Here is a 72,089-nt window from a genome sequence, read left to right as displayed (position 1 = left end):
AATGCAGTAAAAAGCCAGACTCCAGGTTTGCTGCCCTCAGCAGCTGTCTCTGCCCCTGTGCTAATGAATGGGGCAGCACAATGGTGTCAGCCGGCTCTTCTGTCCCCTGAGAGCTGGTGCTGCCTCTCCCAAATGCAATCCAAGAAAGGTAACTGTTTATTCCAGTGTGAACCCGTGAATCCTCAGTCCATGCTGTATGCTCTCAGGCCTCTACCTTCCTTCTCCATAGGAGCACAACTATGTTTCCTGTTCTCCCCAGCAGCCACTGTGCTGATTTCTACAGCTGCGGTCTTTGAACTCTGCTTGTTGTGAAAACTTGGGATAATCAACCTGTCTAGTTTTACCAGTCAGTGGTTTTGGGGAAATGTTTTTCTCATGCAATCCCCTGTGTAATGCACTCTCTCTGATCAGGTCTCCCTCCCCTCTTCAGTGCCTACAATTCTTTTCTTCCCATAGATGTACATTTTTTTTCTCTCAGTAATCAGACTGATTTCTTGGGTAATGAGAATCATTTGATATTTATCAAGCTGTGTTTGAGGGACAAGGCAAGGATAAGTTTCCCCTACAACTCACCATCTTAGCCTCAAACACATTGACAAAGAGATCTTAAAGGTCATGGCTAAAATGGCTTAAAGTCTTCTGTTTTTGTGGAGAAGATGTTTAAGGTTTTATTTGTCCCTGGAAGTAATCCTAAGAAGGCTGTGGTCTAGAGGTGGGACAGGAGAGCCATTTCAGCATGTATGTATGTAAATTTTATTTAAATCCAAGGTGGTTAACATGTAGTGTAATCATGGTTTCAGGAGTAGAATTCAGTGGTTCATCACTTCCATAAAACACCCAGTGCTCATAACAACGAGTTCCTTCCTTAATGCCCATCACTCAACTAGCCCATCTACCCACCCACCTTCCCTCTAGCAACCCTTAGTTTGTTCTGTGTATTTAAGAGTTTCTTATGGTTTGCCTCGCTCTTTGTTTTTATCTTGTTTTGGCTTCTATTCCCTTATGTTCACCTGTTGTGTTTCTTAAATTCTACGAGTGATATCATACGTTATTTCTCTTTCTCTTTCTGTCTTTTGCTTAGCATAATACACTCTAGTTCCATCCACGTTGCTGCAAATGACAAGATTTCATTCTTTTTGATGGCTAATATTCTATTGTATATGTGTGTGTGTGTGTGTGTATGTGTGCGTATATATATATATACACACACACATATATGTGTGGCTAAAATGGCTTAAAGTCTTCTGTTTTTGTATGTATGTATACACACACCACATCTTCTTTACCATTTGTATCCTTTGGATAAATACCTAGTAGTGCAATTGTTGAGTGGTAGGGTAGCTCTATTTTTAACTTATTGAGGAACTTCCACTGTTCTCCTCCATGGCTGCACCAGTTCACATGCCCACCAACACTGAAATAGGGTTCCCATTTGTCTGCATCCTTGCCAACATCTGTTGTTTCTTCTCTTGTTAATTTTAGCCATTCTGACCAGTGTGATGTGGTATCTCAGTGTGGTTTTGATTTGTATTTCTCTGATGATGAGTGATGTTGAGCATCTTTTCATGTGTCTGTTAGCCATCTGGATGTCTTCTTTGGAAGAGTGTCTATTCATGTCTTCTGCCCATTTCTTCAATGGATTATTTATTATTTGAGTGTTGAGTTTGATAATTTCTTTATAGAATTCGGGTAGTAACCCTTTATCCAATAAGTCATTTGCAAATATCTTCTCCCATTCTGTCAGTTGCCTTTTAGTTTTGTTGATTGTTTCCTTTGCTGTGCAGAAGGTTTTTTTTGTTTTTTGTTTTTTGTTTTCTTATCTTAATTGAGATCCCAGTGTTTCATTTGTGCTGTTTTTTTCCCTGGTCTCTGGAGACATGTCTAATAAGTTGCTGTGGCTAAGGACAAAGAGGTTGCTTCCTGTTTTCTACTTTAGGATTTTGATGCTTTCCTTGTCTTACATTTAGGTCTTTCACCCATTTTGAGTTTATTTTTATGCATTGTGTAAGAAAGTGATCAAGGTTCATTCTTCTGCATGTCACTGTCCAGTTTTTCAAGTGCCATTTACTAAAGAGACTGTCTTTTTTCCATTGGATATTCTCACCTGCTTTGTAGAAGATTAGTTGACCATACCTTTGTGGGTCCATTTCTGGTCTATTGAGCTATGTGTTTTTGTGCCAGTACCATACTGTATTGATCACTACAGCATTGTAATACAGCTTGAAGTCTGGAATTGTGATGTCTCTAAGTTTGGTTTTCTTTTTCAACATGGCTTTGGTTATTTGGGGTCTGTTCTCCCTAAAAAATTTAGAATTGTTTGTTATAGCTCTTAAAGAATTCTGGTGTTATTTTGATAGAGATTGCATTGAATGAGTGGATTGTTTTGGGTAGTGTTGACATTTTACCAATATTTGTTCTTCCAATCCATGAGCATGAAATTTGTTTTCTATGTTTTGGTGTTCTTTCACTTTCATAAACTTTCTGTAGTTTTCATACAAGACATCTTTTACCTCTCTGGTTGTTTATTCCTAGGTATCTTATGGTTTTTGGTGCAATTGTAAATGGGATCAATTCTTTGATATCTTTCTGCTGCTTCATAATTGGTATATAGAAATGCAACTAATTTCTGTACATTGATTTTATATACTACGACTTTGCTGATTTCATGTATCAGTTCTCATAGTTTTTTGGTGGAGTCTTTTGGGTTTTCCACATACAGTATCATGTTGTCTGCAAAGAGTGAAAGTTTGACTGCATACTAGCCAATTTGGATGCTTTTATTTCTTTTTGTTGTCTTATTGCTGAGGCTAGGACACTCAGTGGTATGTTGAACAGCACTGGTGAGAGTGGACATCCCTATCATGTTCCTGACCTTAGGGAGAAAGATTTCATTTTTTTCCCATTGAGGATGATATTAGTTGTGGGTGTTTTCTGTATGGTCTTTATGATATTGGGTTATGTTATACCTCATCCTTCTATCCCTACATTCTTGAGGGTTTTTATCAAGAAAGGATGCTGTATTTTGTCAAATACTTTTTCTGCAGCTATTGAGAGGATCATGTGGTTCTTATCCTTTCTTTTATTAATGTCATGTATCACATCAATTGAGTTGCGAATATTGAACCAGCCCTACAACCCAGGAATAAATTCCACTTGGTCGTGGTGAATAAATCTTTTAATGTATTGTTGGATCCAGTTTCCTAGTATCTTGTTGAGAATGTTTGCATCCATGTTCATTATGAAGATTGGTCTGTAGTTTTCCTTTTTAGTGAGGTCTATGTCTGGTTTTGGAATCAAGGTAATGATGGCCTCGTAGAAAAAGTTTGGAAGTTTCTCTTCCATTTCTATTTTTTTTTGGAACAGCTGTAAAAGAACAGGTGTTTACTCTTCTTTAAATTGCTGGCAGAATTCCCCTGGAAAGCCATCTGGCTCTGGATTCTTGTTTGTTGGGAGATTTTTGATTACTGATTCAATTTCTTTACTGATTATGGGTCTGTTCAAATTTTCTATTTTTTTTTTCCTGTTTCAGTGTTGGTAGTTTATATGTTTCTAGGAATTTGTCCATTTCTTCCAGATGGCCCAATCCGTTGGCATGTAATTGCTCTTAATATTCTTATCATTGTATTTCTGAGGTACTTGTGATTTCTTTCATTCATGATTTTATATATTTGGTTCCTTTCCTTTTTCTTTTTGTAAATCCAAAAGGATTTATCAATTTTGTTAATTTTTTTAAAGAACCAGCTCCTAGTATTGTTGATATGTTCTACTGTGGTGTTGTCGTTGTTGTTGTTGTTGTTGTTATCATTGATTTCTGCTCTAATCTTTGTTATTTCCCTCCTTCTGGCTTTCAGCTTTATTTGCTGTTCTTTTTCCAGCTCTTTGAAGTGTAAGGTTAGGTTGTGTATTTGATATCTTTCTTCCTTCCTTAGGAGGGCCTGGATTGCCATATACTTCCCTCTTATAACTGCCTTTGCTGCATCCCAGACCTTTTGCATTGTCGTGTTTTCATTTTCATTGACTTCCATGTACTTTTTCAATTCTTCATTAATTTCTTGGTTAACCTCTTCATTCATTCTTCTTCTTTAATCTCCAAATATTCATGGTCTTTCAATTTTTTTTGTGTGTGTGTGGCTAAAGTTAGTGTTGTGGTCTAAAAACATGCGTGGTATGCTGTCTTTGTGTACTTGTTGAGGACTGATCTGTGATCTAGTATGTGATCTATTCTGGAGAATGTTCCGTGTACACTTGAGAAAAATGTGTATTCTGATGCTCTGGTATGAAATGTTCTGAATATATCTGTGAAGTCCATCTGGTCCAGTGTGTCATTCAAAGTCATGGTTTCCTTGTTGGTTTTCCTTAGATGACCTATTTATTGATGTAAGTGGGGGGGGGGGGGTGGTAAAAATCACCTACTATTATTGTATTATTATCAATGTATTCTTTTATGTTTGTGATTGATTTATATATTTGGGTACTGTCATATAGGGGGCATAAATATTTATAATTGTTAGATCTTCTTGGTGGATAGACCCCTTAATTATAATGCCCTTCTTCATCTCTTGTGACAGTCTTTTAAAATCTAGTTTGATGTTTGGTTATTCTTTTTATGTCCACTAGCATTATAGATGGTTCTGTATCCCCTTATGTCCAATCTACAGGTGCCTTTAGGTATCAGATGAGTCTCTTGTAGGTAGGCAGCATATAGATGAATCTTGTTTTTTTTTTTTTTTTTCTTAATCCATTCTGATACCCTACATCTTTTGATAGGACCATTTAGTCTGTTGACATTTAGAGTGATTATTGAAAAATGTAAATTTAGCTCCATTTTGATACTCTCTGGTCATTGCCAGTCTTTGTTGCTTTTGGTCTTTTCTGTTTTGTTTCCACTCAGAGTACCCCTGAAAATTTCTTGCATGGCTGGTTTAGTGGTCTCAAACTCCTTTAGTTTTGTCTGGGAAACTCTCTCCTATTTTGAATGACAGCCTTTCTGGGTAAATAATTCTTAGTTGCATATTTTCCAATTCATTATGTTGTATATATACTGCCACTCCTTTTTGGCCTGCGAGGTTTCTGTGGACAGATCTTTTGCGAACCTGCTCTCTCTTTCCTTGTAGGTGAATGATTTTTCCCCTTTGCTTCTTTCATGATTCTTTCCTTGTCTGTGTATTTTGTGAATTTGACTATGATATGCCTTGATGATGGTACGTTTTTGTTGAATCTAATGGGAGTTTTCTGTGCTTCATGGATTTTGATTCTGTGCCCTTCCCTTATTAGGAAAGTTTTCAGCTATAATTTCCTCACATAAACCTCTGCCTTTTTTTCTGTCTCTCCATCTTCTGGGACTTCTTATGATGTGAATTTTATTCCTCTTTAATAAGTTACTGCGTTCTCTAAGTCTTATTATCTTTTGCCTTTGTTTCCCTCTTTTTGTGCCATCATTTTCATAATTTGACCTTCTATATCACTGATTTGCTGCTCAAAATTTACTGCAATTCAAAATTGCATCTCATTTATAACATTTTTAACTTCATCCTGACTAGGTTTTAGTTCATCTCTGCAAAAAGGGAGTCACTGGTTTCATCTATGCTCTTTACTTTTTTTTTCTATTTGACAATTTATAATTTTTAAAATTTAAATCCAAGCTAATTAACATATAGTATAATAATTTCAGTAGAATTTAGTGATTTATCACTTACATATAACACCCAGTGCTCATCCCAAGTGTCCTCCTTAATGCCCCTCAGCCATTTAGCCCTTTCCTTCACCCAACACCCTGCCAGCAACCCTTAGTTTGGTCTCTGTATTTGAGTCTCTTATTGTCTCCCTATTTTTATATTTTTTCTTCCCCTCCCCCCATTTAATTGTACCTTAAATTCCATGAGTGAAATTATAGATTCCATGTAGCACACTCTAGTTCCACCCACGTTGCTGCAAAAAAGAAGATTGCATTCTTTTGATCCCTGAGTAATATTGCATTGTGTGTGTGTGTGTGTGTACACCAGTCGACGGACATTTGGTCTCTTTTCATACTTTGGATATTGTCGATAGCGCTGGTATAAAGCATTGGGGTGCATGTGCCCCTTCAAATCATCTGTATCATTTGGATAAATACCTAGTAGTGCAATTTTTGGGTCATAGGGTAGCTTTAGTTGTAATTTTTTGAGGGACCTCCACTGTTCCCCACAGTGGATGAATTTCCACCAAAAGTGCAAAAGGGTTGTTCTTTTTTGCATCCTCGCCAACATCTGTTGTTGCCTGAGTTGTTAATCTTAGTTATTTTGACAGGTGTGAGGTGAGAGCATGTTGTTTAACCTCCATGTAGTTGTTGTCTTCCTTGTTTTTTGTTTTTGTGGTTGACATCAAGTTTTGTTGTGGTCGGAAAAGATGCATTGTCATAGACTCTGGGTCTAGAGTTCTTTCTTGTCTGGCAAGAAAGAGGGATGCAGGATTAAATGCAAGAGATGGGTAATGTCTGGGAAAAGACAAGAGCCCTGAATAAGCGTTCTTGCCCCATTTTTATTATAATCAGAAGGCTTACACACATGCTGATGGACATGCAACTCGTGGACGTGAGGGAAAGGGGGTCTTGAAGATATCCAGGGTTAGGGGTTTGGGTTAATACAAAGCAAAATCCTGGTGCCAGGTGGCTGCGCAAAAGGTTGTTTAAAGGAGACATGAGGTACCACCTCTGTTTATCTTAGCCGAGGGGATAAGGCAGAGCACATAACCTAAGGTTTAACTAGACACCTTTCTTTTGCTAATAAGCTCCACTGTGGGAGTATCACCCGCAGCACAGCGGTCTATAGCCCTGTTTACCTAGTTTGGTCCTTCCTTCCTGTGAAAGCAGATTTATGCTATAATACTAAATTGGGGGTGGGGGTGCTTTTGCCCTGAATACCTAATCTTGCTCACCTCATATATCTTTGTATTGGGGGCCTTTGCCCCCCTTCTCTATCCTTGTATGCCTAATCTTGTTTACCCAAACTTGGGTGTGAGCATCCTATGGCTTCATGATTCTTCATGCCTTGTTAACCCATCAGCGCAGGCTCGGGGAATTCCTAAGCTTATTCCCCACAATTCCCCCTTTTTTGTTTTTTTGTGGGGTTTTTTTTGGGGGGGGTTCTTCTAGTTTTGTGTTCAAGGGCTGTCATGACGAGCTCCAGGTCCTTCTTTTGCTCTTGGATGGTCTAACGGGTGATTCTACAAAGACATAAAAAGAGACATAGTAAAAGCATTCCACTTCTGAGAGTTATCCAGAATTTGAGATGGGTGCTGTGAGAAAGGATCTAGGTCATGCCACATTGCCCAAGAATCAGCCCATTCATTTTTAACCTGACCCTCTGCATATTGTAGCTGTTGGTGCAAAGTCATATCTGAATTTTCTATGTTGTCAGAGAGGTAGGAAGAAAAGACACTGTGAAGGTGTGTCTGGACAGCATCACAAGCTTGGTAGTGATTATAAGTAATGCCAGTCATGCAGATATGCTGGTAGTTATGGTCACAGGGCAGCTTAGAGTGGAGGAACAAAGCCTCCTGTGTCTTTCCAATAAATTCCACTGCAGACTTAAGAGCTTGAAGGTGGGCCAAAACTAGTTTATCAGTGGAAGTCTGGCTTATAAATTTTTTGGTAGTATTGACCATAAAATTATTAAGGGCATGGGCTGTCTAGATAGTATAACACAGCCTGATTCCAGCTACAGTAGCAGAGGCGATAATGCTTATTGCTGCTAGGATGCCCATGATTAGCAGGACAACAAATCCTTTTCACCTTACAGTAGAGTGCCAGTGATGAACAAGCTTGGAAACTGCCTAGTCCTGATAGATGCATATGGGGCTCAGAGCTATTAACAGGAACCCAGGCTAAGATATGCTAAGTACTAATAAAGAGGAAATATTTAATTGTGTGATGTTATCATTACTTATGCGGACAAAGCAGCCCTGGGAGGTAGAGATATTATAATTATTTTCTTGTTGTTGGATCTGTAAAGTGGAGGTAGCAAAGAGAACATAGGGAGAAGGAATACAAATAGTGATCTATGCAAATTGGTCATTGTGCAGGGAGGCCCAAGTTAGGTTAGTATGCTGATTTACATATTTTTTTGGGGGGGGGGCAGCTAACAGTACGAGTGAAGAAGGTAAGACCTAGCTTCCAAAGATTAACAAGCCACTTTTAATTTCCCTTTATGAGCAGAAATTATAGAGCCAAACCTCCATCTTTCCAAAAAATAGTCTCCCTACCAAACTGGTCAAAGGATATGGTCTTAGAATATTTTGTTTCAAGAAGTCCTCTAGGACCCCTGTCAGTCCAATTACCCCAGTGAAGATGATGCTCAGTCTCTCCATAACAGGTTGTCCAAGAAATATTATTCTGGGGGTGGTCTATTTGAGACTAGAGCAAGCTATAACATTAGGAGTGTGAGATAGGTTCGTTTTTTGAGGTATATCAAAGCTTGTAGCTGAGAAAAAGGTAAAATTGTCTGGTTTTGTAGAGGTTTTGGGCTGTACATACAAAAGCCAGTTGATTTTTAGTTTAAGACAAGCAGATAAGTTGCTAAATTTGGTAACATACATAGGAGGTGCTGAAGTAAGCCACCATCGAGGTCTTGGCATATAAGTCAATGTTCTTGTTCAGTTTGGAAGGGTGGGTTAAGGTTGGCTCCTCCTATTAATTTAGTGTCATTTTTGCTAATAAGAATATCCCAGTCTACAAGTGTTAAGCTGTGGACAACTGAGGGCAAGGAGTATAATTAGGGTTACCCATACCTAATTTTTGTCCATGATGGAGATCAAGGCCTTCAGGTGCGAGTCGGGGGTCTATGCAATATCACTGAGTTGTAAGAGGATGCTGGCCTGGTTAGACAGGCGTTTTAAGGCTTCCCTATGTTATATCAGGGGCAAGGACTTGGATTTGCAGAGTGGCTTCAGGATGAGGAGTCAATGAAGAGGCTTCTTCCATCTGGAAAAGGGGGCTGGTGGCCACTCACTCATAGTCAGTCTCTGGGAGTGTTGGTTCACTGGAAGATATCCTGGGAGTCTCCATGATGCCATGGTAAGGCTTCACCAACCGAAAGGGAATCCACAGAAGTCTGAAATCTGAAAGAACGCAAGCATATCCTCAACCCCAGGTGAGAAGTTTAGTGGGCCCAGTTCACATGGGCCGCTCTTTAGGGGTATTGCATAGCACCATAGGGTGAGAGGGTTTATCTTATTTTGAGGAATGTCACTCATCTGCAGTTAGTCCTTAAGAATTAATATTTAAAAAGTTAAGAGTAGGACAGGAGCCAACATGGAGGAGAAGAAGGGGCATCCATACTTCCCGTGTCTCTCAAACAAAGAAGTGCTAAAGCCAAAGGACTTTGAACCCCAAGAGTCTGGGAGGAAAAGAGGCCGAGTCTAAAAGGGAGACACCAAGACATCCTTGGCAGGCTATAGGACAGTGATTGCAAACTGGGGGAGATAAAACTGGCTGTGTAGGCACAGAAGGGAGGCATCCCCTTCTATGGAGAGACAAAGGGAAGAGAAAGAGTGGCTGGGGAATTGTAGGACTATATCTTGACAAGAGATAAACCTAGGACTGGGACTGAGAGGGATCCTATCTCTAACTGCGGGGCTTTCTTCAGACTGGGGCCAGCTGCCCTGTTTGTGCACCTGGGGAGGTGGGGAGCAGTCCACAGTAGGAGAAAGCGATCCCCTCCCTGGAGTGTTGCACAATAGGATGAAGCCTGCCTATGTCTGCCACCCCGGGGCCCAGTGGTTGGGGCGAGGGCACAGTAGGAGAAAGTGGCTCCCTCCCTGGAATACAGTGGTACAGGACAAAGCCTGCCTGCATCCGCCACCCCCAGGGCTAGGTGACAAGGTCAGCACAGTCCACAGTAGAAGGTGGTCCTCCCTGAAATGCGGCAGCACAGACAAAGCCATCAAGTACCACATATTGGGCCACACTGAGAGGGGCTTCCCCAATGCCAGAGAGCACAGAGCAGGACTTTGAATCCTAGACAAGGGCAGGGTCAGGGGAGTCAGTGGAGCAAGAAGGACCACCTCGTCTGCACCCACGGCACAGTGAGGATGACTCCAAAGGAGTCTGCTGGGTCCATGGAGAAGAGACTGGGGGATTGCCATTTCCCCCCCTTCCACCACCAAGGCAGGGCCTCAGGGATTGGTTTGGTCTGGGGCTCATAGTGGAGGCATCACCAGCCTACACCAACCCATGCCACTCCACACTGGGTATATGCTGGAGCTAATTGGATGCTGTGGAACCAGATGGTTCCATCATCCAGACCAGTGATGCTGCACAGCCTGGATTAATTCCAGAAAAATTCTTATTATTTAAATATATCCTCCCTTCTTATATCTTAACTCCTCTAGGCTGATTACTCTGGTTGATGGTTTTAGCAGACATATTTAATCCCTTCTCTTGCTAGATGTTCTACACCTCCTTCTATACTTTCCTTTGTCTCTCTCTGGAATAATCAAGCCATATAGTTTCTCTGGGTAACTTTGTCTTCATTTATTTTTTTTCCCCTGCCTCCTTCTTTATTTTCCTTTTCTCTCTCTGGATTAATTCTTTTAGTATCTCTGCCTCGTCAATGTTTATTTATTTTCTCTAGGTCCCCACTCCTGTCATTCCTCTCTTTGTACATGCTCTTCAATCAGCACTGCCTCCACCCTGTTCTTTACTTGTAGCTGGTTTTTTGCTTCTGGATAGTTTTTGTTTGTTTTATTTGTGAGTCTTTGTTTCCTATTGGTCTGTTTGTTTCCCTTTCAAGGGCTACTTCAAGGAACAAATCAAAGCTCACCTCGTGGAGGGTCCAAAACATCACTCCAAGTAGAGAAATAAAATAACAAAAGTCATAACAACGAGCAAGTAACACTGTCCACCAAACACCTCCTAAAGGGCCAAACCCTGGACAGTATATGATACCCCTTTAATATAGCAGTGCTTGCAGGTGCAGAGCTAATAACAAGCTTTTAAAACTCATAAGGGACAGAAAGCTAGCCAAAATGATGAAGTGGAAGAACTACCCTCAAAAGAAATCCCAGAAAGAAGTGACAGCTAAAGAATTGAACAAAAGAGATATAAGCAATACAACTGAACAAGAATTTAAAATAATAGTCCTAAGATTAATCGCTTGGCTTGAGAAAAGCATAGAGGACAGGAGAGAATCTATTGCTGCAGAGATCAAGGAACCAAAAATCAGTCATGATGAATTTAAAAATGCTATAAATGAAGTGCAAAATAAAATGGAGATGGAAAAAAAAGAAAAAAATGGAGGTGGCGACAGCGTGGATTGAAGAGGCAGCAGGGGAGAATAGGTGAATTAGAAGATAAAATTATGGAAAAAGGCAAAGCTGAGAAAAAGATTTAAAAAAAGAGTGTCAAGAGCGGAGAATCAGAGAACTAAGTGATGCAATCAAACAGAACAATATCCGTATCATAGGAATTCCAGAAAAAGAAGAAGAGATAGAAAAGGGCTGAAGGTGTACTTGAACAAGTTATAGCGGAGAACTTCCCGGATCTGGGGAAGGAAACTGAAATCCAGGAAGCACAGAGAACTCCCTTCAAATGTAACTTCAGGCAGTCTTCTGCATGACATATAATAGTGAACCTGGAAAAACACAAGGATAGAGAATTCTGAAAGCAGCTAGGGATAAATGAGCCTTAACATATAAAGATAGACACAGAAGGGTAGTAGAAGACCTATCTACTGAAACTTGGCAGGCCAGAAAGGAATGGCAGGAAATCTTCAAAGTGATGAAAAGAAAAAAATGTGCAGCCAAGAGTCCTTTATCCAGAAGGCTGTCATTCAGAATACAAGGAGACATAAAGGTTTTCCCAAACAAAAAATGAAGGAATTCATCACCACTAAACCAGACCTACAAGAGATCCTAAGGGGGACTCTGTAAGTGAAATGTTGCAAGGGTCACACAGTATCAGAGACATCATTACAAGCATGAAACATACAGGCATCACAATGATTCTAAACCTATATCTCACAATAATAACACTAAATATAAATGGACTCAATGCCCCAACCAAAAGACATAGGGTATCAGAATGGATTAAAAAAAAGAAAAGACCCTGAGGACATCTTCAGATTGAAAGTGAGGGGATGGAGAACTATCCATCATGCTACTGGAAGTCAAAAGAAACCTGGGGTGGTCATACTTATATAAGACAAACTAGACTTTAAATCAAAGGCTGTAACAAGAGATGATGAAGGGCATTATATGATAATTACAGGGTCTATCCATCATAAGAGCTAACAATTGTAAATGTCTCTGCACCGAATATGGGAGCCCCCAAATATATAAAACAATCACAAACATAAGCAATCTTATTCAAAGAATGTGGTAATTTCAGGGTACTTTAATACCCCATTTCCAACAATGGACAGATAATCTAGACACAGAATCAGTAAAGAAACAATGGCTATGAATGATACATTGGACCAGATGGACTTGATGAATATATTTAGAACATTGCATCCCAAAGCAGAATACATTTTCTTTTCCAGTGCACATGGAACATTCTCCAAGATACATCACATACTAGGTCACAAAACATCCCTCAATAAATATAAAAGAATTGAGATCATACCATGCACACTTTCAGATCACAATGCTATGAAACTTGAAATCAACCACAGGAAAAATTCTGGAAAACCTCCAAAAGCATGGAGGTTAAAGAACATTCTACTAAAGAACGAATGGGTCAACCAGGCAATTAGAGAAGAAATTAAAATATATATGGAAACAAATGCAAATGAAAGTATAAAATCTAAACCCTTTGGGATGCAGCAAAAGCAGTGCTAAGAGGAAAATATATTTCAATCCAGGGCTATCTCAAGAAACAAGAAAAATCCCAAGCACAAAATCTAAGAGCACACCTGAAGGAACTAGAAGCAGAACAGCAAAGACACCCCAAACCCAGCAGAAGAGAAATAATAAAGATCAGATCATAAACAAACAATATAAAATAAAAAAACCCAATATAACAGATCAATAAATCCAAGAGTTGGTGTTTTGAAAAAATAAACAAAATTGATTAACCTCTAGCTAGGATTCTCAAAAAGAAAAGAGAGAGGATCCAAATAGATGAAATCACAAATGAAAATGGATTTATTACAATCAATCCCTCAGAAATACAAGCAAATATCAGGAAATACTATGAAAAATTATATGCCAACAAACTGGACAACCTGGAAGAAATGGACAAATGTCTAAAGACCCACATAATACCAAGGAAGAAATAGAAAATTTGAAGAGACCAATATTAGTGAAAAATTGAATCAGTCATCAAAAATATCCCAACAAATAAGAGTCCTAGACCAGATGGCTTCCCTGGGGAATTCTACTAGACATTTAAAGCAGAGTTAATACCTATCCTTCTCAAGCTGTTCCAAAAAATAGAAAGGGAAGGAAAACTTCCAGACTCATTCTATGAAGCCAGCATTACTTTGATCCTAAACCAGACATAGACCAAGAAAAAAAGAGAACTACAGGCCAATATCCCTGATGAATATGGATGTAAAAATTCTCAACAAGATACTAGCAAATCGAATTCAACAGCATATAAAAAGAATTATTTACCATGATCAAGTGGGATTTATTCATGGGATGCAGGACTGGTTCAATATTCGCAAATCAATCAATGTGATGCATCATATTGATAAAAGAAAAGAACCATATGATCCTGTCAATCAATGCAGAAAATGCATTTGACAAATTCAGCATTCTTTTTTAATAAAAACCCTTGAGAAAGTCGGGATAGAAGGAACATACTTAAACATCATAAAAGCCATTTATGAAAAGCCCACAGCTAATATCATCCTCAAAGGGGAAAAACTGAGAGCTTTCCCCCTGAGATCAGGAACATGACAGGGATGTCCAGTCTCACTGCTGTTGTTTAACATAGGGTTGGAAGTCCTAGCATCAGCAATCAGACAAAAAATGAAGTAAAAGGCATCAAAGTTGGCAAAGATGAAGTCAATCTTTTATTTTTTGCAGATGACATGATATTCTATATGGAAAACCCGAAAGACTCTACCAAAAGGCTGCTAGAACTGATATACGAATTCATCAAAGTCGCAGGGTACAAAATTAATGTACAGAAATCGGTTGCATTTTTACACACCAATAATGAAGCAACAAGAAGAGAAATAAAGAAACTGATCCTATTCACAATTGCACCAAGGAACATAAAATACCTAGGTATAACCTAACCAAACATGTAAAAGATCTGTATGCTAAAAACTATAGAAAGCTTATGAAGGAAATTGAAGGAAATAGAAAGAAATGGAAAAACATTCCACGCTCATGGACTGAAAGAATAAATATTGTTAAAATGTCAATACTACCCGAAGCTATCTACACATTCAATGCAATCCCAATCAAAATTGCACCAGCATTTCTCAAAGCTAGAAAAAAACAATCCTAAAATTTGTATGGAACCACAAAAGACACCAAATAGCCAAAGTAATATTGAATAAGAAATCGAAAGTGGGAGGCATCACAATCCCAGACCTTAGCCTCTACTACAAAGCTGTAATCATCAAGACAGCATGGTATTGGCACAAAAACAGACACATAGACCAATGGAATAGAATAGAGACTCCAGAATTGGACCCAAAAAAGTATGGCCAACTAATCCTTGACAAAGCAGGAAAGAATATCTAATGGAAAAAAAGACAGTCTTTAACAAATGGTGGTGGGAAAACTGGACAGCAGCATGCAGAAGAACGAAACTGGACCACTTTCTTACACCATACACAAAAACAAACTCAAAATGGATGAAGGACCTGAATGTGAGACAGGAAACCATCAAAACCCTAGAGGAGAAAGCAGGAAAAAGCCTCTTTGACCTCAGCCACACCAATCTCTTACCCAACACTTCTCCAAAGGCCAGGGAATTAAAAGCAAAAATGAACTATTGGGACCTCATCAAGATAAAAAGTTTCTGCGCTTCAAAGGAAACAACCAACAAAACTAAAAGACAACCAATGGAATGGGAAAAGATATTTGCAAATGACATGTCAGACAAAGGCTAGTATCCAAAATCTATAAAGAACTCATCAAACTCCACACCCGAAAAACAAATAATCCAGTGAAGAAATGGGCAGAAAACATGGATACTTCTCTAAAGAAGACTTCCAGATGGCCAGCAGGCACATGAAAAGATGTTCAATATCGCTCCTCATCAGGGAAATACAAATCAAAACCACATTCAGATACCACCTCACGCCAGTCAGAGTGGCTAAAATGAACAAATCAGGAGACTATAGATGCTGGTGAGGATGTGGAGAAACGGGAACCCTCTTGCACTGGTGGTTGGAATGCAAACTGGTGCAGCTGCTCTGGAAAACAGTGTGGAGGTTCCTCAAAAAATTAACAATAGATCTACCCTATGACCCAGCAATAGCACTGCTAGGAATTTACCCAAGGGTTACAGGAGTACTGATGCATAGGGGCATTTGTACCCCAATGTTTATAGCAGCACTTTCAACAATAACCAGATAATGGAAAGAGCCTAAATGTCCATCAACTGATGAATGGATAAAGAAGTTGTGGTTTATATATACAATGGAATACTACATGGCAATGAGAAAGAATGAAATATGGCCTTTTGTAGCAACGTGGATGGAACTGGAGAGTGTTATGCTAAGTGAAATACGTCATACAGAGAAAGACAGATATCATATGTTTTCACTCCTATCTGGATCCTGAGAAACTTAACAGAAACCCTTGGGGGAGGGGAAGGAAAAAAAAAAAAGATTAGAGAGGGAGGGAGCCAAAACATAAGAGACTCTTAAAAACTGAGAATAAACTGAGGGTTTTTGGGGGGTGGGAGAGGGACATTGAGGAGAGTACCTGTTGGGATGAGCACTGGGTGTTGTATGGAAACCAATTTGACAATAAACTTCATAAAAATAAAAAAAATTAAAGAACACAGAAGACTTGAAATGTTAGAGAAATTAAAGACCTAAGTATGTGGAATAATATGTTGTCTTCATGGATTAAAAAAAAAAAAAAAGAAAAAAAAAGAAAAAGAAAAAAAAAAGAAAATCTACAAAGAACTCACCAAACTCCATACCAGAAAAACAATCCAGTGAAGAAATGAGACGACATGAACAGATACTCTTCTAAAGAAGACATCCAGATGGACAACAGGCACATGAAAAGATGCTCAACGTCATTCCTCATCAGAGAAATACAAATCAAAACCACACTCAGATACCACCTCATGCCAGTCAGAATGGCTAAAATGAACAAATCAGGAGACTATAGATGCTGGCGAGGATGTGGAGAAATGGGAACCTTCTTGCATTGCTGGTGGGAATGCAAAGTGGTGCAGCTGCTCTGGAAAACAGTGTGGAGGTTCCTCAAAAAATTAACAATAGATCTACCCTATGACCCAGCAATAGCACTGCTAGGAATTTACCCAAGGGATACAGGAGTGCTGATACATAGGGGCATTTGTATCCCAATGTTTATAGCAGCACTTCCAACCATAGCCAAATTATGGAAAGAGCCTAAATGTCATCATCTGACAAATGTATAAAGATGTGATTTAGATATACAATGGAGTACTACTTGGCAGTGAGAAAGAATGAAATCTGGCCATTTGCAGCAATGTGGATAGAACTGGAGGGTATTATGCTAAGTGAAATAAGCCAGGCAGAGAAAGACAGATACCATATATTTTCACTCATGTGTAGATCCTGAGAAACTTAACAGAAGACCACGGGGGAGGGGAAGGGGAAAAAAAAAGTTATAGAGAGGTAGAGAGGCAACCGTAAGAGACTTTTAAGGACTGAGAACAAACTGAGAGTTGATGGGAGGTGAGTGAGAGGGGAAAGTTGTGATGGGCATGGAGGAGGGCACTTGTTGGGATGAGGACTGGGTGTTGTATGGAAACCAACTTGACAATAAATTATATTGAAAAATAAATAAATCTGAAAAGTCATTGCCAAAAACAATAAAATAAAATAAAAAATAAAAGGGGCACCTAGTTGGCTCAGTCGGTTAAGCATCCAACTTCGTCTCAGGTCATGGATTCGTGGGTTCAAGCTCCGCATTGGGCTCTGTGCTGACAGCTCAGAGCCTGGAGCCTGTTTCAGATTCTGTCTCTCCCTCTCTCTCTGCCCCTCCCCCACTCACGCTCTGTCTCCCTCTGTCTCAAAAATAAATGAACATTAAAAAATTAAAAATAAAATAAAAATAAATAAAAAATTAAGAGTAATCCCAGCATGATCAAGAATGACCTGAGGTTGTGATGCTAACAACCAGAGGTATATTCTGCTTTTTGTTTTTTAACATGTTTTTGAGCATAATATATGCTCATTTTACAATTTTTTGCCTTTGTGGGTTATGAAGGAATGGGTAATTCCAACCAAGGCTTAACTAAAACAACCAAAAAGGGGTGTGTTGTCCTGTTGTTTTACCCTTTTGTTAAAATCATATATACTTACATAGTTATTTATTACTATTAACAAAAATGTATTTTTTCTGTGGTTGTTGTAGGATGCACTAATTTTATTTTGGCTCAGCAGTAGCTCACATATTGATCACTGGCCGTTGAGGGAGGGGGCCAAATTCAAGGTCCATTCCCCTGCCTTTCTCAACACCGTCCACATACATATGTTTCAGCCTAGTGAATATCCATTTTTGGCATATGATGGGCTAAGTTTAGTAAAATGGCTCCCATGTATCTTAGTAAAAGCTCTTTATACATCATTCCTCCCTCAAACGGCAGAGGCATCCATTCCTCTGCTAAACAAGAACAACACGAATGTGGTGGATTTGGAGACCAGTACTAAGGGCATTGCCATCATTTTCCTAGCCTTTGGACCAAAGGAGGAGGAATTCTAATCTTAACCCCATGTACTCTTAAAACCCATTTATTTTAACCTTAGTCCATCCTGAGCACACATAAAATTTCTTTTTAAAGATTTTCCTTCACAAACCCTCTACAACTTTTCTTTGCACTTAGATTTTGTCCCAAGCCATTTCTCTCCAAATAACCAGTCTCATTTAGGACAAAATTACATTTTGTTAAAGGAAAAATAAATATATTTCCATTTATTGTATCTTTCTTTCATATCTCCTACTTTCCAACATAGTTACTTTTCTTATTTTTATCAATTTAAACTACATTTATCAGAATTTTAACTCTTAGAAATGTTAGTCTCAAGTAAAAACTAAGTAGTGACCAATTGTGAATTTTCTGTTACATCAGAATATTTTTTAGGTGGTAGACTTATGAATCCATTAAGCATAAAGCATGTTTTTTAGTGGATTTAAATATTCTTAGTTTTTTTTGCCATAAGAAGTCAGAGCACAAATCTATGTTAAGTAAGCAATGCTTCAGCATTCCATTTGACTTGGAAGAGGCCTAAATGTCCGAAGAACTTAATTCAATTTATCATTTAAGCAAAACGTTAAAGTTTTAGGTTACCAAAGACCCTGAAAACTATCTTAACATTTACCCATGAAAACTATGATGCAAACAAAGTTAACCATTACTTTATGTCACCCTTTTGCTAACAGATTGGAACAGAGAATACATGAGTTTCTTTGACCTTCAGTAAATTTTAGCAGAATAAAGTTTTATAATTTAAAAGACATCCTATCTTAATAGTATTTCATCTGTGTTCCCTTAAAACTTTATCATTGTTAATTTTTTCCTGTGGAATCAGTGAGGAAATCTAAAGTCTAAGGGGATGTCTTTTCCTTTTTGACAACACGGGGAAGAGAAGCTGCTGCTGAGGCATTGAAGAGCCACATTTGCAGGCCGCACCCCAGGTGGTGAAGAAACAGGAGGAGGTTGGAAGAAAGGCAGAAAAAGTGAGGTGGAGCCAAGAGGCTGGAAATCAGACAAAGGCACGGAGGGCAGAGAAAACAGTTCACGTGGTCCGAAAGTCTGTCAGCTCAGGTAGATGAGCAGATACTGATTTTTGTTTTGTTTTGTTTTGGTTTGGTTTTCCACTAGTGGAATTAGGCAGTCTATATCAGGCCAGAGAAGACAGGGAAGTTCCCCGTAACAAAAGGAGTTTCAGCAGCTTCTTGGGAATATTCCTTAAAATTTCCATCCGAGGTAGACTAGCCAGGGAGAAGTGGCTCTAATCATCATAGTTCTTAATCCAGGAAATGAATGAGGGAGAAGCCCCCATATATAGTTAGAGTAACCAGAGTGTATAGGGATAAACAGTGAGAAAGAGAGTTAGAGTCCCCTATAGTAGGGATGGCCTGTGTAAAATGCACCGCACTATTTTAGTGCATTGTTTTAGTGCATTGTTTTACTAACAATGATTGGAAGCTGGGCTTGCTGCCTTGGTTGGGAATACTGCCCTGTGCCAGACAGCTGTTCAAAAGTCACCGGAAGCAGTGGCCGAGATCTGCATACTGTGAGCCACAGAAATATCATGAAACTCTTGGGTACAGACAGCATACTGGGCTGGGGTCAGAATGATGTCCATAGAGAGCCCCAGTCCCAGACACACATGAAATAAGTACCACAACTATTTTCTAAAATGCCAGTTGTAAAAGGGTTGTGATGGACCTACAGCTGAACTGATTTTTGCAATTCTTTTACTATTGGGAAGGGCAGACCTTCATGGACATATTGCCCATTTTGCCTGACAACAGTAAACAGCTGGAATTTACCAGCTTTTTAAGGGCTTCCTTAATGTACTTTTGCACTGGGGTGAGGACTTATCAGAGTTGGTCAGTGAGGTTTTTAGAGGCTCAATATCATCCCATCCTTTTGGGGGAGGGGGAGTATATTTTGGCTGTTAAGGCACCAGAGGCACAGCCTGATTATAGGGGGACCAAGGTTTGTCCTCATTTTTAGATAACTCTATGTCTTCATATACATTGTCCAAGCTCAAGGGGGAGAAGGGCAGTGTGGATGATGGACCAGGTGAGGATTACCTCAGGGGGGACATTAGCCTCTTCAAAATGCCTGGCCTTTAAGGCTTCTCAAAAAGAAAAGGGAGATGACCCAAATAGATAAAATCATGAATGAAAATGGAATTATTACAACCAATCCCTCAGAGATACAAACAATTATCAGGGAATACTATGAAAAATTATATGCCAACAAATTGGACAACCTGGAAGAAATGGACAAATTCCTAAACACCCACACTCTTCCAAAACTCAATCAGGAGGAAGTAGAAAGCTTGAACAGACCCATAACCAGCGAAGAAATTGAATCGGTTATCAAAAATCTCCCAACAAATAAGAGTCCAGGACCAGATGGCTCCCCAGGGGAGTTCTACCAGACGTTTAAAGCAGAGATAATACCTATCCTTCTCAAGCTATTCCAAGAAATAGAAAGGGAAGGAAAACTTCCAGACTCATTCTATGAAGCCAGTATTACTTTGATTCCTAAACCAGACAGAGACCCAGTAAAAAAAGAGAACTACAGGCCAATATCTCTGATGAATATGGATGCAAAAATTCTCAATAAGATACTAGCAAATCGAATTCAACAGCATATAGAAAGAATTATTCACCATGATCAAGTGGGATTCATTCCTGGGATGCAGGGCTGGTTCAACATTCGCAAATCGATCAACGTGATACATCACATTAACAAAAAAAAAGAGAAGAACCATATGATCCTGTCAATCGATGCAGAAAAGGCCTTTGACAAAATCCAGCACCCTTTCTTAATAAAAGCCCTTGAGAAAGTCGGGATAGAAGGAACATACTTAAAGATCATAAAAGCCATTTATGAAAAGCCCACAGCTAACATCATCCTCAACGGGGAAAAACTGAGAGCTTTTTCCCTGAGATCAGGAACACGACAGGGATGCCCACTCTCACCACTGTTGTTTAACATAGTGCTGGAAGTTCTGGCATCAGCAATCAGACAACAAAAGGAAATCAAAGGCATCAAAATTGGCAAAGATGAAGTCAAGCTTTCGCTTTTTGCAGATGACATGATATTATACATGGAAAATCTGATAGACTCCACCAAAAGTCTGCTAGAACTGATACATGAATTCAGCAAAGTTGCAGGATACAAAATCAATGTGCAGAAATCAGTTGCATTCTTATACACTAACAATGAAGCAACAGAAAGACAAAGAAACTGATCCCATTCACAATTGCACCAAGAAGTATAAAATACCTAGGAATAAATCTAACCAAAGATGTAAAAGATCTGTATGCTGAAAACTACAGAAAGCTTATGCAGGTAATTGAAGAAGATATAAACAAATGGAAAGACATTCCCTGCTCATGGATTGGAAGAATAAATATTGTCAAAATGTCAATACTACCCAAAGCTATCTACACATTCAATGCAATCCCAATCAAAATTGCACCAGCATTCTTCTCGAAACTAGAACAAGCAATCCTAAAATTCATATGGAACCACAAAAGGCCCCGAATAGCCAAAGTAATTTTGAAGAAGAAGACCAAAGCAGGAGGCATCACAATCCCAGACTTTAGCCTCTACTACAAAGCTGTCATCATCAAGACAGCATGGTATTGGCATAAAAACAGACACATAGACCAATGGAATAGAATAGAAACCCCAGAACTAGACCCACAAACGTATGGCCAACTCATCTTTGACAAAGCAGGAAAGAACATCCAATGGAAAAAAGACAGTCTATTTAACAAATGGTGCTGGGAGAACTGGACAGCAACATGCAGAAGGTTGAAACTAGACCACTTTCTCACACCATTCACAAAAATAAACTCAAAATGGATAAAGGACCTGAATGTGCGACAGGAAACCATCAAAACCTTAGAGGAGAAAGCAGGAAAAGACCTCTCTGACCTCAGCCGTAGCAATCTCTTACTCGGCACATCCCCAAAGGCAAGGGAATTAAAAGCAAAAGTGAACTACTGGGACCTTATGAAGATAAAAAGCTTCTGCACAGCAAAGGAAACAACCAACAAAACTAAAAGGCAACCCACGGAATGGGAAAAGATATTTGCAAATGACATATCGGACAAAGGGCTAGTGTCCAAAATCTATAAAGAGCTCATCAAACTCCACATCCGAAAAACAAATAACCCAGTGAAGAAATGGGCAGAAAACATGAATAGACACTTCTCTAAAGAAGACATCTGGATGGCCAACAGGCACATGAAAAGATGTTCAACGTCGCTCCTCATCAGGGAAATACAAATCAAAACCACACTCAGATATCACCTCACGCCAGTCAGAGTGGCCAAAATGAAGAAATCAGGAGACTATAGATGCTGGAGAGGATGTGGAGAAACAGGAACCCTCTTGCACTGTTGGTGGGAATGCAATTGGTGCAGCCACTCTGGAAAGCAGTGTGGAGGTTCCTCAGAAAATTAAAAATAGACCTACCCTATGACCCAGCAATAGCACTGCTAGGAATTTATCCAAGGGATACAGGAGTACTGATGCATAGGGGCACTTGTACCCCAATGTTTATAGCAGCACTCTCAACAATAGCCAAATTATGGAAAGAGCCTAAATGTCCATCAACTGATGAATGGATAAAGAAATTGTGGTTTATATACACAATGGAATACTACGTGGCAATGAGAAAAAATGAAATATGGCCTTTTGTAGCAACGTGGATGGAACTGGAGAGTGTGATGCTAAGTGAAATAAGCCATACAGAGAAAGACAGATACCATATGGTTTCACTCTTATGTGGATCCTGAGAAACGTAACAGAAACCCATGGGGGAGGGGAAGGAAAAAAAAAAGAGGTTAGAGTGGGAGAGAGCCAAAGCATAAGAGACTGTTAAAAACTGAGAACAAACTGAGGGTTGATGGGGGGTGGGAGGGAGGGCAGGGTGGGTGATGGGTATTGAGGAGGGCACCTTTTGGGATGAGCACTGGGTGTTGTATGGAAACCAATTTGACAGTAAATTTCATATATTAAAAAACAAAAACAAAAACAAAATGCCTGGCCTTTAATGTTTTCCTTACTCATTCCCACATGTCAAGATCATAAGTACCTTTTTCTGGGAACAAAGGGCAATTTTATTGGATACTCAGCAATAATTTAAGGAGAGCCTTATAATTTAGAGTCATCCCTACTTATCTTGCATACACCAAGCTCCACACTGCTAAACTCTGGTGGGACTGCTCTTCTCAGTCACACTTGACTCAGTTCAAATGCAGTGAGACCCTCGCCCAGAAGACCACAACAAACCCTGCCCACATAATGTCTGCTGACCAAGAGTTCTGCAGGGCCCAGTCCTGGTTGAGTTGGTGACAGGTCTCATTTCACAAGCAGACCATAGTACACTAGCTAAAGCTTACCACGTTCAGGCCATGGATCAGAAACTGGCCCACAGGAGGCAAGGAGAGCCTCTGAAAATAACTGACATTAAAGATGGAGCAGCCAGAACACAAGAGCAGACTGCACACAACACATACTGGAGACACATCCTAAAGCCCCAGGACATTATACAACGTCTTCTTCATAGGGCCATTACTCTCAGGAGCAGGAAATATAACAGGCTTTCCTAACACAGAGAAAAAGACAGAGATCTAGGCAAAATGCCATCATAGAGCATTTCATCACGAATGAAAGAACAAGATAAAGTCATAGAGATCCTAGTGAAAAGATACAAGTAATATTCCTGATGGAAAATTTACATCAATTATCATAAGGATACTCTCTGGGATTGAGAAAGGAATGGAAGACTTCAGGGAGTCCTTTACTGCAGATATAAAAGAGATAAAAAAAATAAGCAGTCAGAAATAAAAACTTCAATAAGTGAGATTTTAAACAGATTTGTTGCAACCAACACAAGGATGTAAGAAGCAATGGAACAAATAAGTGATCTAGAAGACAAAATAATGGAAAATAAAGAAAATGAAGAAAACAAAAAATAATTATGTGACATGAGATGAAAATATTCTCTATATGAGAATAGACTTAATACATCTGTATTACAGGAGTCCCAGAATAAGAAAAGAGAGAAAAGGAGACAGAAAATTTATATGAGGAAATAATAGCTGAAAACCTCCCTAAAATGGGGAATGAAACCCATATCCAAATTCAGGAATCACAGAGAACTCCCATCAAAAACAACATAAAAAGGCCAACAACAACACATATTGTAATTAAATTTGCAAAATATAGCAATAAAGACAAAGCCCTAAAAGCAACAAGACAAACAAAGTTCCTAACTTACAAGGGAAGACCCATAAGGCTGGCTTCAGGTCTGTCCTCAAAAACTTGTTAAGCCAGAAAGAGTTGGCCTGATATACTAAACATGCTGAATAGAAAAAATCTGCTGCCAGTAATACTCTCCAGCAAATCTATCATTCGGAAAGGAAGGAGAGAAAAAGATTTTCCCATAACAAACAAAAACTAAAGGATTTTATGACCACTAAACCAGCCTGAAAGAAATATTAAAGAGCACACTTTCAGTGGAAAGACCAAAAGTGATAAAGACAAGCAAGGACAGAGAAACTCTCCAGAAACAATGAAAAAAAAAAAAAAACAGGTAATAAAATGGCAGTAAATTCATATTTACCAATAATTACTGTGACTATAAATGGGCTAAATACTCCAATCAAAATACATTCAGTGTCAGAATGGATAAAAAAAATGAGACCCATCAATGGTGCCAACAAGAGACTCATTTTAGGCCTAAAGACCCCTGCAGATTGAAAGTGAGGTGATGGAGAAACATTCATCATGCACATGGAAGTCAAAAGAAAGCAAGAATAGCAATAGCTACATCAGACAAACTATATTTTAAACCAAAGAATGTAAAAAGTGAAGAGGAACACTATAGCATAATAAAATGGACTATCCAACAAGATCTAACAATTGTAAATATTTATGCCATCCACATAGAAGCACCCAAATATATAACACAATTAATAATAAGCATGAAGGAACTCATTGATAATAATACAATAGAAGGGGACTTGAACACCCCACTTATATCAATAAACAGATAATCTAAGCCAGAAATCAACAAGGAAATAATTGCTTGGAATGACACTACGGTCCAGATGGAGATAACAGATATGTTCAGAACATTTCATCCTAGGGCACCTGGATGGTTCATTTGGTTGAGTGTCCAACTTGGGCTCAGGTCATGATCTTGCAATTCATGAGTTTGAGCACCACATCAGACTCACTGCTGTCAGCCTGTCAGCACAGAGTCTGCTTTGGATCCTCTGTCCCCCTCTTGCTCCCCTTCCTCCACCTGCACTCTCACAAAAATAAATATTAAAAAAAAATTTTTTAAGAACATTTAATCCTAAAGCAGGAGAACCAAATTCTTTCCAAGTGCACATGAAACATTTTCCAGAGCAGATCACATATTGGGTCATGGATCAGCCCTCAACAAGTACAAAAAGATTGAGATCATACTATGTGTCTGTGGAGAATAAGTTTAGGTATTCCCTGAGCCTGCACTGATGGGTTAATAAGGCATAAAGAATCACAAAGCCATAGGATGCTCACACCCACGTTTGGTTAAACAAGATTAGGTGTATAAGGATAGAGAAGGGGGGCTAAGTCCCCTAGAATAAAGTGGGGGGGAGGGCAAAGGCCCCCAATACAAAGATATATGAGGTAAGCAAGATTAGGTATTCAGGAGAAAAGTGCCCCCCAATTTAGTACTACAGCAGAAAGCAGCTTTCGCAAAAAGGAAGGATCAAATTAGGTAAACAGGTAAATAGGGCTATAGACCGCTGCCCTGTGAGTGATACTGCCACGGTGGAGCTGATTAGCAAAAGAAAAGGTGCCTTGTTAAACCTGAGGTTACTTGCTCAGTCTTATCCCCTAGGCTAGCTAAGATAAACAGAGGTGGAGCCTCATGTCTTCCTGTAAAGAACCCTCTGCCCAGCCGCCAGGCACCAGGATGTTGTTTTGTATTAACCCAAACCCCTAACCCTGAATATCTTCAAGACCCCCTTTCCCTCACATTCATGAGTTAATGTTAACAGTTTCATTGTCTCTTTGTGCACATCCATCACCATGTTTGCAAGCCTTCTGATCCTAATAAAAACGGGGCAAGGACCCTTATTCAGGGCTCTTATCTTTTCCTGGACATTAATCATCTCTCACATTTAATCCGGCATCCTGCTTTCTTACTAGACAAGGAAGAACTCTAGACCCAGAGTTTACAACAGATGGTGACCCCCACATGACAGAAGGAAAGGGGACACAGGCCAACGTGGACAAGGAGCGACGTGGCCAGGAGGCAGTGCAACACAAGGACTGCAGGACATAACAGAACAATTAAGGAGCTCCAAGAAAAAATAAAAGAAAAAAACACACTGGGTACAGCCTCTACCTGATGAGGTAAGGGATAAAGCAAAACTATATAAGGATTCGCTGCTGTGAAACTTTTTGAGAGATTTATCATGGGAAACTCCCTAGCCCTTGAACAAGAGTGCTATATTTTAATTCTTCAGTCACTAGGAGAAACAGCAGAGACAACTCTAAATTATAAGGCTCTCCTTAAATTATTGCTGGCTGTCCAACAAAATTACCCTTGGTTACCAGAACAAGGAACTTATAATCTTGAAGTATGGGAACAAATAGAGAAAACATTGAAGGCCAGGCATTCAGAAGGGGCTAATGTCCCCCCCCCCACCCCGCCCGAGGTAATCCTCACCTGGTCCATTGTCCCCACTGCTACTCTCCCCTTGAGCTCAGACGATGTATACTATGGTATGCTTGTGAAATGAGACCTGTCACCAACTCAACCAGGACTGGGCCCTGCAGAACTCTTGGTCAGCAGACATTATGTGGGCAGGGTTTGTTCTGGTCTTCTGGGCAAGGGTCTCACTGCACTTGGACTGAGGTAAGTGTAACTGAGAAGAGAAGTCCCACCACAGCACAGCAGTGTGGGGCTTGGTGTATGCAAGATAAGCAGCCAGTGTGAATAGACATTTTTTACAGAAAGATGTACAGATGGCCAACAGGCACATGTAAAGATGTTCAAAATCACTGATCATCAAGGAAATGCAAATCAAAAGCACAACGAGACATCACTTTACAACTGTCACAATGGCTAAAATGAAAAGACAAGAAATAAATGTTGGCAAGGATATAGAGGAAAAGGAACCCTCCTGCACTATTGGTGGGAATGTAAATTGCTGCAGCCACTGTGGAAAACAGTACAGAGTTTCCTTGAACTATTAAAAATAGGAATAACATATGATCCAATAATTCCATTCCTGGATATTTACCTAAGAAAATGAAAACATTAATTCCAAAAGACATGTGCACCTTATGTATATTGCAGCATTATATACAATAGCCAAGATATGGAAGCAGCTTAAGTGTCCAGACAAATGTACAAGGAAGATATGGTATGTATATACAATAATTTATTAATCAGTCATGAAAAAGGATGATATCTTGCCTTCTGTGACAACATGGGTGAACACAAAATGTGTTATACCAAGTGAAATAAATGAGACTGAAAAAGACAAATACAATATGATTTCACTTATATGTTCAACCTGAAAAAAAAAGAATAAACAAACATCAGACCCATAAATACAGAGAACAGACTGTTGGTTGTCAGAAGGGAGGGGGCTAGGGGATGGGAAACGTAGATGAAGGGGCATTGGAGGTGCAGGCTTCCACTTCTGAATAAGTCACAAGTATAAAAGGTACAGCACAAGGAATATAGTCAATGATATTGTAATAGCATTTTGTGGTGACACGATGACTACATTTGTTGTAAACATAGATTAATGTACAGAGATGGTGACTCAGTATGATGTACACCTGAAACTAGTGTAACATTGTGTGTCAGTGTTAGTTAAAATACAAAACAATCTTGCAAAACTTAAATTTTTCCACCCATGAGTTTTCAGCACTGTAAATTACGGCATGAGTGTTTCAATTATTCTGAAGCCAAATCCACTGAGACACTGACAATAAGCACAAATATGTTATTCCCCTATTACAATATAAGTTTCATTAAAGCAAATTTTTATCTGTTATTGATCATTGTTATGTTTTGAAGCATCGACAAAAGTGACTAACACAATGGGCACTCAACAAATATTTTTTGACTGAATAAATAAGAGAATATTTTAACTTTTTCTTGCCATAATGATTTATTATTTGACCCAAACGAGGGACTATTTTTTATGTAGTCCATGTTAGGTGAGGTAAAAAGTCTATACTGTGCTAGGCTATTTTGGAAGAAATACATGGAGACAAAAGCCCTTTGGTTTCTTAAAAATCAAATTGGAAGGTGACCACTGCTTTTTTCCCTGTATAGAACTAGAAATATTCCTACTTTTACTAGAGCAAGAATCTGAAGAAACAATAGCCTGAGGAAAGTATAAATAAAAGAAAATTCTATCTTGACAAGGTAGATGAGTTTTCTTGGATTCTTTTAGTCCTGAGTCCATTTTCCACAACAAGGAAAATGCCAAATTTTTTCCTTCCATTTTTATGGCAAGAAGTAAATTAGAAAGTAGTATTCCCACTAGGGAATTTGTACAGTGTTTCTTGCCAAGAGATGTCCACTGAGGTTCGTTATCTGTATGAAGAAAATGTCCCACCACTTTATATAAAGAGAGATAATCATTCCTTAACGAATGTTATTTTACAGGAAAATTGGTTTCCAAATGTAAACATATTTGGGATTTTTCAAATCAAATACACAAATTATATTAGGGAGTTAGGATATGATGTGAAGCCACTGAACACAGACTATTCAATCCTTATCTCCAATTAACATTTAGTCCTGTTGGAAAGAAAAGATCAAGTTGGATTTGCAAGAACAGGGAGCATAAACATCAAATACCTGCAATAACGTAAGGTAGGTGTTGTATGTGGGTGGGAGTGATCTATTCAGCTTCATGATTTTATCTTTTTGTAATTCCATGTGAGTTGTGACCTCTCTCTGCTAAGTTCTGTACTAAACAATGTGTAAATAAATTGAAACCCTTAATAATGCAATATTATAATTTAAATCATTAAAACATGTCTCCTTTAATGACGAATGACATAGGGACACTGTTTGCATTAGTGGGCATTTCTATGAATTAAAATATATGTGTATTTGCATAAAAATCTTAATAAAATGAACCCCTGGATTCAAGCCACATGGTAGGAGTGATTCAGGGAATTGAAGAAAAAGCAATCTTTGTGAGGCATCTATCTGGTGGGGTAAATACACTGCTAGTATTTGTATGCAACCAGAACGAGGGCTAATGAATCAATATGGACTCACTAGGCACTACACTTCCTAAAAGTAACTACCACAACGTTAAGTATTACACTCAGTGTAGTCACAGATACTGGGTTAATTAATCCTCACAACACAGCTGGTAAGCAATGCAGAAAAGGCCAATGTGTTAACTATCCCAGTCGACAGGATCCCGGTTCTCTGATTTCACATCCTCTTTTCTACTACGACAGTGTTTTTCAAACTTCTTACCATGGCCAATAGCAAGATACACGTTTTATATCATAACCCACATCACACATCTACACATACACTCACACATGTAATGGAAACAAATACAGTAAATACACAAAGAAGCACTGAACTGCCAAATTTGTGATAGATTTCAACTCCTGGTGTGACAAGCATGAACCCACATTACATTGTACTTTTAAGCACTGATGCCTTGAATGTCTCATATCACCATGCAGTGGTATCAATTACTATTGGTCTCATTCTTCGAGTACTGAACCTGTGGCAAGGAACCATTTCCTTTAAGCTGCATGTTTCCTGTTGGGACAAAAGGTTTGTGCTGCAATAGTCAGTTTAGGATTTGGGGCATAGGCCCAAGGAACAGCGATGTATCTTGTTTCTATGCATTCAGACTGATTCTGTTGGAGCTCAGAACATCCTGAACTTCCCTAAATCACATCATGAATTCAAGCAGAGTGGTCTAAGGCCAGCAGATAGTGGATGAAAGAAATGAAGCCATGTGGTAAGTCAGCATGGCTGGTTCCTGAGAACCACTCCTCTGTTTTATTCTTTTCTCTGATATAAGAGCAATAGTGACTTTCCCCTTCCCTAATCACTTTTATAATAAAATTTGCTCCATTGCATTTCTTAGGCAAACACAAAGATTTGTTGCCCTTTCTTTTAGACACGCTACAAAATAATAATGTTTGGTATTGAGACTCATATTTTTTCATGATTACAAGTATCAAACGACTTCACTGGAGTTACACCACAGAGAAAATCTCTGCATAATTCACTCTATGCAAATGAATAAACTGACCCTCAGGAAACCCCATACTGAAATACGTGTCCTCACTTTGACTTGAATCCACCAACAAGAGAAATGACAGTCATGAATCCGGGCAATGCAAGCATTCCAAAGTTCTTCATCCTATTGGGTTTCTCTGATCATCCCTGGTTGGAAATGCCACTCTTCATAATGGTGCTTGTGGCTTACATCTGCACACTAGTGGGAAACATCTCCATTATTGTTGTGTCCAAGGTGGACCCTCATCTTGACAGCCCTATGTACTTCTTCCTTTCCAACCTCTCCTTTCTGGACCTGTGTTTTACCACAACCACCATCCCTCAGCTGCTGCTGAACCTCTGGGGCCCAGATAAGTCCATCAGCTATGGAGGCTGTGTGGCCCAGTTCTATTTGTTTCACTTCCTGGGAGCCACAGAATGCATCATCTTGGCAGTCATGTCCTTGGATCGGTACATAGCCATCTGCAAGCCCTTGAGGTACCCAGCTATCATGCATCAGAGACTCTGTGTGTCCCTAGTGGTCATGGCGTGGATAAGTGGCTTGGCTAACTCCTTGCTTCAGGCATCCCTCACTGTCCAACTGCCACTTTGTGGTAACAACAAGGTGGATGACTTCCTGTGTGAGATTCCAGTGATGATCAAGATGTCCTGTGTTGACACCACTTTCAATGTAACTATGCTCTCTGTCGTGGTGACATTATTTACCTTGATTCCTTTGTCTCTTATTCTTGTCTCCTATGGGTTCATTGTAGCTACAGTGCTCAGAATTCTTTCATCAACGGGAAAGAAGAAGGCCTTCAACACCTGTGGCTCTCATGTTATTGTTGTCTGTCTCTTCTATGGGCCAGTAATGTGCATTTATGTGCAACCTTTTGGTACTAACTCCCAGGACAAGAACAAACTCATGGCCCTGTTCTACAGTCTTCTGACTCCTATGCTTAACCCTTTTATCTATACTTTGAGGAACAAGGACATTAAAGGGGCAATAAGGAGACTTCTCCCATTGAGCCATCAGGGAAGAGAATAAGCACCACCATTTTATACTCCACACTCTCCATGTAGGACTCCAAAGAGCCCCTTCTCTAAATTACTTCTCAATTTTTCCTCCTCCAAAATGGTTAGTATCCCTCAGTAACTATCCAATCTACATGTATGTTTATTCACCACAGTGCTGTGATTGTTGGCCCTCATTTTGCAATGTGAACCCTAATTTCCATTTGCCTTCAATTTGCATGAGACCGAGTCCCTGTTTAAATCCTCTTAGTCCATCTAGGGATTCTACCTTAGGAATCTGAAAAGTATGCAATGAATAAATGTTCACTAACTGACTCATTCAACGTCAACCATTTATGTGTAATTTTATAAAAATAATGCAAGTAATATAAACCACAGTTATCCTTCTTACTATTATGGGATATGATATTATAAGTATGATTTGCTAATTAACTATTTTTATTGAAGTATAATTGATATAGAATGTTATATTAGTTTCAGGTATACAACATAGTGATTCAACAATCATATATGTTATCAAATGCTCACCATGGTAAATGCAGTCACCATCTTTCACCCTAGAACATTATTTATTACAATATTATTAACAATATTCCCTATGCTGTACTTTTCATCCTTGTGACTATTTTATAACAAGAAGTTTGTGTCTCTTAATCTCCTTCACCTAATTTGTCCATCTCCCTACCCCAACCCTTCTGGCAACAGTTTGTTCTCTGTATTTATGAGTCTATTTCTGTTTTTTGTTGTTGCTTGCTCACTTTTTATTTTTTTAGATTCCACATATAAGCAAAATCATATGGTATTTGTCTTTTTATTCCTGACTTATTTCACTTAGGATAATACTCTAATTTTCACACATGATGTTGCAAGGTTTTTTTTTTTTTCTTTTTTATGGCTGAGTACCATCCCATTGTGTCTGTGTGTGTATATATATATTCTTTATCCATTCATCTACATTGGATACTTGAGTTACTTCCATGTCTTGGCTATTGTTAATAATTCTGGAATAAACATAGGAAAGCATATATCTTTTGAATTAGTTTTTTTTTGTTTGTTTGTTTGTTTCTTGGGTAAATACCGAGACGTGGAATTACTGGGTTATATGGTATTTATATTTCTTTTTTTTTTTTTACTATTTAGATGCTTATTTTTGAGAGAGAGAGACACACAGAACATGAGAGGGAAGGGTCAGAGAGAGAGGGAGATATAGAATCTGAATCAGGCTGCAGGCTCCAAGTTGTCAGCACAGAGCCCTAAGCAGGGCTCAAACTCCAGGACCATGAGATCATGACCTGAGCTGAAGTCAGATGCTTCACTGAGTCACCCAGTCACCCCTCTATTTTAATTTTTTTAGGAATCTCCATACTGTCATCCATAGTGGTTGTACCGATTTAAATTGCCTCCAACAGAGCCAATCAAATCCCTAATGAATTACTGGCAAGACCAGATAGGATAATATCTCATACCATATAACTCAATCTTCAATCACACATTCACTGTCTGATCCTTTATAAATAACATAATTGAAAAAATAATATTTGACTCCTACTTTACTACATGTCTCCATGGGATTCCTTCCTTTTGAGTCTTTTTTAATGTTTATGTATTTTGAGGGAGAGAGCACAGCAGGGAAGGACAGAGAGAGAGAGAGAGAGAGAGAGAGAGATAGAGGGAGAGAGAGAGAATCCCAAGCAGGTTCCACGCTCAGCACAGAGCCTGATGTAGGGCTCAATCTCACGACTGTGAGATCTTGACCCATCTTGAAATCAAGAGTTAGCTGCTTAACCTACTAAGCCATCCAGGCGCCCACAGATATTTGACTGAAGTAACTATTTCCAGGTGTACAAAGGGAAACTTATGGACTCAAATCTGAGAGACTTCTATGCAGCCTCCTGGTGTTGAGAGTCGTGTAAACTTCGCTGGGGAGATAATTTTCCTAGCATGAGAATATTAGGTGTATTTGGTGCACTGAAAGGATGAACTAGTTCAATTATTTATAAATAAAGTATTAGATGTTAAGAAAGAACATGGGGGTGGTGGAAGATAACATGGGAAGAATGGAAAATAAATTGTCTATCACATCATCAATTCTGAGAAGTGATGAAGCAGAAAGATATATGATGATGTGGGAGGGGAATTCTATTGATTTTATCAGTAATATTAATTCATTATAACCTGTCATTTTTCATACTACTTTACTCCCTACCCTTACAAACTCTCATCTTTTAAATTATATTTGAGGTAAATTTATATTTTTCTAACAACTAAGTAGTTTTATGCAAGGTGTTCATACATCTGCACATCCTGGTGCATTTGTATGTTTCCACTATTCCCTTCCAAATGGCAAGAACAAAACCCACTGACTCATATTGTACAAGCCTCTAATATAGAGATATAAAATGATTACAATCACTAATTAATCAATCATTAATGTTTAATTCCTTTTCTATGCATTGCCACAAACTTTTCTCTGTAGACATGAATGGAAGGACACTATGATTATGCTGTTGTTGGAAACAAGGAAATACACTCTTTTTGGAGGCAGGATGATTCCCTGCCATGACCATGTGTCTGGTAAAAAAATATATATATATCTGATTTCACTATGTGAACCTCTTTCATAGTACTGGCCACTTGAAACTTTGCATTACTTTGGATGACTACTATCTCAAAACAAACAAACAAAAAAAACCATAAGGTCTTTTTATCTCACTTGGCAACCTAAGGAGTCAGTGCAATAGGAGCTAAAGAATAGGCTCTGAATAAATACTTTTTTTAAATGAATGAATGAATGAATGAATGAAAAGTATTATCTACAGCCTCATTACCCATGATTAAAACCTGTATTATAGACCCATGTAAAATGTGTCATGTACTAAACAATGTATAATAGCAGATGTGGTTAGTAGCTGATACTTAAGGAAATACTTCTCAAATTATCTTCTGGAATGGCTCCAGTAGATATGAACTGCACCCAGTTTATAAAAATTAATCCAGTGGTGCCTGGGTGGGTCTGTCAGTTGGGCATCTGACTTTGGCTCAGGTCATGATCTCGCAGTTTGTGAGTTGGAGCCCCCATCAGGCTCTGCGCTGACAGCTCGGAGCCTGGAGTCTGCAGCCTGCTTTGGATTCTGTGTCTCCCTCTCTGCCCCTTCCTTGTTCGTGTTCTGTCTCTCCCTATCTCTCAAAAATAAATAAACATTAAAACTTTTTTTTAATGAAAATTAAAAAAATAATCCATATTTAAACAAATTTGAGGAAAGCCATATATTATTCTTGGAGTTTGGAAAGAAAGTTAACATATTAAATGTGTGATAACTCCAAAGTACACAGTCACCTTGTTTAACACTTCTCAAGTATTTTTGTTCTGATTTTATTGGCTTCTTTTTGAGAGAAAATAACATATAGCACAGTTTGGGAAATAACTCACTAGAAAACTTGAATCTCAGAATAGAAGCAGAGATCATAGAGGAACTGAAGAAAGCAGAAAATCTCACCATTGCGGTATATGAATAAACAGACTCTTACAAAGTGTTTATTGGGTTTTGAAATAAAGTTGCCCATAATAGTCCCTTTATACCTCCCCAAGTGTCTGAAATCTCAATACTATTTATTCCTTTAGGATACCATGTTTGCAGTCAATTACTACATTTGCAACTTCAAATCAGTATGCACTAGACTAATTATTTCCTCTTAATTATGGTATAAATATAATAGCAGCTACACATAGGACATGATAATGTAGTTAACTGCACTATAGTTTAAATATTAAAATAAAGAATATGTTTCCCTTTTTACTGAATATTTTTCAGCTAAGAATGGAATTCTTTAATATGTAGCTATCATAATAAGCAGATGGTGCATACTTTTAGATGAAATGTACAAAAATATTAATATCGATATCTACATAAATTGTTTCTCAGCAAACATATTGAAAGACATTTTTGTCATGGATGTTTATATGTATCTCCATGTGACATGTGTGGGCACATTTGCTATAATTAGTCTAACCTGCCAGAGGGCTGCTGTTCAACCTTGATACACCTCAAAATCTTACCAAGCTTTTAAAAATCTCAAACTTGATTCCACTGCAGACTTCCTATATCAGAATTTGAGCAATCATGTCCAGAGAACTATTTTGAACATTTTTTTCAGTAGATCTTTATGTGCACCCAGAGTTCGTGAAGGCCATTGCAGGGAAAACATTTGAGATCTCCGGTAGGACAGAAGTCAGATAGGATCCGACTAATGGGAGAAATGTAGCCCAACACAAGAACCGTACATAATCTTTGTCATAGGTGTGAAGAATTATACATGCTGCAAGCTTCTACGAAAGAACTATAAACCCATTAGCTGATAAAAATAAAAATCACAACACTTGTCAAATGCTAAGTCAATGCAACAAGACTAAGCTGACACATTTGAAGAGACCTGACCTTTCCCTCTGAAGTAAATGTTATGCGAAAGTAGGGTAAGTACTTCAAACAATAGCGAAACTCACACTTATGTGCAACAAAAATTTTTAAAAACATGGTTTTATAAAACTAAAATATACTACAAAAACTGAGACATGAATAGTTACTGTTGATAACTGAAATATCAGTCTGGGGTAAGCCAATATAAGAAATATTTTAAAGCAAGAACAAAAATAAGAAAACTATAATACACCATGTGATAAAATAAAAGATGTGGAAATTGACAATAAAAGCAAGTGTGAACAATAGAAATGGTAGTTGAATTAAAGCAATATGTGGAGGAGTAATAATCCAGTAGAACATAGGAAAAATATCCCTGAGTTACAAATAATTATTTGGATGCACAGGATTAAAACAAAAATCTATGTTAACGCATAGTTAACCAAGGAAAAGACTGGACATGTCTTTGTGAACTCCTGAATTCTAAACATGAAGGAGATATCTTAAATGTATCCAAAAAGACTGGATGATATATTTACTTAGGTCAGACCATCCCTTTCTCTAAGAGTATCTAGAAAATCTGGATAAAATACCAAAAAAAAAAAAAAAACCACTAGAAAATATGCATGCTGTTTTGTAACATACTGAAAGAAATTGTAGACACTATGGTGTTCAGCACTTGAGGGGTTGACTGCCAGGGAAGGGAGGAACACTGAAGAGACAACACCTTTTTGAATCATATACCCTTCATAAAATTTGCCAATTCTTTACATGTGCATAGCAAAAGTTCGAGGAACTAGGCAAAAGCAGGCACTTAGGAGACATAGAAAGGGGAACAGGATTTTTTGGCAACCACAAAAACCTAAGGAGACAAAAACTGGGATTCAGGGCTCCCAGGGAAGCCAGGGTAAGGAGCTAAAACTCCAGGTAGACAAGCAAAATACTTGTCATGTTTCTGTATCATCCCTACATCAGAACTGGAAGTGGCTAAGAGGTTAAGAAACAGGATTTGCTATAAGACACCATATAACTAAAAGATAGGGAGAAAAGGAATAAACAATGTGCTCAAACTTAAATGGTCATCAACTTAATATAGACTGCTATTTGCACAAGAGTTATATAAAAACTAATGGTAACCATATATAAAAAACACTCATAAATATGCAAAGAATAAAGAGAAAGAAAACTAAATATATCACTAAAGAAAAGGAGCAAACCACAAAAGAGAGGACAAGGATCAAAGAAAAACTTTACAAACAACCATAAAACAAATAATAAAATGACAATAAATGCATATCTACCAATAATGTAGATACTGTGAATGTAAATGGACTAAATTCTCCACTCAAAAGACATAGGGTGACAGAATGGATTAAAAAAAAAGAAAAAACAAGATCCATCTGTATTTCCTAAGGGACCCACTTTAGACCTAAAGTCACCTGCAGATTGAGAGTAAAATGATGGAGATACATATATCATGTAGAGGGATGTCAAAGAAAGCTGAAGTTGCAATACTTATATCACACAAAAAAGATTTTAGGGGCGCCTGGGTGGCTCAGTCGGTTAAGCGGCCGACTTCACCTCAGGTCATGATCTCGCGGTCCATGAGTTCGAGCCCTGCGTCGGGCTCTGTGCTGACAGCTCAGAGCCTGGAGCCTGTTGCAGATTCTGTGTCTCCCTCTCTCTGATCCTCCCCCGTTCATGCTCTCTCTCTGTCTCAAAAATAAATAAATGTTTAAAAAATAATAAAAAAAGATTTTAAATACTGTAACAAGAGACAAAGAAGAACAATATATAAAAATAAAGGGAACAATACAACAGAAAGATATAACAATTATAAATATTTATGCATTTGACATGGCAGCACCCAAACATGACAGTTAATAACAAACATAAAGGAATTAATCAATAATAATACAGTAATAGTAGGAAAATTTAACACCCCACTTACATCAATGGACAAATAATTCAAACAGAAAATCAATAAAGTAATAGTGGCTTTGAATGACACACTGTACCAGACAAACTTAATATATTCAGAACATTTTATCCTAAAGCAGCAGAACACACATTCTTTCAAGGCAACATGGAAAATTCTCCAAAAGATGTTATATATTATGCCATAAAACTAGCTGCAACAAATTCAAGAATATCAAAGGCATCCCATGCATATTTTCTGGCCACATGCTATGAAACTTAAAGTCAACCACGGAAAAAAATCTGGAAAGAACACAAATACATGGAGGTTAATATACATGCTACTAAATAAAACATTGGACAACCAGGATATAAAAGAAGAAATAATTCACATAGAAGTGAATGAAAATGAAAATACAATGGTCCAAAAATTTGGGATGCAGAATAGGTGGTCATAAAAGGTAAATAAAAAGTAATACAGGCCTACCTCAAGAGGCAAGAAAAATCTCAAACAACCTAACCTCACACCTAAAAGAGCTAGAAAAAGAAAAACAAACAAAACCTAAAACCAGCAGAAGGAAGCAAATAATAAAAATTAGAGCAGAAACAATATAAAAACCAAAAGATAATAGAATGTAACAATGAAATCAGGAGCCTGAAAAAAAATCAATAAAATTAATAACCCCCTGGGGCGCCTGGGTGGCTCAGTCGGTTGGGCGTCCGGCTTCGGCTCAGGTCATGATCTCACAGTCCGTGGGTTCGAGCCCCACGTCGGGCTCTGTGCTGACAGCACAGAGCCTGGAGCCTGCTTCTGATTCTGTGTCTCCCTCTCTCTCTGCCCCTCCCCTGTTCATGCTCTGCCTCTCTCTGTCTCAAAAATAAATAAAAACATTGAAAATTTTTTAAATTAATAACCCCCTACCCATACTTAAAAAGAAAAACAAGAGAAAGACTCAAATAATTAAAATAATAAATGAGAGTGGAGAAATAACCAACACCACAAAAACACAAACTATAAGAGAATATTATTTTAAAAAAAGCTATATGTCAACAGATCAGACAGTCTGGAAGAAATAGATAATTTCCTAGAAATATATAAACTACCAAAACTGAAACAGGAAAAAATGGAAAACTTGAACAGACTGATAGCAGCAAAATAGTTGAATCAGTAATCAAAAATCTCCCAACAAAAATTGACGACCAGATGGCTTCACAGGGGAATTCTACCAAACATTTAAAGAAGAGCTAATACTATTCTTATCAAACTATTCCGAAGGAGAAGGAGAAGGAGAAGGAGAAGAAGAAGAAGGAGAAGAAGGAGAAGAAGGAGAAGGAGAAGGAGAAGGAGAAGAAGAAGAAGAAGAAGAAGAAGAAGAAAAGAAAAGAGAAAAGAAAAAAGAAAAGGAATTCAATCTATGAGGCCAACATTGCCCTGACAAACAAAACAAAACAAAACAGATAACTATTTCACTAAAAAAGAGAACTACAGGCCAATAACTTTGATGAACAGAGACACAAAAATTCTCAACAAAATACTAGCAAAATGAATTCAATAATATATTTTTAAAAAAAAATTATTAAGCAAGATCAAGTGGAATGTATTCCTGGGTTGCAAGTATGGTTCAATGTTCACAAATCAATGTGATATATCAATAAGAGAAAAGACAAGAACCATGTGATTATTTCAATAGATGCAGAAAAAAAAAACATTTGACAAAATATAATGCCCATTCGTAACAAAAACCCTCAATAAAGTAGGGATCAAGGGAACATACCTCAAAATCATAAAGGCCATATATAAAAAATCCACAGCTAATATTCTCAATGGGTAAAAACTGAGAGATTTTCCTCCAGAGTTAGGAACAAGGCAAGAATGTCCACTCTTATTTCATATAATACTAGAAGTCCTAGCCTCAGAAATCAGACAAAAAATAAAAAAATAAAAGAAATAAAACATCCACATCAGTAAAGAAGAAGTAAAACTTTTGTACTTGCAGATGACATGATACTTTATATAGAAAAGACTGAAGCCTCCACCAAAAAACTGCTAGAATGGTAAAGTCTTAGGGTACAAAATAAACACAAATCTGTTGCATCTTTAAAAAAGATTTTAATGTTTATTTATTTTGGGGAAAGAGAGAGAGAGAGACAGAGCATGAGCTGGGGAAGGGCAGAGAGAGAAAGGGGGACACAGAATCTGAAGCAGGTTCCAGTCTCCCAGCTATCAATGGGGCTCGAACTCACAAGCCATGAGATCATGACCTAAACCAAAGTCAGATGTTTAACTGACTAAGCCACCAAGGAGCCCCTGTTGCATCTTTATATAATGATGAAGTAGCTGAAAGAGAAATCAAGAAATCAATCCCATTTACAATTGTACCAAAAACCATGAGATACGTAGTAATAAACCTAAGCAAAGATACATCCAAGATCTGCAACTGAAAACTATACATAGCTTATGAAAGACATTGAAGAAGACACAAAGAAATGCAAAGATATTCCATGGTCATGGATTGAAAGAAAAAGTATTGTTAAAATGTCTATACTACCCAAAGCAACCTACACATTTAATGGAATCCCTATCAAAATACCACCAGCGTTTTTCAGAGTTAGAACAAACAATCCTAAAATTTGTATAGTGCTATGAAAGACCCCAAATGCCAAAGCACCCTTGAAAGAGAAAAGAAAAGCTGGAAACATCACAGTTCTGGACTTCAGGATGTATTACAAAGCTGTAATATTCAAAACAGTATGGTACTGTCATAAAAACAGACACATAGATCAATGGAGCAGGATAGAAAACCCAGAAATGAAACCACAACTACATGGTCAACTAGTCTTCAACAAAACAGGAAGGAATATTCAATGGGAAAAACAATAGTGTCTTCAACAAATGGTGTTGAGAAAACTGGACAGCAACATGGAAAAGAATGTATGGCATTCTTATACCATATACAAAAATAAATTCAAAATGAATTCAGTGTCTCACCTAAGTGTGAGACATAAAAAAATAAAAATCCTAGAGGAGGGAGAAGGGAGTTAATAAGAGGATCCCGGGCTTTCTTCATCCCTCAAACACAGCTGTCCTGGGTCAAATCACTTGGAACACTCAGGAAATGGACTGGCAGAAGGATCGACACATTGGAGGTAGAGAGCATGGCAGGTGCAAGGTGCGTGGAAATGAAATGGGGGAGAGAAAAACAGCAGTGCCACAGACAGAAGGCAACAATTTTCATGGAGAGAAAAAAGACAGACAAAGAGAGGGGTTTGAGAGAGCACGGCATTGGGTCACACAGGAGGGAAACCTTTCCAGATCATGGACTGGGGAGAGAGAGGTACTGAGTGTCACAGTAGTGTGTGAAGCTCAAGTTTTGTGGTTTTGGAAGTGTGCAACTTTATCCAGAGCTGAGCTTTGGCTTACACTCCTTGGGAGGAAGGAGCTGGCCATGAAGTGTATAGTGTGGTATAGGGATCTCTGGGGGTGCACTAGGAGAGAACAGTCCCCTTACTGGAGTACTTTTGGAAGAGGGTATGTTGCCCCTTCAAGGACAAAAGACCCCACAGGTGCCAGCGAAAGACTTTTAATTAGCAGGGGACAGAGGCACATGCAGAGGGCAGATAACTGCTGCTTTTCTCAGTGCTACACCATAGATTCTGAGCACCATACAGGCATGGGACTGTTTTCCTTGAAAAAGGACATTAGACACAGTGAGGAGAGGCTCTACTCCTAAGGTGGGGTATGGATTCACTCAGTGCTGGGTCCTATAAAAAATACGTGGAAGCCAATGAAAATAAAAACATGAATGTCCAGACCCTTTGGGATGCAGCAAAGGTAGTCCTAAAAAGGAGGTACATTGCAATACAGGCCTCTCTCAAGAAACAAGAAAGGTCCAAAATACACAACCTAACCTTACACCTAAACGAGCTAAAAAAGGAACACGAAAAAAAGCCTAAAGCCAGCAGAAGAAGAGAAATAATTAAGACTACTGCAGAAATAAATGATATAGAAACAAACAAACAAAAAACTCAGTAAAACAGATCAATGAAACTAAGAGCTGATTTTTGAAAGAATTAACAAAATTGGTAAACCCCAAGCTAGACTTTTCAAAAAGAAAAGAGAAAGGACCCAAATAGATAAAATCGCAAATGACAGAGGAGATATCACCACCAACACCACAGAAATATAAAAAATATATAAGATAATACAATGAAAAATTATATGCCAATGACCTGGGAAATCTGGAAGAAATGGACTAATTACTAGAAACTCACAAACTATCAAAACTGAACATGAAGGAATAGAAAATTTGAACAGGAATTTACCCAAGGGATACAGGAGTACTGATGCATAGGGGCACTTGTACCCCAATGTTTATAGCAGCACTCTCAACAATAGCCAAATTATGGAAAGAGCCTAAATGTCCATCAACTGATGAATGGATAAAGAAATTGTGGTTTATATACACAATGGAGTACTACGTGGCAATGAGAAAGAATGAAATATGGCCCTTTGTAGCAACATGGATGGAACTGGAGAGTGTTATGCTAAGTGAAATAAGCCATACAGAGAAAGACAGATACCATATGGTTTCACTCTTATGTGGATCCTGAGAAACTTAACAGAAACCCATGGGGGAGGGGAAGGAAAAAAAAGGGGGTTAGAGTGGAAGAGAGCCAAAGCATAAGAGAGTCTTAAAAACTGAGAACAAACTGAGGGTTGATGGGGGGTGGGAGGGAGGGGAGGGTGGGTGATGGTTATTGAGGAGGGCACCTTTTGGGATGAGTACTGGGTGTTGTATGGAAACCAATTTGACAATAAACTTCATATATTGGAAAAAAAAGAAAATTTGAACAGACCAATACCAGGAAAGAAATTAAATCAATAATAAAAAATCCCCCCCCCCCCAAAAAAACAGAATCCTGGGCCAGATGGCTTCCCAAGGGAATTATACCAGACATTTAAAGAAGAGTTCATACATATTCTTCTCAACTGTTCCAAAAAAAAGAAAAAGAAAAAAGAAATGGAAGGAAAACTTCCAAAATCATTTTATGAAGCCAGCATTACTTTGACTCCAAAACCAAAGACCTCAGTAAAGAGGAGAATTACAGGCCAATACCCCTAATGAAACTGGATGCAAAAATTCTCAACAAGAAATAGCAAATTGAATTCAACAGTACATTAAAATAATCATACACTATGATCAAGTGGGATTTATTACTGGGCTGCAGGACTCATTCAATATTCACAAAACAGTCAATTTAATACACCAAATTAAGAAAAGAAAGGATAAGAACCATATGATTCTTTCAATAGATGGAAAAAAAACATTTGATAAACTATAGCATCCACTCTTGACAAAAACCCACAACAAACTAGGGATATAAGGAACATACTTCAACATCATAATGACCATATATGAAAGACCCAGAGCTAATATCGACCTCAATGGGGAAAAACTACATCTTTCCCTTATGTTCAAGAACAAGACAAGGATGTGCATTCTCACCATTACTATTTAACATAGTACTGGAAGTCTTAGCCTCAGCAATCAGACAATAAAGGAAGAAAGAAAAGGCATCCAAATTGGCAAGGTAGAAGTGAAACTTTCACTATTTGCAGACAACATGGTAATTCATGTGGAAAATCTGAAAGACTCCACCAAAAAAAATTGCTAGAACTAATACATGAATTCAGCAAAGCTGCAGGATATCAATCAATGTGAAACAATCTGTTGCATTACTATACATCAATAATGAAGCAGCAGAAAAAGTAATTTAGGAATCAATCCTATTTGCAATTGTTTCAAACACAATAAGATTCCTAAGAATAAACCCAACCAAAGAGGTAAAATATCTTTTGCTCTGAAAACTACAGAACACTTATAAAATAAATTGAAGAGAGCACAAAGAAATGGAAAATAATTCCATGCTCATGCACTGGAAGAATAAGCATCATTAAAATATCTATACTACCCAGCAATCTACATATTTAATGCAATCCCTATCAAAATAACACCAGCGTTCTTCACAGAACTAGAACAAACAATTCTAGAATTTGTATGGAACCACACAAGCCAAAGCAATTCTGAAAAAAATAAAAACCAACCAGGAGGCACCAAAATTCCAGATTTCAGCTATATAACAAAGCTGTAGTCATCATGACAATATAGTGCTAGTGCAAAAACAGACAGACACGTAGATCAATGAAACAGAATAGAAAACTCAGAAATGGATCCACAGCTATATGGTCAACTAATCTTTGACAAAACAGGAAAGAGAATCCAATTGAAAAAAGACAGTTACTTCAACAAATGGTGTTGTCAAAACTGGATGGCAACATGCAGAAGAATGAAACTGGACCACTTTCTTACGCCACCCTCGAAAATAAATTTAAAACGAATGAAAGTCCTAAATGTGAGACAGGAAACAATCAAAATCCTACAGGGGAACACAGGAAATAACCTCTTTTACCTCACCAGAGGAAATTCTTACTATATACATCACCAGAGGCAAGGGAAACAAAAGCAAACATAAAATATTGGGACTTCATCAACCTAAAATCTTCTGTACAGTGAAGGAAAAAATCAACAAAACTAAAAGGCAGCTGATGGAACGGGAGAAGATATTTGCAAATGACATATCAGATAATAGGTTAGTAACCAAAATCTATAAAGAACTTCTCAAACTCAACACCCAAAAAACAAAGAATCCAGTGAAGAAATGGGCAAAAGACATGAATAGACACTTTTCCAAAGAAGACATACAAATGACTAACACACACATGAAAAAACATTCAATATCGCTGGTCATCAGAGAAATACAAATCAAAACTATAATGAGATACCACCTCACACCTGTCAGAATGGCTAAAATCAACACAAAGAAACAGCAGGTGTTGGTAAGGCTATAGAGAAAAAAGAACCTTCATCCACTGTTGGCAGGAATGCAAACTGGTCCAGTCACTGTGGAAAACAGTGTGGAAATTCCTCAAAAAGTTAAAAGTAGAACTATCCTATGATCCAGCAACTGAACTACTGGGTATTTACCTAAAAAATACAAAAATACTAATTCAAAGACATACATGCACCCTGATGTTTACAGCAGCATTGTCAACAACAGCCAAATTATGGAAATAGTTCAAGTGTCCATCCACTGAAGAAATGATACAGAAAATGTGGTGTATATATACAATGGATTATTATTCAGCCATAAAAATTTGAAATCTTGCCATTTGCAATGACATGGATGGAGCTAGAGAGTATTATGCTAAGTGATATAAGTCGGTCAAAGACAAATACCATACGATTTCATTCATATGTGGAATTTAAGAAACAAAATAAATGTGCAAAGGGAAAAAGAGAGAGACAAACTATGAAACAGACTCTTAACTATAGAGAACAGTCATGATTACCAATGGGGAGGTGGTTGGGTGGATGGTTTAAATAGATGATGAGGAATAAGGAGTGCACTTTTTGTGATGAGCACTCGGTGTTGTATGGAAGTGTGAATCACTATATTGTACACATGAAATTAATATTACACTGTATGTTAACTAACTGGAATTTAAATAAAAACTTCTTTTAAAAATGAAAAGACATTCCTTTTTTTAAAAATATTTAATTTTTTTTACTACTTTTTTATTTTTTAATTTTTAACTATTTCATTTGCCTTATTTCATTTTATTCTATTATGTAATATTTTTAGTTTTTAATATTTTCCTTCCTTCTTTCTTTTCTTTCTTTTCTTTCCCTTTTTTCTCTATTCTCTCAAGCTTCTTTGAACAAGCAGACCAAAACACACCTAGGATCTAGCTTCCTTTATTTGATTTTTTCTTTTGTTTTTAATTTTTAGTTTCCTATTTTATTAAGTTTTTTTCTTTCCCCAATATAACAAAAAGAAGGAACTCACCCCAAAAGAAAATTGGAAGAAATGACAGCCAGGAACTTAACACAGATATAAGCAAGATGTCTGAACTACAATTTAAAACCACGACAATAAGAAATTAGATGGGGTTGAAAAAAGCATAGAATCCTTTATGTGGAGATAGAAGAGGTAAATTAAAAGAATAAAGTTAAAGAAGAAGTTAAAGTTAAAGAAGAATAAAATTAAAAATGCTATAACCGAGATACAATCTTGAAAGGATGCCACCGTGGCAAGGATGGACAAAGCAGAGCAGCGAATCAGTGATACAGAAGATCAAATTATGGAGAATAATAAAGAAGAAAAAAAGAAGGAACGCGAAAAGATCACAATACAAGACTTAGAGAACTCAGTGACTTATTAAAAAGGAATAACATCCAAATAATAGGAGTTCCCAAAGATGAAGAAAGAGAAAAAGAGGCAGAACGTCTATGTGAGCAAATTATTGTGGTAAACTTTCCTAATCTGGGGAAGGATGCAGATTTTAAAATTCAAAAGCACAGAGAATTCCCATTAGATTCAACAAAAACCAACCATCAGCAAGGCATATCATAGTCAATTCAGAAAATACACGGATAAGGAAAGAATTATGAAAGCAGCAAAGGAAAAAAAGTCCTTAACCTGTAAGGGAAAACAGATAAAGTTCATAGCAAACATATCCAGAAACTTGTCAGGTCAGAAAGGAGTGGCAGGATATATTTGATGTGCTAAATCAGAAAAAAAAAAAAATGCAGGCAAGAATTCTTTATCCGGCAAAACTGTCATTAAAAGTAAGAGAGACAAAGAGTTTCCCAGGGGGAAAAAAAAAAACTAAAGGAGTTCATGACCACTAACTCATCCCCACAAGAAATTTTAAGGGGAACTCTTTGAGTGGAGAAAAGAGAAAACAAAACAAGGCCATATATGAGAGACCCATTCTTCTAGAGTGCACATGGAACATTCCCCAGAACAGATCGCATACTGGGTCAAAAATCAGCCTTCGACAGGTACAAAGAGATTGAAATCATTCCTTGAATATTTTCAGACTACAATGCTATGAAATTCAAAATCAACCAAAGGAAAAAAAATTGGAAATATCCGTTCATTTGATGCATAGAAAGCACTTGACAAAATACAGCATCCTTTCTTGATAAAAAGCCTCAAGAATATAGGGATAAGAAGAATCATACCTCGAGATCATAAAAGCCATATATGAAAGACCCACTGCTAATATCTTCTTCAATTGGGAAAAGATGAGAGCTTTTCCTCTAACGTTAGGAACAAGACAGGGATGTCCACTCTCGCCACTGTTATTCAACATAGTATTGGAAGTCTTAGCCTCAGCAGACAACACAAAGAAATAAAAGGCATCCAAATCAGCCAGGAGGAAGTCAAACTTCCACTCTTTGCAGATGACATGATACTCTATGTGGAAAACCAAAAAAAAAAAAAAAAAATCCACAAAAAAATGCCAGAACTGATACATGAATTCAGCAAAGTTGCAGGATATAACATCAATGTACAGAAATCAGTACAATTCCTATGCACCAATAATGAAACAGCAGAAAGAGAAATCAAGGAATAGATTCCATTCACAATTGCACCCAAACCCATAAAATACCTAGAAATAAACTTAACCAAAAAGATGAAAAATCTAAACACTGAAAACTATAAAAATCTTATGAAACAAACTGAAGAAGACAAACACAAAAAATGGAAAAAAACATTCCATGCTCATGGATTGGAAAAACAAATATTCTTAAAATATTGATACTACCCAAAGCAATATACATATTCAATGCAATCCCTATAAAAATAACACCAGCATTCTTCACAGAGTTAGAATAGTCGTAAGATTTGTATGGAACCAGAAAAAGCCCTAATAGCCAAAGCAATCCTGAAAAAGAAGAACAAAACTGGAGGCACCACAATTCCAGACTTTAATCTGTACTACCAAGATGTAGTTATCCAGACAATATGGTACTGGCACAAGAAGAGACAGATAGATCAATGGAACAGAATAGAACCCAGAAATGGACCCACAAACATATGGCCAACTAATCTTTGACAAAGAGGGAAGGAGTATCTAATGGAAAAAAAGACCGTTTCTTTGGCAAATAATGCTGGGAACACTGGAGAGCGATATGTAGAAGAATGAACCAAGGTGACATTCTTATACCATATACAAAAATTGGGGGAGTGCCGGAAGATGGCGGCGTAGGAGGACGCGGGGCTCACAGCGCGTCCTGCCGATCACTTAGATTCCACCTACACCTGCCTAAAGAACCCAGAAAACCGCCAGAGGATTAGCAGAAGGGAGTCTCCGGAGTCAAGCGCAGACGAGAGGCCCACGGAAGAGGGGAGGAAGGGCGGCGAGGCGGTGCGCGCTCCACGGACCGGCGGGAGGGAGCCGGGGCGGAGGGGCGGCTCGCCGGCCAAGCGGAGCCCCCGAGTCTGGCTGGCAAAAGCGGAGGGGCCGGACGGACTGTGTTCCGACAGCAAGCGCGACTTAGCGTCTGGGAGGTCATAAGTGAACAGCTCTGCTCGGAAAGCGGGAAGGCTGGAGGACAAAGGGAGGGAGAGCTGCTGAGCCCCCGGACGGCAGAGCTCAGCTTGGCGGGGAACAAAGGCGCTCGCCAGCGCCATCTCCCCCGCCCATCCCCCAGCCAAAATCCCAAAGGGAACCGGTTCCTGCCAGGGAACTTGCTCGCTCCGCGCAGACACCCAACTCTGTGCTTCTGCGGAGCCAAACCTCCTGCAGCGGATCTGACTCCCTCCCGCTGCCACAGGGCCCCTCCTGAAGTGGATCACCTAAGGAGAAGCGAGCTAAGCCTGCCCCTCCAGCCCCCGTGCACCTTGCCTACCCACCCCAGCTAATACGCCAGATCCCCAGCAACACAAGCCTGGCAGTGTGCAAGTAGCCCAGACGGGACACGCCACCCCACAGTGAATCCCGCCCCTAGGAGAGGGGAAGAGAAGGCACACACCAGTCTGACTGTGGCCCCAGCGGTGGGCTGGGGGCAGACATCGGGTCGGACTGCGGCCCCGCCCACTAACTCCAGTTATACACCACAGCACAGGGGAAGTGCCCTGCAGGTCCTCACCACGCCAGGGACTCTCCAAAATGACCAAACGGAAGAATTCCCCTCAGAAGAATCTCCAGGAAATAACAACAGCTAATGAACTGATCAAAAAGGATTTAAATAATATAACAGAAAGTGAATTTAGAATAATAGTCATAAAATTAATCGCTGGGCTTGAAAACAGTATACAGGACAGCAGAGAATCTCTTGCCACAAAGATCGAGGGACTAAGGAACAGTCACGAGGAGTTGAAAAACGCTTTAAACGAATTGCAAAACAAAATGGAATCCACGATGGCTCGGCTTGAAGAGGCAGAGGAGAGAATAGGTGAACTAGAAGATAAAGTTATGGAGAAAGAGGAAGCTGAAAGAAAGAGAGATAAAAAAATCCAGGAGTATGAGGGGAAAATTAGAGAACTAAGTGATACACTAAAAAAAAATAATATACGCATAATTGGTATCCCAGAGGAGGAAGAGAGAGGGAAGGGTGCTGAAGGGGTACTTGAACAAATTATAGCTGAGAACTTCCCTGAACTGGGGAAGGAAAAAGGCATTGAAATCCAAGAGGCACAGAGAACTCCCTTCAGACGTAACTTGAATCGATCTTCTGCACGACATATCATAGTGAAACTGGCAAAATACAAGGATAAAGAGAAAATTCTGAAAGCAGCAAGGGATAAACGTGCCCTCACATATAAAGGGAGACCTATAAGACTCGTGACTGATCTCTCCTTTGAAACTTGGCAGGCCAGAAAGGCTTGGCACGATATCTACAGTGTGCTAAACAGAAAAAATATGCAGCCGAGAATCCTGTATCCAGCAAGTCTGTCATTTAGAATAGAAGGAGAGATAAAGGTCTTCCCAAACAAACAAAAACTGAAGGAATTTGTCACCACGAAACCAGCCCTACAAGAGATCCTAAGGGGGATCCTGTGAGACAAAGTACCAGAGACATCACTACAAGCATAAAACATACAGACATCACAATGACTCTAAACCCATATCTTTCTATAATAACACTGAATGTAAATGGATTAAATGCGCCAACCAAAAGACATAGGGTATCTTATACCATATACAAAAATAAATTCAAAATGGATGAAATACCTATATGTGAAACAGGAAACCATCAAAATCCTACGTGAAAACACAAGCGACCGCTTTGACCTCAGCCAGAGGAACTTCTGCTAGACATGTCACCAAAAGCAAGGAAAACAAAAGCAAACGTAAACTATTGGGACTTCAAGATAAAAGGCTTCTGCACAGCAAAAGAAACGATCAACTAAACTAAAAGGCAGCCTACAGATTGGGAGAATTTATTTGCAAATGACATATAAGATAAAGGGTTAGTACCCAAAATCTTTAAAGAACTCGTCAAACTCAAAACCCAAAAAAACAAGTAATCCAGTGAAGAAATGGGTAAAAGACATGAACAGACATTTTTACAAAGATGGCACATGAAAAAACGGTATCTAAAAGATACATGAAAAAATGCTTAACATCACTCATCATCAGGGAAATACAAATCCAAACCACAATGAGATACCACCTTACACCTGTCAGAATGGCTAAAATTAACAACTCAGGAAACAACAGATGTTGGCAAGGTTGCAGAGAAAGAGGATCCCTTTTCCACTACTGGTGGGAATGCAAACCATTCTGGAAAACTGTATGGAGGTTCCTCAAAAAATTAAAAATAGAACTACCCTATGACCCAGGAATCACACTACTAGATATTTATCCAAAGGATACAGGACTGCTGTTCCAAAAGGGCACATGCACCCCAATGTTTGTAGCAGTGCTATCGACAATAGCCAAAGTATGGAAACAGTATAAATGTCCACCAACTGATGAATGGATAAAGAATATGTGGTATATATACACAATGGAATATTACTCAGCAATCAAAAGAATGAAATGTTAACATTTGCAACAATGTGGATAGAACTAGAGTGTATTGTGCTAAGTGAAATAAGTCAGAGAAAGACAAATATCATATGACTTCACTCATATGTGGAATTTAAGATACAAAACAGATGAACATAAGGGAAGGGAAGCAAAAATAATATAAAAACAGAGGGAGACAAACCATAAGAGACTCTTAAATACAGACAACAAACTGAGGGTTGATGGGGGTGGGGAAAATGGGTCATGGGCATTGAAGACACTTGTTTGTTATATGTAAGTGATGAATCACTAAATTCTATTCCTGTAAACATTGTTGCAATATATATTAACATGGATTTAATTTTTTTTTAATTTTTAAAAATGAAAAGGCAAAACAGTGAATAGAAGATATTTTAAATATGTCTGATAAGACATCAATATGCATATGATATAAAGAACTCATATAAACAACAATAAATAATCTGATTTAAAAGTTAAAAACCTTCAATAGACAATTTTTTAAAGAAGAAATACAGGGGCGCCTGGGTGGCTCAGTCGGTTGAGCAACTGACTTTGGCTTAGGTCATGATCTCACGGTTTGTGAGTTTGAGCCCCGCGTCAGGCTCTGTGCTGACAGCTCAGAGCCTGGAGCCTGCTTCTGATTCTGTGTTTCCCTCTCTCTCTGCCCCTCCCTCACTCATGCTCTGTCTCTCTCTGTCTCAGAAATAAACATTAAAAAAAATTTTTTAAAAAGAAAAAAAAGAAGACATACAGAAGGTCAACAAACAAATAAAACAATATTCAACTTCACTTAGTAGGGAAATGCAAATCGAATCCACAGTGAGCTATCACCTCATACCTTTCAGAATGGCTAGTAGAAAAGACAAGAAATAGCAAGTGTTGGTGAGGATATGGAGAAAGAGGAACCTCTTGCACTGTTGGTGGGAAGGCAAACTGGTGTAGCCACTCTGGACTACAGTATGGAGTTCCTCAAAAAAACAAAACATAGAATTAACACTGTAACAATTCCATTTCTGGGTATTTATCTTAAAAAATGAAACACTGATTTGAAAAGATTATACGCACTCCTCTGTTCATTGCAGCATAATTTACAATAGCCAAAATACGAAAGCAACCAAAGTATCTATCAAGAGATGAATGGATAAAGAATATACATATACACACATACACAATGAGATATTACTCAACCCATATAAAGAATGCAAACTTGTCATTTGTGCCAAGTGAAATAAGTTAGATGAATAAAGACAAATACCATAGGATTTCACCATATATTCCATATGTGGAATTTAAGAAGAAAGTCCAACAACAAAACAAAAACAGACTCTTAAAGATGGGGAACAAACTTACAGTTGTCAGAGGGAACAAGGGGGTGGATGGGTGAAATGGATGAAGAAGATTAAGAGGTACAAACTTTCCATTACAAAATAATTGTCATGTTGATGTAAAGTACAGCATAGACAATACAGTCAATTATATTGTAATAACTTTGTGTGGTGATATATTGCTACTAAGCTTACCATGATCATTTTGTAACATATACAAATGTTGAGTCATTATGTTATAAACCTGAAACAAATATAGCATTGTATGTTAACTATACTTCAATGAAAACAATATTAAAAATTTTAATTATTGCTGGTAATCATCTTGTCATATGCAATGTTTAATATTAAATCCCAAATACTCAAGTGTCCTTCAATTTTACACATCTACTCAAAGTTTTTGTTAATTATATTTTTGCATAGTGCACATTGCATTTCAATTTCATTGCAAATACTTTATCTGCTTTGTAAAATTATAAAATTGAGAATTAACATTGATGAACTGTTCAGTGTCTTAACATTTCAGCAAATATGTAGAGTGGCTCAACTCTGTGAAATTAGGGATACTATGTGTCATAAGTGATTATTTTTAGCAATGTAATGTTTTCCAACATCAATAAATTTTGCTTTAGTGAGACAATTGGGAATAAGCGAGTCCAAAAGAAGAAAGATCCTATTCTACTATGGCAACTGAAAAATAGGTGGGCAGTGAGAATGACCCCCTCCTTTTGATAAATGAATTGATAGACTGAGTACTTGCTAAAGGTTGGAGTTCTCCTGATAACTATATCATATCTGGAATGTTTGAAAAATACTTTGAAATCCAGGTATGTTTGGGGTTTTTTTTCCAGCAATCTCTGAGAGAGCAAATTTGAAAAGGTAACAGCAAGAAGTACTCTCCCAGTGAATCAATTAATTGATTGATTTTGGTCAGGAAAGTTAAAAATCAACTTTTCATCTACAATTTCTGTACCAGAAATGGATATTTTTTTAAACTTTTTTTTTAACGTTTATTTATTTTTGAGACAGAGAAAGACAGAGCATGAATGGGAGAGGGTCAGAGAGAGAGGGAGACACAGAATCCGAAACAGGCTCCAGGCTCTGAGCGGTCAGCACAGAGCCCGACGCGGGCCTCGAACTCATGGACCGTGAGATCATGACCTGAGCTGAAGTCGGACACCCAGCCGACTGAGCCACCCAGGCGCCCCATGGAATGGATCTTAAAATGACAAGATGACCTAGGGAAGTTAAGACCATGTTTTGAGTTCAAAGTCAAGTATCCCACTCTCCCCAGTGGATAGATTCAATGCAATCCGAGTCAATATATCCCAGCAAACTTCTTTCTTAATAATTACCAAAATTATTTTAAAATCTATTTGGAAAAGAAAAGAATAGTCAAGACAATCTTGAAAAACAATAATAAAATTGAGATCCTAAGCTGCATGTTTCAAGACTTTTTATAAAGCTACAGTATTCAAGACAATGTGGTAGTAGGACAGCATAAAGACTCCAGAAAGAGGCCAACATATAGATGGACAAGTAATATTCAACAAAGTCATCAAGGCAATTCAATGGGAATACAAATATCCCTTCAGCATATTGTGCTGAAACAACCAGGTAACTACATACAAAGGCAGACCCTCAAACTCTACCCCATAGAGAAAAATCAACTTGAGATGGGTCATGGACGTGAGTCTACAGAAGACCACAGAGAAGAATATCCTTGAGACTTTTGGGTAGGCAAAGATTTCCTTGAGAACACAAAGAAAAAGCCATTAAAAATGATAAATGGACTTCTTCATAACTTAAATCTTCCTTTCATCAAAATCACTATCAAGTCACTGAAATGGCAAGTCACAGAACTGGATAAAATATATTCAGTGCATACATATGCCCAAGGATTTGTAGCTAGCATATATAAAGAATTCCCTCAACTCAGTAATGAAAAGACAAACAATTTTTAGATTGGCAAATGAACAGACACTTCATGAAAGAAAATATACAAATGGCCAAGGAGGACATTAAACAGTGCTGAACACAATTGGTCATCAGGAAAGCTAGAAGTAAAACCATAATGAGATGCCACTACAGATTCACCAGAATTAATGAAGTTAAAAATCTAACATCACATGTTGGACTGTGCGTGGGGCAATCAGACCTCTCTTACAATGCTGGCATAGAAACAAGATGGCACAACCACTTTGGTAAACTGTTGTGCTTTTTTTTTTCAGTTTACTAAACAATTAAGCATACATTTGTCCCATGATCCAGCAATTCCACTATAAGTATTTATCCAAAAGAAATAAAAATATTTGTTCACCAAAAAAAAAAAAAAAAAATTGAACAAGAATGTTCACTATGTAGTGTACAATTCCAATTATACAACATTCCAGAAAGGGCAAAACTACAGAGACAGTGAAAGGATCACTGGTTGCCAGGAGCATGGTGGAGTAGACAGGAATAGAAAGAGGATAGTTAGGGCTGTGAAAATATTCTGTATGATGTTACAGTGATAGGTGTGTGTGTGTGTACACACACACACATATATATATACATATATATATACATATATATATATATATACACACACATGTATATATGTATACACACATGTATATATATATATATACATATATATATATACATGTGTGTATATATATATACACAAACAAAACATTTATACAAACCCATAGAACGTACAACACCAAGAGTGACCCTTAAGGTAAACCAAAGACTTTGGGCAGTTATAATGTGCCACTGTAAGTCCATCTTTGGTTGAAAATGTATCATTCTAGGGGCACCTGGGTGTCTCAGTCAGCTGGGTGTCTGACTTTGGCTCAGGTCATGAGCTCAGGGTTCATAAGTTCAAGCCCCACATCAGGCTCTGCACTGACAGTTCAGAGCCTGGAGCCTGCTTTGGATTCTGTGTCTCCCATTCTCTCTGCCCCTCCTTTGCTGGCACTCTCTCTCTCTGTCTTCCAAAAATAAAGAAACATCAAAAAAAATTTTAAAAAAGAAAATGTACCATTCTAGTGAGTAATGATGACAAGAGGGTGAATATGGGGTGCAAAGGGGTATATAAGTAATCTCTATACCTTACTGTTTTGTTGTAAACATTAAATTTATCTTAAAAGTGTCTTGAAAAAGAATGTTTATTTCAGCTCCATTTATAAAATCAAAATCAGGAAACACCCAGATGTTTTTCAATAGGATAAATTAACTGTGGCACATTTATGGAGTACGGAATATACTCAATCTCAAAAATATACTGGGGCACCTGGAAGGCTCAGTAAGTTAAGCGTCTGACTCTTGATTTTGGCTCAGGTCAGGATCTCATTGTTCGTGAGAACAAGCCCCACACTGGGCTCTGTGCTGACAGCTTGGGATTTTCTCTCTCCCTCTCTCTCTGACCCTCCCCTGCTTGTCCGTTCTCTCTCTCAAAATAAATAAATAAACTTTAAAAATATGCTAAGTGAAAGAAACCAAGCACAAAACAAACATAATGTAAATTTATATAATATTCTGGGACAGGTAAAACTAACTTATAATAACAGTGGTTATTGTTATGAGGGTTTTTTTTTTTTTTTTTGAGTGACTGAGGAGGATAATAGAACGTTCTGGGGTTAGTGGCAATATTCTGTCTTAATATGCATTTATCATAACTGATTGCATGATATATTTAATATCTCAATATTAACTATCCATAATTATGCCACAGGTAAAGAGTTAAAAATTGTGTCCTCACAGGAATATCATGTATCTTAGATGTGATACAAGACCAGACTCAAGATCACACAGAAGATATTTGCCAATGACATATTCAATAAAGGGTTAGTATCAAAAATATATAAAGAATTTATACAACTCATCACTAAACCCACAAAAAATCAAATTTAAAAATGGGCAGAAGACAGATATTTCTCCAAAGACACATGCATGGCAAACAGACACATGAAAAGGTGCTCAACATCACTTATCATCAGGGAAATGCAAATCAAAACCACAGTGAGATATCACCTCACACCTGTCAGAATGGCTAAAATCAAAAATACCAAGAAACCACAGGTGTTGGTGAGACTGTGGAGAAAAAGAACCTTTATGCACTGCTGGTGGGAATGCAAACTGGTGCAGCCACTCTGGAAAATGGTATGGAGGTTCCTTAAAAAACTAAAAATAGAGCTACCATATGATGGAGTAACTCCACTAGTGGCTATTTACCCCCAAAATACAAAAACATGAATTCAAAAAGATATAGAAGTCCCTATGTTTATTGCAGCATTATTTACAATAGCCAAATTATGGAAGCAACCTAAGTGCCTATTGACTGATGAATGGATAAAGATGTGATGTGTGTGTGTGTGTGTGTGTGTGTGTGTATAACATCCATAAAAAATATGAAATCTTGCCATTTGCAATGACATTAATGGAGCCAGAGGGTATGCTAAGTGAAATAAATCACAGAAAGACAAATACCCTATTATTCCACTCATATGTGGAATTTAAGAAAAAAAAAAGGAAAATAGAGACAAACCAAGAAACAGACTCTAAACTATAGAGAACAAACTGATGATTTCCAGAAGGGAGGTGGGTGGGAGGATGGGTTAAATATGTGATGGGCATTAAGGAGGGCACTTACTGTGATGAGCACCAGGTGTTGTATGGAAGTGTTGAATCAGTATATCATACACCTGAAATGAATGTAACACTGTATGTTAACTCTACTAGAATTAAACCTTTTTAAAGAGTGAAGGTAAAAAAAATAAATTAAAAAAGTTAAAATTTAAAAATAAAGATCCTACTTGGGACAGCTAAGAACTGACATAACTTCTTGGCTTCACATAGGTTTCCCTCACACTGTCTTTTATTTTCACCTTTGGCATTGAAATATATGTGGATTTCTGGCATTGGGGGAGCTCTGCATCATTATTTATTTCTCCTCAAACTCATCTGGCATCATCCTGTACAAATACCTGCATTTGGAACATACTGAGCATGACACAAGAACCATTTAGGCAAAGTTACTTCCAGACTTAGGAGCATGTTTAATTTACGTCTTCGTCTTGGATCCAAACATAGACCTCTGGAAACTTCAGAATCCTCACTCACAATTTCTACTCAATGACTTTATCTTCTGTTCTTTAAGGATTTTACATTTCTTCTACAGTTTAACAGCTATATCAATAGATGAAGCTTCCTTGGCACTGGCCCAACAAAAATGAGTAAGATGCCTCTGTCCACAAGTGACACAGACACATGCACCAATTTTGATAAAATTATCTAGGCAGTACACTGATAAAAGAGTAAGGTGCATTGAGGAGGGCATGATTCCTTTCATTACAATGAAGAATAGCAGGGAGGGGATAAGAGTTCTAACGTTTAAATTTGATTTTAAAGTATGAGCAAGATACTAACAAATACAGAAACCCAATAGCATCCAAAGGCAGATGGAATAGTCATTGGTGTCTATTGGTGGAATAATTATATGGTTGGTGGAGTATAGGCTATCTTGGTGAGGAAGAAAGGAAGCCAAAAGGCAAATATAATGCCAGCTGGTAAAAATCGGTGGATCCCATACTCACACATGTCCCCTGGCGAGCAGTGACTTTTTGCTCCCACTGTTCTTTTCAAATGAGGCTCTTATTGGATTCACCTGCTGACCACGTGAAAGGGGGCAGATAGTCATATAGTTTTTGTAACAGCCACACTCTAAGATGCTATTTCTTTCATATATATTTGAATTTCCATAGCAGCACACAGTAAAAGTGCAAACACACACACACACACACACACACACACACACACACACACACACACACGTGCACGCACCAGTGATGGCAGGTTGGAGACTAGTAGTGATAGGTGCCCACGACAGACTCGGACTTTTTTTATGCTTGCACATATAAGTTTATTTTTTAAATTTTTTTTATTACGTTTCTTTATTTTTTGATAGGCAGAGAGAGACAGAACATGAGTGGGGGAGGGGCAGAGAGAGAGGGAGACACAGAATCTGAAGCAGGTTCCAGGCTCTGAGTTGTCAGCCCAGAGTCCAACACGGGGCTCAAACCCATGAACCGTGAGATAATGACCTGAGTGGAAGTTGGACACTCAACCGACTAAGCCACCCAGGCACGCCATAAGTTATTTAAGTTTTTGTTTTAATCCCAGTTAGTCAACATACAGTATTACATTGATTCCAGGTGTACAATATAGTGATTCAAACTTCCATACATCACCCAGTGCTCATCATGACAAGTGCCTAATCACCTATTTCACCCTTTCCCCCACCTCTCCTCTGGTGACCATTGGTTTATTCACTGTAATTCAGCAGACTCTGGGACTTACTTGCATATGTCCACAGCCTGTCACACTGAACATTACAGAAACATGTATCCCTGTGTGAAGGGTTGGATTATAGGCTGATAGAGGCTGGTATATCCTCAGAGCTTATCATAGCAGCCATCAGAAGGTTTAGTCTGCCATCATGTACACACATGTGCCAGAACATGATGACATGACACCCCAGAAATATCAAAGGAACAAAATGCCTGAACTCCTAGCACTGCCTGCAGTTTTCTGAATAAGTCACTTACCTAATGAATTATTGGCTATTATCTAGAATGTCTATGAAGGAAGTGATCTTTCCTGACTTGTTCACCCTTATATAACAGTGCCTGGCTCTTAGTATATAGTCCATAAATATTTGTGATTAGATTAAAAAAGGATTTTGACAAATGAGTGCACAGCTACATCCACAGCACCTCTTATCACTGTTTCCTCAGCCATCTCCCAAAATGTAAACGTATCTTGGTCATTTATATTTTTTCCATGCTGTAATTCCCATAATGGAATCCCTTTCCTTTCCCCAGACACCTGCCTTTATCCCTCCAAAACTCTCCAGTGTACCACTGGGATGTCCTGTTCCGTAATTAGTAAACTCACCTCCATCCTCAATTATTTACTTGGCATTTTCTACACCTCCTGGCATTACCTGAGCTGAATTCCCCCTGAAGACACTATTTCATTCCCAGCTCCATAATGAGAAAATCATTCCATCTTCAGTGCCTCAGAATGTGGGGTTGAGCCAATTAGCTTTATTCTACTTCTAGATCTTTCTTCCCTTCTCTCTTATTCTTAAAATACACTGATTCATTTGAAGCTTCTGTCTCTTTGGCTGAGCAACTAGACAGGGCATTTACTATGTATGGTGTCAGCCTGCATCAGAATCACAGCATTAAAATGCCCAGTCAAGAACACAATCAGATGTTTTAAATCAGAAATTCTCGGTATTAAACCTGAGAATCTTAATTCTTAACAAGTGTAACATGGACTCTTATGAATCCTCAAGTTGGAGGAACTTTGTTCTTCCCTGTTTTGCTGTTGTCGTTTACTGGAATCTTAACCTCTGTCCTTTGTGCATTTACATCTGGCTCACAGTTTTCCTCTGCCCCCAAGACCTGCAACCACCCCAGCCTCCTTCAAAAGTAGGATAGACATTTTAACACGTTGGTATCCCTGCTTTCACCTCCAGGATAGTTACCACCTGTCAATCGTGTCACACCAGGAGCCCATCACACCCTGGGCTGCCCCCGCTCCACAGGCTCAGAGTGAACCCACAAAATAACTTCTGTCCTTGTAGTTTTCTTCTCAGTCACTTGCCTTATTCTTTGAAACTGAACAGAAGGATATAAAAATGATTTTATAAGTATTGTTCTTTTATAGACAGTGAGAAACCATGTTGCATCCTCGTAGAAATTGTGCTGTTACTTCAGAGCAGAAAATGAGAGGTTATAGGGCCTGATCCTAGTTCCACCTACATCAGAAATTGGCATCAGCTAAGGACTGAACACAGGTAATTAGGCAAACTACACAGCAAATTCAATAATTTATATTCATGATTTTGGTGAAAAAAAAAAACCCTAGAAGAATGGACTTTTATAAAGGAATAGTGAAAAAGCAGCAACAAATAGATCTTTGGTGGATGACATTCAAAAGTCAAAAAGCATGAACCATTGCAATCAGCCTGACACGGGAGCCAAAAGAACAAGTCTCTCTCCATTAAATAATGAAAGAATATTTCATTTAGTATCTGCATCCACCATTTGACCATACAGTCTGTAATGTTGATGATTTTATGTCTTATCTACGATTATATCCCCAGCATCTAAACATGTTAGATGTATAACAAGAAATGAATACATATCTACAAGATGAATGAATAATTGGATCTGATAAAAAGAAAGCCATTTCCAAGGATGTGGAGAAAGAGGAACCCTCTTGCAGGCTGGTGCATCCACTCTTGAAAACAGTATGGAGGTTCCTCAAAAAATTAAAAATAGAACTACCCTATGGCCCAGCAGTTGCACTACTAGGTTTTTATCCAAAGGTTACAGGTGTGATGTTTCCAAGGGCCACCTGCACCCCAATGTTTATAGCAGCACTACCAACAATAGTCAAAGTATAGGAAGAGCTCAAATGTCCATTGATGGGTGAATGGATAAAGAAAATTTTGGTGTACACACACACACACACACACACACACACACACACACACACACACAGTGGAGTATTACTCGACAATCAAAAAGAATGAAATCTTTCCATTTGCAACAACATGGATGGAGCTAGAGGGTATTAAGCTAAGTGAAATTTGTCAGAGAAAGACAAATATCACATGACTTCACTAATATGAGGCCTTTAAGACACAGAACAGATGAACATAAGGGAAGGGAAGCAAAAATAATAGAAAAACAGGGAGGGGGACAAAACAGAAGAGACTCTTAGATATGGAGAAGAAACAGAGGGATACTGGAGGGGTTGTGGGAGGGGGATGGGCTAAATGCGCAAGGACCATTAAGGAATCTACTCCTGAAATCATTGTTGCACTATATGGTAACTAATTTGGAGGCAAATTAAAAGAAAAATAATAATTAAAAAAAAAGAAAGCCATTTCATTACAACAGAGACTCAGAATGAACTAGAAACAGAAGTCTATTCCTGTAAGTGGGGGCTTGGTATGTCAGGGCTCAAACTAAGAACCTGGATCCAGAGACCAGTGAGTGTGGACTTCTCCTTGCTCAACACTTTGCACTGAGCAGCTTTGGGCACATGACACATCAGCAGTGGTCCTGCTGAGGTGATGAAGCAACAGTGACTCAGAACCAAGACCCACCAGGTCAGAGTACTAGATGCCTCAAAACTTTAGGACTTTTGCTAGACTAGACATTTGGATGAAAATTATGGTTGAGCTTGGAGGAAAATAGCAAAGAAAAAAATAAATGGCAAGGCACAAAACACATTCTTGTTCTTGTATTTTTCAAGTCTGTGTTTCTTTTGTCCCCCCAGTTCAACTGTATTGAGCATTCTTTAAGACAATGGTTATTAAATCTACTCATTTCTATACCATACTGTACCTCCGTCAGCACCCTGCAGAAAGTAAGGGCCTAATCAGCTAATGATGAATGAACCTGAAATCGCAGCTTTGAATGCAACACAGCTATTTCTCCCCTACTTTTTGGTGAGGAGGTAAAGCTTCAGCTTTTTGCGATGAGGTTATTCTCTCTTCTCAGGTTAAGCAAGAGACCAACATGTGCCAACTGCTTCAGTTATTCTGGGAATCCCAAGTCCTCCTCCCCAGTCTTATTAGTGCCCCCTTGACCTCCCTGTTCCTTAGAGTGTAGATGAGTGGATTAAGTGCTGGGGTTGCAACGGTGTAGAAAAGGGTGAGGAACTTGCCCTGTTCTTGAGCATAGCGGTTCTTGGGTTGGAGATAGACAGCTGTCACTGTGCCATAGAAGAGGGACACCACAAGAAGGTGAGAAGTGCAGGTGCTGAATGCCTTCCGCTGCCCTGCAGCTGACTTTATTCTCAGCACAGCCTTAGCAACAGCCCCGTATGAGGAAAGGATGATGACCAGGGGTAGCACCAGAAAAATGATACTAGCTATGCACATCTGGATTTCATTGTAGGTTGTGTCTGCACTGGAAGCCTGAATCAGGGCTGGGACTTCACACACAATGTCATCCACCCTGCGGTGGGAGCAGAAGGGTAACTGGAGGGTGGCAGGAGACTGGACCAGGGACTGAACCAGGCCAGCCCCCCATGCAAGGATGGCCAGCTGCAGACAAAATTTGGGGTGCATGATAGCAGTATATTGCAGCGGGTGACACACTGCCACATAGCGGTCCATAGCCATGACCACAAGAAGGACACATTCGGTGGCCCCAAGCCATAAGAAGACATAGAGTTGAAAAGCACAGCCAATGTAGCTGATGGTCTTCTCTGGACCCCAGAAATTAACTAACATCTGCGGAACACAGCTGCTGGTGAAAGAGAGGTCTAGCAGGGAAAGGTTGCAAAGAAAGAAATACATGGGAATGTGGAGTTTAGGGTCCTTTGAGGAAACAAGAATAATGACCATATTTCCTGCAAGAGTCAAACAATAAAAGATCAGAACAACCCAGAAGAGTATCTTCTCCAAATATGGCTTCTCAGAGAAGCCCAGGAGGATGAAATCACTGTGGCTGTCATTGCAAACTGTGATCATAGCTTCTGGAGCAGTCACCTTTTTGGGGGAATGGTTCAAAAGTAGTTGCTCAAAAGCCTGTGATGGTTCCAATACAGAAACAGGAAGACATGTTACTCCTTTCTACTCAAGGATGAGATTCTGCCTCCTATAGTGCAGGGAAAAATAAAAGATTCAGTGACTTATTCTAATCTTTGATACCCATTATTCATTATCTATTTCTATTCCTCTTACACATCTTCATATATGATTAGAAATCTGCATTATAAATATTGAGTTAAGTGCACATTACAAACCTACTAGTGAAAATCACTTTGCTAAATATTAAGAGAGCATTCTCTTTGCTCTCCAAAATTGCACATTTACAACATTCATCACACAGTTTTAAAAACTGTTAAACCATATCACCTTTCAGTCCTTTTCTCATTTCATTCTGTTTTTCTGTGTCTTTATATCTCAATTTATCTGAATATCCTCCTCCCTTGTTCCTCCGTCTCCTGTGTTTCACTCCCCTTTTTTCTTCCTTTCTCCTTCCCACCTTCTCTTGACTTCTGAGCTTGAATTCCTCCTCAGCCACTTTATGCTATGTAATCTTAAGACAATTGTTTAAAATTTTTATTCTTAGCTTGGTTCTTTCCTTATATTTTCTATTTGGAAAATAGAGGACAATCATAGAAACTACCTGTGTGTTTTGGAGGAATTAAATGTGAAAACACAAGGAAAATACTTTGAGAGGGAGAGTGTGTGTGCGTGTATTCCTGCCCCATAGTAACTGTATGATGTGTGTTAGCTACAATTATGATGATGACGATGATGACACTATTCAGATGTTTGTTCGAGATGAAAAACATCAAAATATATATGCAACATTTTGCAGAGAATGTAAGCGATATCATTAAGAAAAAAAGAAATATCCTATCTCTACATTATCTCCTTTCTAAAAGAAAAGTAATAGTACTCACTTATCCAACATTATAAATTAACTGTCTCTATATTACAGAGCACGCATATGCACATTTATTGTTCTTTCCTCAGCTTAAAACCCAATTACAACACAAGTTTGGAAAATCCACCATCTTTTATTCATTTATGCAGTGGATCAAAAGAGGTTTAGGAAATACTCATTTCACTCAATCACTGGCCTTTTTACTTAACATACTAGAGAAAAGGGCCCATGGCTCTCTTTGTCTTCCATAATTTCCGTGCTCCTTTTCCTGCTTCTCTGCTCCCAACGACCATACTATCTGTGTGGCATAACAGTGTGTCCTCACTCCAAGCCTGTTTATAGCCACCTTGTACATTTTCAGGGTTTCCATTTACAAGAACCTTTTGCCAGGGGAGTGCCCTAGCGTCACACACACACACACACACACACACACACACACACACACACACACACACAAAATAGGTTTTACAAATCTAAGCCCCGCAGGAATCCTTCGACTGAATGTTCATCCAAAAAATTTAGATTACTGGCTCCTTTCCTTCTTCCAAATCAATATGTGTAATAAAGTCTTACTTATGCCAACACTTAAATAAAAATATTCATTTTCTGACATATTTTCCATTTATCAAATACAGAGGAATTAAACTAAGTCATCAAAATTTTAATGATGGAATCCCAGATATGATTCTCACCTCTTTGTTTACAGTTTATTCCTTTTTTCCCATATTATTCCACAAAGAGTTGAGAAAATGTACCTATAATCAATGGATAGAGAGGAATTTTAAAAATTAGTGGTCCATAAATGAAATGGATATTAATGATCAGCAGCAGAGCAGCTATGGTTGTCTGGGTTCTTATTGTGTAACTGACAATTTGCCAAATGATTAGCTTATTTAACCCTCAAAAATTTTTTTTTCAGGTTATAAAACATGCTTGGTTCATCTTCTCATACTTTATCATACATTTCATCACTAAAAATAGCCCTAATAATGATAGGGCAAACTGGATAAAATGAAATGTCTGGAAATGCAGCTGAAAATGTTTAAAATCCTATAAATACATAATTTGGGGTCAAATGGACTGCTCAAGCCAGGATTCTAAGAGAAATCATGGCATGACCTGATATTTACAATCTATTGTATACTCATACCTTAGGGGTGAATTCTTGACCTTAGTTTAATACATCATACAATTATTTAGCTAAAGTTTTCACAGCAGTATTCTGGCCTTACTATTCCCTATCTGTTCCCTTATAGTGGATCATGTCCAACTTCAACCACACACTGCAAGTGGACCCATCAGTCAGCAGTGCCCATGTTCAGGGTAGTTCTCAAACACAGTATCACTCATGTCTCGTATTTTTATTTCACAGCTATGCATTTTACAAAATCCATATATCTTCTTCCAGTCTTGGTCCTCTTTTCTGTGCCCCTTTTCCTTTTTTTCTTTTTTTCTGTACAATCTTTGCAAAGTAGAGTTGAAATGTCAGTATTGTTGTTGTAAATCTGATACCTCATGTTGTAAATTTAATACTTCATGGAAGAATGCAGTTTGATGCTTCAAAGACTCTCAGAGTCTTGCAGATTTTCCCATCTTCAAAACCAAATAGCCTCCTATTCCATCCCATGACTTTCATCCACCTCCAGTAGCTGCTGGTTATGTTCTTTGTCTATTAAGATTGTTCCTCCTTCTCTGGTTTTCTGTTTTCAATAGGAATGCTTACATGTCTGTATCTATTTCTATCCTTATCTATAGATCTGTATCTCCATCCATCCATCTTATCTCTCTCAGTTCCTCTCTACCTTCTCATCATTGGAGATGTATGTTTTCTCCCTGGATCAACTATTCTTAAAAGTTCCTTGGGAGGGAGGAGATGGTCTTAGTTTAAGTAATACTTACTGTGCAAAAAAACAAGCATTCTCTTCATCCCTACTTCTGTTGGCATTGTCTTCTTCCTTCAGTTATCAATTTCCCCTGTGATTTTTTCCTTTAGCTCACCTCCTCTGCCTCTCAGAACAGTATCTGGAGTTTTTCTGAGAGCCAGTGTACCGTAATTCCTCTGATGACCAATGTGGAATACAATATTGACAATATTTCCATCTCACCTTCTAAGATAGGTGTCTCTGGTGCCAGTGTAGCTCACCTCCTCAGCCCACCTCTGATTTCAGCAGAGCTGCAATGAACAGTTCTGTGTCAACTCAGATTCACCCTGCAGTGACCCACCTTGAATGTGCTGTATACATCTTCCTGTCTGCCTCAAGTCCTTATCTGACACTGGGGGAATGCACCAGGCACAAAGACAAGTGCTGCCCAGAAACTCAGGAGATTTAATGACCCTAGGGGAAATCTTCAAATGAGGGAGGATGGTAGTTAGCGGGGAAATGTCCCAGCAACCCTTCCTTCTGGTGGAAGCATACCTCCTGGATGCTTTTCAGGAGGACCTGGGAGAACTGAGCTCCCACTGTGCACAACTTGGCTAGTACATACTTATGTTGGTTGGCTTTCCTATCTCTCACTCTGCTTCCATCACTCATTCTCCAGGAAATTAACTCTCAAATTAGGTACTTGAACCTAATTTCTTGTCTTGGGCTCTGCTTTCAGAGTACCTGAGCAGAGCTTCAACACAAGAATGCAGACTCTCAGAAGACACTTCAGGAGAGACATCACTCACAAGTCAACCTGCAACAAGGCACCATTAATATAGAGTAAATGGAATTGTGGCAACTCTTAGCTTCCTCTAACATCAGCATCACTAATGGTCTTATCTGGCATGGCTTGGGAGGAGGTATGGGTAGGAGAAGCAACATTGGATATATGGTACATCTAGCCCTTGAAAAACATGGGAGTAATGATAATTAGATTACTGTCAACTTTGCTGGTTTTCATTGACTGTATTGGGAGCCATAAAGAAAAACAGTAGCATAGTCCAGTCAGCCAATTATCAACTTAGGGCTGTGGTTCTCCAACTGCTGGTTACTCAGAGTTCCCGACTCCATAAGTCTGGGGTGAGGCCCAAGAATTGACATTTCTAATAGGGTCCCAGGTGATGATGATGCAGGTCCAGTGACACACTTTGATAAGCACTTACTTAAGGAATGTTTCAAAACCAAAATAGTTTTCATGGAAGCTTGGAAGGAGATTCTTATATACTACATAGGGAAGACTGTGGAAAATCAAATCTAGGAGTTTAATGTTAGGGTCACAGGGCTGAAAAGGTGACAAAATGCTGTCTCAATATACATTTTAGGCCAAAGCCAGACCCTAATGGGGAAGTAGTCAAACAATGAGACCTGGCATATAGGGTATCTGTTTAGCTGCACCTTAAAAACATGAACTTCTAGATTTCTCTGAACCTTTGAAACTGGTGGAAGCTGTCTCCCTCTTGGTAGAGGAGAGAAAGTTCTGATGCCTGGAGATCATGTAAAGATGATATAATCCTTCTCAAAATCTCTCATTGCCCTACTCAGCACCTCTGGAGCCATGACTATGGACCCTGCTATGAGAGGAAATAGCTTATCCTACATTCTGTAGAACTTGGCTAACATGTCATCAGGAAATTTTTCACTTTTATTTAAGTTCAACTTACTTGACATATAGTGTACTATTGGTTTCAAGAGTAGAGCCCAGTGATTCATTTCTTACATATAACACCCAGGGCTCACCCCAGCAAGTGCCTTTCTTAATGTCCATCTTCCATTTAGCCCTCCCCCCAACCCACCTCCCCTCCAGCAACCCTCAGTTTTGCCTATTTTTAAGACTCTCTGACATTTTTTTCTCCTTCTCTGTTTTTATATTATTTTTCCTTCCCTTCCCCTATGTTTAACTGTTTTGTTTCTTAAATTCCACATACAAGTGAAATCATATATTTGTCTTTATCTGCCTGACTTATGTCGCTTAGCATAATACACTCTAGTTCCATTCACATTGTTTCAAATGGTAAGATTTCATTCTTGTTGATCACTGAGTAATATTCCGTTGTATATATAAACCACATCTTCTTTATCCATTCATCAGTCAATGGACTTTGGGGTTCTTTCCATAATTTGGCTACTGTCAACAGTGATGCTATAAACATTGGGGTTCATGTACTCCTTCAAATCAGCATTTTTGTATCCTTTGCATAAATACCTAGCATTGTAATTGCTGGGTCATACAGTTGTTCTATTTTTAACATTTTGAGGAACTTCCATACCGTTTTTCCAGAGTTGCCACAGTTGCATTCCCATCAACAGTGCAACAGTGTTCTTTCTCTGCATCCTCACCAACATCTGTCATTTCCCCTAGAGTTCATTTTAGCCATTTTACATGTGTGGGTTGGTATCTCATTGTGGTTCTCATTTGCATTTCTCTGATGATGAATGATATTGAGCATCGTTTCATGTTTTTGTGAGCCATCTGATTGTCTTTTTTGGAAAAGTGTCTGTTCATGTCTTCTGCCTACTTCTACACTGGATTATTTGTTTTGTGGTTGTTGAGTGCTTAAGTTCTTTACGGGTTTTGGATACTAACCCTTTATCTGATATGTCACTTGCAAATATCTTCTCCCATTCCATCACTTATCTTTCAGTTTTGTTGATTGTTTTCCTCATTGTGCATAAGTTTTTTATCTTGATGAGGTCCCAATATGTCCTGTTTGCTTTTGTTTTGCTTGCCTTCGACAATGTGTCTAGTAAGAAGTTGCTGTGGTAGAAGTCAAAGAGGTTGTTGCCTGTATTCTAATGTAAGATTTGATGGTTTCCTGTCTCATATTTGGATCCTTCATTCATTCTAAATTTATTTTTCTGTATGGTGTAAAATAGTTGGCCAGTTTCATTCATCAGCATGTTGCTGTACAGTTTTCCCACCATCATTTGCTGAAGAGATCACAATCAACACCATAGAAATACAATTATAAGAGAGTACTATGAAAAATTATATGCCAAGAAACTAGGCAATCTTAGGTGTCAAGATGGCAGAACAGCATGGAAGTTTTTGGTGTCTCTCATCCCTGAAATGCAGCCAGATCAACACTAAACCATCCTGCACACCTAGAAAACTTATTTGATTATTAACACAACAATCTGCACAACCTGAACCAAAGAATTGGGCAGGTACATGACACAGAGAGGTGAACTGGAGGAGAGAGAAGCTGTGGAGGTCAGGGAGTTGCTTGTGGAGCAGTGGACAGAGACAGGGGGACAGTATGGGAAAAGCAACTCTCCAAAAGTAGCTGGACAGAAAGTGGAAAAGTGGAAAGAGCCACAGGGACTGAACAAAAAAGGGAGAAGGAAGAGGGTTTAAATTCCATCAATACTATAAACAGTGGAGCGCAGAGTCAAAAACTCCACAGCTCAATACATGGTGCTCTGATGGGAAGGGCAAATCCCCAGAAGCAGAGAGCAAGGTCCTTGGGGTCCTTGGACCACATGGGTAGAGGTAGTTACCCTGCTGGAAGGACATTTGGTAGAGGCTATGCAGTCAACCCACAGGCAAAGGTCCCAGTGGACCCTGGAGAACAACCACATTCACTGGTGGTGGAACAAGGACATTAAAGGTGAAGCCAGGTACCAGATGTGTGTTGTGATTTTCCATAATCCCTGAAATGCTGCTGCTACAAGATCACACAAACTTTTTCTGGGATAGACTGGCACCCAGCTACAGGCTCTGGGCATTGGCAACAGCACGGTCTGGTGAACATTCCTGGGGGTGGGCTGGCATCTGGCCATTGCTCAGTGAGACACTCCCCCAGAAGGTCTGAGCGGGTCAAAGTTGCAGTGCCACAGAGGTGAGTCCCTCAAAAGTCTCTCAGACTGGGTTGGGAAACACAGTCCCATGTGAGATAAAACTCATGAGGGAGGTGCTGCCTGGCTGCCTGACAGCTTGGTCACAGCCAGTATAGAAGGGGGGAGTGGATGGAAGCCAGAGACAAAGGAGGGATGCTTGATTGCTGGTCAGAGAGAGCACAGAGTTCTGATACTAGAGACTGGATAGCTGGGTGATGCCATTTTCACTCCTCCAGCACATGCACATACATGCTTACAAGCAACACAGTAATCCACCCCAGTAAGCTAACCAGTGCCATCTGTGGAGAACACAGCCATTACACTAAACCTTGCCCAACAGGGCCAACAGCATTCTGTACAAACATAAGTCTCTCCACCTGTTTAGTTTACAGATTAAGTGCTTCATCGCTTGAATTCTATGGGAAACCAGATGTAATTTCAATCGTACCTCACTCTGTTCACTGGTCCCTTAATTCAAATATTTTTTTCTTTTTTTTCTCCTCTTATTCTTGAAAACACCAGAGAAAAATATTTTTTTCTTTTCATTTTTTATTAAAAAGATTTTTAATTTTTTTCTACTATAGTTTTTGCTTTCTTATAAATGTTTTAACTTCTATTTTACTTCCATCATTTCATTTTATTCTATTTTACTGTATTCATTTTTTCAAACCTTTCTCTTTTTTCTGTTTTTCCTCTTTTTCTTTTTCTTTTGTTCCTTTTCTTATCTTTCCCTTTTTTTTTCTCTACTCCATCAATCTTCTTCAACAACCACACCAAAACATACCTAGGATCTAGCATCTTTTACTTGATTTCTTTGTGTTGTTTTAAATTTTTTTAATTTTAGTTTTTTAAATTTTATTAATGCCTTTTTTCCTCCAAAATGATGTAATAAAGCAATTAAACCCAAAGAAAGAACAGAAAGAAATGACAACCAGGGACTTAATCAACACATACACAAGGAAGATATCTGAACCAGAATTGAGAATTATGATTAGACTGCTAGCTGGGGTTGAAAATAGATTAGTATCCCTTTCTGTGGAGATAAAAGAAGCAAATGCTAATCAGGATGAAATAAAAAATGCTATAACTGAGCTTCATTCTCACATGTATGCCACAGCAGCCAAGGATGGATGAGGCACAGCAGTGAATCAGCAATATAGAGGACAAACTTATGGAGAATAATGTAGCAGAAAAAAGGAGGGAACCTAAGGCAAAAAAACATAAAATAAAAAGTAGAGAACTCAAGACTCATTAAAAAGGAATAACATCAGAATTATAGGGGTCACAGATGATGAAGAGAGAGAAAAAGAGGTAGAAAATTTATGTGACCAAATCATAGCAGAAAACTTTACTACCTGGGCAAAGACACAGACATCAAAACCCAAAAAGCACAGAGGACTCCCATTAGATTCGACAAAAACCAACCATCAACAAGGCATATCATGGTCAAATTCACAAAATACTCAGGCAAGGAAAGAATAATGAAAGCAGCAAGGGGAAAAAAAGTCCTTATCTTACAAGGGAAGACAGATCTGGTCCACAGCAGACCTATCCACAGAAACGTGGCAGGCCAGAAGGGAGTAGAAGGATATATTCAGTGTGCTGAATCAGAAAAAATATATCGCCATGAATTCTTTATCCAGCAAAGCTGTCATTCAAAATAGAAGAAACATAAAAAGTTTTCCAGACAAACAAAAATTAAAGGAGTCATGAATACTAAACTAGCCCTGCAAAACATATTAAGGGGACTCTCTGAAGGGAGAAAAGATGAAAAAAAAATTACCAAAAGCAATAAACACTAGAAAGGAACAGAGGACACTACCATAAACTCCAACTCTACCGGCGACATAATGGCAATAAATTCATATCTTTCAGTACTCACTCTAAACATCAATTGTCGGAGATTGTGGGAAGATGGCGGCATAGGAGGATGCAGGGCTCACCGTGCATCCTGCTGATCACTTAGATTCCACCTACACCTGCCTAAATAACCCAGAAAACCGCCAGAGGATTAGCAGAACGGAGTCTCCAGAGCCAAGCGCCGATGAGAGGCCCACAGAAGAGGATAGGAAGGGCGGCGAGGCGGTGCGCGCTCCAGGGACTGGCGGGAGGGAGTCGGGGTGGAGGGGCAGCCTGCCGGCCAAGCAGAGCCCCTGAGTCTGGCGTGCAAAAGCGGAGGGGCTGGACGGAGTGTGTTCTGACAGCAAGCAGGACTTAGCATCTGGGAGGTCATAAGTGAACAGCCCTGCTCAGAAAGCGGAGAGGCTGGAGGACAAAGGGAGGGAAAGTTGCTGAGCCCCCGGACGACAGAGCTCAGTTTGGCGGGGAACAAAGGCGCTCACCAGTGCCATCTCCCCCGCCCATCCCCCAGCCAAAATCCCAAAGGGAACCAGTTCCTGCCAGGGAACTTGCTGGCTCCACGTAAACACCCAACTCTGTGCTTCTGCAGAGCCAACCCTCCGGCAGAGGGTCTGACTCCCTCCCACTGCCACAGGGCCCCTCCTGAAGTGGATCACCTAAGGAGAAGTGAGCTAAGCCTGCCCCTCCTGCCCCCGTGCACCTTGCCTACCCACCCCAGCTAATATGCCAGATCCCCAGCACCACAAGCCTGGCAGTGTGCAAGTAGCCCAGATGGGCCACGTCACCCCACAGTGAATCCCGCCCCTAGGAGAGGGGAAGAGAAGGCACACAACAGTCTGACTGTGGCCCCATCGGTGGGCTTGGGGCAGACATCAGGAATGACTGCGGCCCCGCCCACCAACTCCAGTTATACACCACAGCACAGGGGAAGTGCCCTGCAGGTCCTCACCACTCCAGGGACTATCTAAAATGACCAAACGGAAGAATTCCCCTCAGAAGAATCTCCAGGATATAACAACAGCTAATGAACTGATCAAAAAGGATTTAAATAATATAACAGAAAGTGAATTTAGAATAGTCATAAAATTAATTGCTGGGCTAGAAAACAGTATAGAGGACAGCAGAGAATCTCTTGCTACAGAGATCAAGGAACTAAGGAACAGTCAGGAGCTGAAAAATGCTTTAAACGAAATGCAAAACAAAATGGAAACGACGACAGCTCAGATTGAAGAGGCAGAGGAGAGAATAGGTTAACTAGAAGATAAA

At 38.7% G+C, this 72,089-nt stretch overlaps 2 protein-coding genes across 2 annotated transcripts; one reads left to right on the top strand and one right to left on the bottom strand.

The window, feature by feature from the left end:
- The first annotated feature begins 30,255 nt into the window (after positions 1-30,255).
- Positions 30,256-31,578, top strand: LOC132666372 (olfactory receptor 2B11-like). Its single transcript, XM_060614484.2, has one exon. It carries the CDS (start codon positions 30,259-30,261, stop codon positions 31,198-31,200), a length of 942 nt encoding a protein of 313 aa, XP_060470467.1. The 5' UTR covers positions 30,256-30,258; the 3' UTR covers positions 31,201-31,578.
- A 29,753-nt stretch (positions 31,579-61,331) lies between these two features.
- LOC132666548 (olfactory receptor 2H2-like) lies at positions 61,332-62,276 on the bottom strand. The gene has a single exon (XM_060614556.1). It carries the CDS (start codon positions 62,274-62,276, stop codon positions 61,332-61,334), a length of 945 nt encoding a protein of 314 aa, XP_060470539.1.
- Positions 62,277-72,089: the final 9,813 nt, after the last annotated feature.

The sequence above is a fragment of the Panthera onca genome, chromosome B2 (assembly GCF_046562875.1).
Source record: "Panthera onca isolate mPanOnc1 chromosome B2, mPanOnc1 haplotype 2, whole genome shotgun sequence".
In the NCBI taxonomy this organism is placed as follows: Eukaryota; Metazoa; Chordata; class Mammalia; order Carnivora; family Felidae; genus Panthera; species Panthera onca.
The sequence above is the reverse complement of the archived record's forward strand: the minus strand, read 5'-3'. Positions and strand labels throughout refer to the sequence as shown.

Excerpts from the sequence above, each read along its gene's own strand:
- LOC132666372 (XM_060614484.2), top strand. The coding sequence starts at position 30,259 with ATGAATCCGGGCAATGCAAGCATTCCAAAGTTCTTCATCCTATTGGGT.
- LOC132666548 (XM_060614556.1), bottom strand. The coding sequence starts at position 62,276 with ATGATCACAGTTTGCAATGACAGCCACAGTGATTTCATCCTCCTGGGC.